General features: G+C 39.2%; 1 protein-coding gene across 1 annotated transcript; it reads left to right on the plus strand.

Moving 5' to 3' along the window:
• Positions 1-13,159: 13,159 nt before the first annotated feature.
• LOC112847669 (uncharacterized) lies at positions 13,160-19,902 on the plus strand. The gene is made up of 3 exons (XM_025909785.1): positions 13,160-14,738; positions 14,801-19,783; positions 19,860-19,902. Exons 1-2 carry the CDS (start codon positions 13,160-13,162, stop codon positions 19,621-19,623), a joined length of 6,402 nt encoding a protein of 2,133 aa, XP_025765570.1. The 3' UTR covers positions 19,624-19,783; positions 19,860-19,902.
• Positions 19,903-72,089: the final 52,187 nt, after the last annotated feature.

Below are 72,089 nucleotides of genomic sequence, written 5' to 3' on the forward strand. Positions count from 1 at the left end.
CCTAGGAAAGCAACAGGGATTTGGATAATGATGTGGTCGTCTGGTCAGGCTTTCAATGGGAATACTGTTCACAAAAATCAACAACCAGGCACGGCTTTTAAAGTTTGTGCCGTTCAACATGATCCAAAGTGCGATGAAAGTCAAACGGCACCCTTCAAAGTGGTGCCCAACTCTCTATATTAATTTGTCCTCTTTGACAGCTGGAGAAGTAATATTTGGCTACTTCATCCATACAGCTTGTCTTGATTCATGCATTTGATTTGCTTTGTGTGGGCTGATAGTGCTGCCATGAATAAGTGGTTGAATGGAGAGGAGGCAGGGGGAAGAGTGACAAGTCAAGTGGCTGCCACACTGATAAATAGCCTTGGTTTGTTTTAGTTTTTTTTCTTAGCTTCATCTGTTTAAGAGAGGCTCAGTGCGCTCCTGTTAGCTTAAGAGTCCCAGGGAGATTCTTATCCCTGGGAAGGTGGTAGTGGTACACAGCTCTCCTCTTTGGGTAAGTAACTCTCCTTTAGCCACATGCCTAATGATGCTAGCCAGCATCTGGCACAGGTGGCCCGAGTGATTCTTTATATTGAAAGAAGAACTGACAGCAGGACGCTGCTAATTCTCTTTCCTTTCCCATAGATCCAATTTGAGGTTATTTCTCCTCCTTCTTTTACTTTACTTTTTTTTTTTTTTTTTTTGCTCGGGTACTTATTATTGCTGGCTTACAAAATCATGTTGTTCAGTATTAGATCATAAATACCCAACCAGAATCAGTTTCTCTTCTGCTGCTATATTGTAAAGTTTAGTCCCTTCTTGATTTTGATTCAGCAGTTAAAGAGAAGTTACACTGGCTGAACCAGAGGTGCACCATAAGTATAAATATTATACTTGTGGATTATGAAAGGACTTTTATTGCTGGTAATGTTGTGTATAGAAGATATCCTTTTCCTCTCACTTTCGGTCCCCTGATTGCTGTCCCTGTTTCCTGTAAGCAACAGTCTAGTTTGCAAGATTTGTAGAGTTCACACATAAAATATAGTATTTACACGTTCAGCTTGCTTCACTTCATAAGTATTTTTTTCTTTTGTTTCCTCAAAGGTGCAGCTCTAGGCTGTTCTGAGACCAGGGCAGCAAGCATTAGCACGACAGTTCAAAGCCATCGCTGGGGGTGGGTTGAGAAGGAAGAATATAAAGATGTGATCCAGCCTGGGTGTCATGTGGTGTGAACCACAAATTACACCATCCCATTGTTTCAGGGAAAAGAGAGGATCATCTTAGTTATCTCTGATGGAACTGGGATGTTTATTTATGTCTAAAACAAAATTCACTGCACCCAAATGCCTGTTGATCTGCTAGAGTGTTTATTAAAAAGTTGATTAATTTGGTCCCCTATCACCTGTCAGAGGAGAAGCGACAGGAGTCCTAAGAGAATTATTCTTGCTCACAGTTTACACCGTGAGCTGAGTGAGATAATTGTAATTGCATCTGTAAAATAGGTTTATAGGATACTCCCACAGCACCCAATACCCTATATTTTTAGGCAATTAGTATAAATATAATGTGCAACAGCAGCGGTAAGTGTTTTTAAAAAAGAGATTCAGTGATGCTGCCATCTTATCTATTTATGCGATCACTAACCCAAATAATGTAGCCAGTTATTATCCCTTCCCTCACTGTTGTCACTGTGGAACAGCTCATCATTCCTCAGTCAGATCTTGTGATAACAGTGCAGGTCCCATGTGTGCTTACCTGTAGGAAAATTGCTCTTAGTGATATCTTAGTCAAGCTCCTAATTTTGCTTCATGATTTTTGAATGTTATATAAAAATGGTTAGTTAATTTTTGCTCTGTCAGCGATGTGTTGAAATGTAGGAAATATATTTTTCGCTTATTTTGCTTTTTGGCAGGACATAAACTGTAAACACTCCAGTGGTAACTTCTCTGTCTCAAATTAAACCCTTATGTGCTGTTACAGATTTTACAGGCAATGTTCAATCAGTGAGAGTAGGGAAACACAGCACTGAGACAAAGTAAAAAAGTAACAAAAAACATTTCCTAAAGAATTCAAGCAGAGTTAGGTGAAAAGTAGAAGGTAATTACTATTTAAACCTCAAATGTTTGCAAAGAAAGCAGTGTGGTAACTATTATTTATGTAATTCTTTTAGATTCCCTTGCTAAAATGACAAGCACACTTGTCAGCATGCAAGTGTAGTAGTCTATCCTTACATGCTGAGGAAGAGGAAGAATGCCTGCGACGCACAGGAAAACCTACACGGGGAAGATGGCAATTACTGCAGCTCTGCCCCTACTTGTTGATGAGAACGGCAGTGCAGTAAAAGTTTGTTATGGAAGCACTTTCCATTGTTATACAATGTTATAATATTTTAAGCCGCTTTTATTTTATGTTGTTTCCTATCTGGTACATACCTGAGATTTTATACATTTCTACATTTTTGAGGAATAAGATAAATATAATCACTAGCACTAAAAAAAATTTATTATACAGTGATAATGAGTGAAATTTTCCTTGCTGTGTGAAGTGAATCCAGGATCCATATCAGTGAATTCCTATGTAGCAGTTATAGCAACAGCACCACCAACAAACCTGGACTCCAAAAACAGAAATGCACTTTGAACTGTGGAGAACATGGACTAAGGTGACATTACCAGTAGTAGCAGCAGTGAATAATTTGGGTGCATATGTTTTATTTATTTACTTTTTTTTGTTTGCTATAAAGCATTTTTTCACCAAGTGCTCATTAACTTCATGACTTTGGCTCCCGAGTCTAAACCTGGAGGATATAGACCTGAAGATTTCCATTCAATGAACATTCGCTGCAGTTGAGTACACAGTTTCGTATTCATGTTGGCATAATAAAGGACGGGTGTAAAATAAAAATGACGTCATTACCTACACTCAGAGATCATCCCCTTACAGTGTACCTCAGATTTTTGTGTTGTACCTTAAAACCTAAAACAATTACATTTTTGTGTTTGCAGCCTTTAATGAACCGTTGAGCTCAGTTACATCGTAGAGTTCAACAGAAATGATGACTATAGTTTAACTATGTGTGCATGCAATTATAACTGTTACCAATATTATTCTTTTTTGCCTATACCTTAATTTCAGCTAGTCCATAAGCACTTTATAAATGAGTATTCTCCACCATCTTCTAAGCACTTTAGAAAACATTTTTAGTTCTTGCTGTCATTTATGACTGCACTTTCCCCCACCCTTGTCCAATTTATCCATATCTCTCAAACTGCTTAGTTTGATATGCGTAAAGAATGCAAATTAGCCACTTAGTAACCACATCAATTACCCACCTGGCCTCTTTTCAGCCCCACTGTGTTGTTTGCAAAACACTCGTTACGGTCCTGTAGTGATGAAGGCGGACAGTCGTTGGTGGAGCCCGTGTTATAGTTCGCTGTGGAACCAATTAGTACTCAATGCCCGCTGTCCTCTGAGACCTGTAAAACGGAGAAAGAGGCCGAGGCTTAAAACAATAATGTGCAACCAGGCCCCACCTATATAATATGTCTATCTAAGTATATTATTTAACAAGGATCAATGTCAGTACTACTAGACTTTGTCAGAAAGTTAACATATGTTCCACAATGTGTATACCTTGTGTATTACATTATGGAGGAGTGGGTGCATAAAGGAGAAAAAGTCAACAGAAGTAATCGAGAAACACACAGAACAAGGGAAGTTGCAGAACAGAAGCCATATTTCAAATGTATTTTTAGAGGCTGCTAATTGACTCACTGCCTCCCCCGTGTCCCCTCTTCTTGATAAGGTGACGTCAGCAAAAGTCTTTTTCCGGCCCTCCTCTATTTCTAGAGGGAAGATTGACCTGGTATCATCCGGTTGTGCTCTGAGTATAGGTCCTGTATCTCAGGATGGCAGGGCACAGAGACGGGAAGGCCTGGCTAGGGGAGGAAGAGGAGAAGTAGATGGAGGTGAAACCGATCTGTCTCTTGTTATGTCCTCTGTCTTTGTCAGATAACCCAGGAAACATCTCAGACTCATATGCAGCTTTTAGAAGCTTGATTTAGATCCACTCTTCTACACATAGCCTTCTCCATGAAACAAAAGAATTATGGTGGTATTGTTAGACAAAAGAACGTTGTGTGTAAAGTATGTGAGTATCACTGGGAGGAAGTCATGCCTCTGCACCCGGGTGTGCATGTCATGCAATCTTCTGTTGAAAGTGTTTCTATGAAAGGAGCATAACTTTGGTGAACCCAGAGGAATTTTAATGTAAGCTCTCATGTCGCTGTCTCATCCCATGACTTTTAATGACCTATACGACCACTGTCATGCAGTGCGAAAAAAGGGTGAGTATTTATAGTGTGTGTACAAATGTATGTGTATTTGTACAAAATACTGCCATACCATACATTTGATAGGAATGGATACTTTTATCTGGTGAATATAACATGGCATCAAGTGCCAGTCCAGTAAAAATGATTTGCACAGTGTTATAGTTATACTGGACAAGCATATTTACTTTGTGTGACTTAAGTTACGGGTGCTGATTGTGTTGACGGTTGACTGTGTTTCTGCCAATATTCATTCAGATGCTACGAAGATGAGAAGGTATTTGAAAGCCATTTTGGACTATAATAGTTATATCTCTCGCATTTTGCACACAGGACTATAAAACAGAAAAGCCCCCCAAAACATGGAGTTTAGCACCACTAGCTTTCTCATCACTGCTATTTGACTGCAGTGGCATTTTCATCGCAAATAACCTCTGCTGGCATCTTATGTTCTTAAAAATAATACATTGCATATCATTTTACTATAAAAGGGAGTGTATGATTTTGATAATTTGTTCAGATTTCTTAAGAGCTGTATGCCCTAATAGCACAATATTTCTCTATGAAGGAAATGATAACGTTCATACAGTCTCCTACAATGTAGTTTTGGTATGTTAGGGTGTCAAGCAGATAGTTACTGGTGCTCTATTATTTACTTTGTGATATTATGTAATCTTTCCTCATGAAAACAAATACCTAATCATCTAATCCTATGGCAGCAACTCAAGGATTTTAAGCACACAGACATGGTCAAGACGACCTGCTAAAGTTAAAACTGCGTATCAGAACGAACAAAGGAGATTTAAGTGACTTTGAACTTGGCATGGTTATTGATGCCAGATGGGCTAGTCAGAGTATTTCAGAAACTGCTGATCTACTGGGATTTTCCCACATAACCATCTTTCAGGTTTACATAGTGTTGTCTGAAAGAGAGAAAATTTCCAGTGAACAGCAGTTCTCTGGATTAAAATGCCTTGTTGATACTAGAGGTCAGAGAAGAATGGCCAGACTGCATCAAGCTGATAAGAATGTAACAGTAACTGAAAAAACAAGTTGTTACAACAAAGGTCACAAGAGTGTCTCTGAAAGCGCAACATGTAGTGGTAGCAGACCACAGTGGGTGCCATTCCTGTTTCCTAATGGCTGTTTCCAGCAGGAAAACCCACCCTGTTATGAAGCTCAAATCATCTCAATCCATTTTTTTAACATGAAAATGAGTTCACTGTACTTAAATGGCCCCCACAGTCACCAGATTTCAATCTAATAGAGTACTTTGGGATGTGGTGGAATAGAAGATTCACATCATGGATTTGCAGCTATAAATCTGCAGTAACTGGATGCTGCTATCATGACAATACAGACTAAAATGTCTGAGGAATGTTTCTAGCACCTTGTTGAATTTGTGTCACGAGGATTTAAGGCTGTTCTGAAGGGAAAGGAACCCTAGGGTGGGCATCCAAGCAAGATTTCTCTGTTAAAGTGTTTGGTAAGTGTAAATCTTCATTTTTAATTCTTTTAAATCCTCATTGTCAGTATCCCTATATCTTGATACTCGTATATCAGACATGGCTGTCATCACCTCTTCTGTACAGCTATCTAGCTAACACTGGAAACATAAAACGTGCTTTAATTCCCAACTTCAGGTCATTGTCTTCTTGAAGGCTGCACTCCCTTTCTGCTGTTGTCCTGGACACTGGCAGAACCCATGATAGACTGTAGTCTGAAGTTTGTTTTGTTGTATGAAAAAGCTTGTAATAGGGTTGTAATAGGGAGGGATTGGTATTCAGTCCTGCCAAGGATGTGCAGATTTCAGTGACCTGCTATACAGAAGTGGGTGGAAAAGCATGTAGAGCCCACCAGAAGGCCAGGCCTGTGCACAACAGAAATAGACTGGATTCTGTTAAAGACAATGATTTAAGATAGTTTATTGAAGTTAGTCAGATAAATATCATTACCACCCAAAATACCACAGCATACTAAAACAACACTGTTTGAATACAGCCAACATTTTCTGGCCAGAAAGTTGATAACTAATACACAGCATAGAAAGTATTTTCCTCTCACTCTTGGCTTATTAAAAAAGTGAATAATGTGACCTGCTAGTGTACATTTCCTCATTCCTTTTCTACAGCTTCGTTAGCTACACCTGTACATTGGAAGTCACACTCCATTCAGCCTCCTTTTTTCTTTTCCGCTTATGCTTCAAATAAAATGCAGTTTCAAAGACCACACCATATGTGTATTTTCCACACTTTGGAATATGTAATATATTTAGTTTGGTGGTAATCACTCACACACTGGGACAACAGAGGCAAAGTACTGACTAAGAGAACAGAGTGGGAGAGTCGCTGATGTTTTAAAACATGTATGGATGATTAATTACCTGGAGCTGCTGGAGGAAAATACTGGTTTTAAAGAACACAGAGAGAGCCTGCCACAAAACGAGTGTGCTTCCTTTCCTCCATTGGAATAATTGAAATTTGATTAAAAGGGAAACCAGAACCTTCTTTTGCCTGGTAAGCAGAATATCCAGAGTGAAATGCAAAAGTATCTGTTCCTCCTTCAATATGGTAAAATGTCCATGAGAGTTTGCACAGGGTCATTTGCCAAAGGACAAGAAGGGAAGTCATTATTACCCTTCCCTTTACCTGTAACCTCCAACCAATGCATATCACATTGAGTGGGGTGCAGTCAATCAATTGTGACCATACAATTACAATCTATCAACAAGGCTGTCAGGTTGAGCAGATCCTCAGGCTGGAGTTGGTAATGATGAGTTCAAACACCTGAAACAGGTCTTTCAAGTCCAGTGTAGTTTGTGATTGTGTGTGGCTGTGTGTGTGTGTGCGCGCAAGGTTTTAGGATAGTGAGAAAGCAGATGTACCAGACTTGAAAAAAAAAAAAAAGTTAGATAGGGAGAAGCAGCTAAAGTCTCTTTTGATTGCTTTTTTCCCTCAACACCCACTGCGCAGACAAAGAGGGCATTTTGGTAATGAAAGTAATGAAAGGTCTGAGCTGCTTGTGACCCGCCAGTACACCACGCCATTCTTTAGTGTAACAGCTTGTGATTCATCTTTAGACCTGCTTTCTTAAGTACAGTGTCCTCTTGTTTAAGTGCTGTGCAACACAAGCGTAAAGTACATGATCCATTGAAGAGAAGCTAAAATTAAGCCCCTGACTGCAATGATCGTTAACAAACTGGTCCTTTAACATTTATCCCGATCCCCTTTTCCTTGTAGCTGTGTCGTTATCAGCATATAACCTACTTAATATGCTATCAAGCAGACTACCTTCAGATTGTAAGCAAAGTATTATTGTGAGGTTAAGATTTTTTTTTTTACAATGTAGAAGTTTGATCGATGAATAGCTGCCCTTACAACTAAGCAATCATTCTGACCTGTGGATGTGGACTTCCAGGATGTTTTTGGGGTAGAGGAAGACTTTTCTAACTCTGGAATAACTACATTAAAAACCCATCTGACATTTGCAGGTTTCAAAGCCAGTGTTTAAGTCATTATTTCCTGTCACAAACCCACAAGAACATATCAGACAACTACAGAAGTTGCATTTAAAACATGGCTCCATAAATTGCCAAATTCGTTTTTGCAATGGCCCAAACTTCACAGGATAACGATGCTAGAAAAAATAAATGTCTGGCCTGGAAGATGGGCGGAGGTCGTCTACAGGAAATGGTTTTCTTGGGGGTCTGAATGCTTTCAGGTTTTACATCCCTGTGATGGATCAGTGTGTCTTGGAATGTTCAAATGGATATCTTGAGGTGTAGCTACAGTTTCAGATGGATTAAGAGGCAGGAGGTAGGGAGGAGTGGGTCCAGCTATAACTGTGCCCACATGGCTTTAATCACTGGGACTCTCTGCATGCTATATCAAATCACTGGACACCACCTATGGATTAAAGGGGTGTGGGTAGACCGCAGACATCCAAGTACTTCACCAAGTACTTCAAAAAAAGAAATTTCCATATCAACATTAAACATTTTAGTCCTGTTTTTTGATTTGAAATCGTGGAGATGACAGAGTCTTAAAGGTCTTTATTATATATCAAGTTTAAAGAATATTATTTTAGTGTTATCACAGGTTTAAAAGTAGGTCCTGTGAATACTTTTTCTCGTTTTCTTTTTTTGGTCACTGTTTTTGTGTTTTTTGTGCTCAAAGGGTTCGATGTACTTGGAATTTATGAAAGAAATTGTAATTGCTCAAGTGTAGCTTAGAGAAAAGTTAAAAACAAACCAAACTGTTTTTTTTGAGCATTCTCATGAAATAATAGAGATGATTATGTGGGAAAATCACAGCAGATTGCGGAACACTTAGAGTACTCCATCTGGCAACAAAACCATGCCATGTTCAAAATCACAAAGTCCTCTTTCTTTCCCACTCAGTTTAAACTTGCAGAACATTTTGACCTTGTCTATTATATGCTTGAACCCACTGAGCTGCTGCAGTGTAATCGGCTGGTTAGATGTTTGCATTGATGAACAGTTAAACAGGTGTACCTAATGTAGTAGTCGGTCAGTGTATATCACTTTTAAACAGTGCAAGACAGAATAATTTTTTTTTTTTTAATGTTTAATTGATACACTTGTTGCTTACTGATGTGATTGCTGTGTGTTGATGTCAATGAGTAACCGGTACATTGGATGCGCTGATGCTTTTGAATATGTCAGCTTTGCTTCCGATACTATCATTTGGTGGTATACTTAAAAATGTTATACGCTGCTATATTAGCATACAAATTCACTATTGAAGACAGGAGGAGTCGTTCTGCAATAGGATTCTGGAGGACAACCCCCCCGCCAAAAAAACCCACCCAGCTTACAAGTTAATCCACATTTTATTATGGCTGCTGAGCCGGCGAGGGGTAGATTAAAAACAACATGTTCTCGAGCAAGTTTGTGAATCAGCTATATTAAAGGGGAGATTAGTTTGCCTTGGCGCAAGTGTGGACTTAATACATTATCGTCTACTAGTTTAAATATGTGTAGGACAAGTGTTTTGCTTCCCAACATATTCTTTTTCTTTAAGTAGAAAAGGTGTGGCTTGATAGAAGGTTCACTAGGATCTGGGTGACTCTGTCAGGTAAATGTTGCTCTGGATGAGGATCAAACAGTGACGTGTCACACCTGGCTTTTTAAGAAGTTAAAGAACTCTTAGTCTTATGTGCTTGATTTGTTGGCGTCAAATACAGCGGACAGTTTTAAAGGTATCATATTCCTATCGTATTGTAAAGTTCAAAATCTCTTGATTGTTCAGCAGTTGCACCACAGTAAATTCACTTGAAGGTCTGTTTTGGAATTTATAGTATAAACTAGCAATTGAGCCCTCTGGCGAGTGCAGTGGATCTCTAAGTACTGTCCGCTGTTTAAGCAGCAATTGTGTAGCACCACTGCAATAACAGTTCGTACACTTTCATTGCTATTACTGCTGCTTTAGGACCTCAGCCAAGAAATAACACAGCTAAGCAGGCCAGCACATGGACAGACCCTTCTTTCTGTGTATTGTCTACAGACTTCATCCTTAGAAAGACTGAAATAATAGGCACATTAGCCTACAAGAAATATTCAGCCAAAATATTGTCCATTAGAAGAAATGGATATTAAGTCTTCCACTGTGTGCCTTGACTGCTTTTCCTCAAACGCGTTCGGGCTGAAACCCACACACAGTGAAACGTGCACGTTTCCACGCCACTCTCTCCCAAACCAACCTTAAACAAACCTGCTCTAACACCTCTCTGGGGGACTTGTCGGTTGGCAGCTTACGGACCACACACAGGCGTACACACGCACACATAAGCAATTCCACACACTCTAATTTAATATCCATAACAACATAACCTTGAAGGATAAAATGCAGGACTCATTTAAATGCTAATTTGTTTGTTAACATAACATCAAGATTCAGTGTGGGACAGGTTACAGAACTAGGCTGTCACTTGATATGTATATTTTATTCTACTTTGTTATTTTTATTGGAACTTTGATTATGATAATACAAAACACTAAATAAAACATTAATATAAACAGGAAAGACTTGAGCAAAATCTTTTATGTATTCAGGTCCTTATTATGAAGCAGGAAATAAGGATGGCATGAAAGAGGGAGAGCGATAAGGGGTGGAGGTTCCTGTGCAGATGTCAATATTGAAACTGATGGACTAAATCATATTTATTTGTGTGGGCATCCATATACACACTTCACATGCAACTTCATCAAAACCTCTGGTGTATATCGTAATAGTAAGCCAGCTATGAAGATTGTTGTATGTATTTCAGTGTAGTTTTCCTTCATGTTTTCAGGAAGCATTTAAGACTATGACAAGTCATTCTCTGGCAAGTTGTTTAACATGTTTATATAAACCCTAACCCTAACCCTGTGGTTCTGTGGTTACTAAACTCTTGACTGGTTTTGTAAATACAAATTGTGCTTTTAACGGTGCAGAGGTTTCTCACATTGCTATCTTGTATAGTTTTAGGACACTTGAATTACTTTGGGGTAGTTTTTTTTTTCTTTCTTTATTTAAATCTCAAAAATTCCCAAGGATGGAGGAGGAAGAAGACTTGGGTGGACATCCCAGGGACAATAGACAAGGAGAAATACAGACATCTAGGGTCATTTGATCCCTGGGTGAGTAGCACCTGGACAAGTGCATAAAAACAAAAACACAGTCAGATAAAACTGCACAATATCCCTGCCTTAAGGGAGGTCAGACTGGCAGGTCTACTCAGACAGGAAACTTGGAGAATGATCGTACAATTGAGGTTGCCCTGGGAAGCAGCTCAGAGACTCAACAGATAGTGAGATAACTCGAGAGGACAGCCTAGAAGTGGGGCAGGTAAGCAGACTGACAGCTAATGTGGGAACCATTCTGTAGGCTTGTGACAAAAGTGGAACCCTCCTGAAAAATGGAAAGAAGTCTAACAGCAAAGGGGGAAAAATTTTAGAGACTGGGCTGGAAGCTGGTAGTTGAATCTTGGATTATACTCTGTTGTGGCGATGGACAGCTGGAGACCCACTGACTGAGTGGTCTCTCCTGTTATACTTCTTTGAAGTCTGCTTGAAGTCCACTGCCTGGATGCATGGGTAGTTGGTGCATTTTAATGTAAATTCTCCAAGGGCAAGTCCACACAGTCACAGAGAACAGGCATGTGGACCCTCGTGCTCACTGTTCAATGACATATTTTACATCTCAGTGACTCAAGTGGACCTAAGTGGAGCCTAGCAGACTCGTGGATGCAGAAAGTACTAAACCTGCTTAAGGTGAAACCACTGTGGTAGTGAAGTGCGAAGACTGAAAAGCAATGCAGCCGGATCTCACCCAGTTTGAGGCTGTCTGGGTGCACTGTACTCTTTGGGTAGAACTTGGAAAAAATGGACTATGGCTCTAGTACAAGAGCAAGAACATTGGCTGGAGCACTCTGTCAACCAGTAGGTTTTGTTTTTTTTAATTTCTCATGGGAGAAAATAACTTGTAACACTGCTTGTCTTTTATTTTTGCATTGCTCTCCACTAGGGGTGGGAATTAACCGGTTCTCAGTAGTCCAGTTCCTTGGAATTGTTGGTCTGCTTGCCTGTCAATCCCGCTCATTGGGTCCACACAACAGGACGAGAGCACGATGGTTAAGTGCAAATTGCCTCCAGGACAGAAACAGCTGCATTATATTTTTAACACAACTTTGGCTTTTAGCAAGCATCTGCACAGACAGCAAGCTAGTTAAGAACCCAGAGTGATGTTAAAGCTGAGTTAATGCTGATCCCAGCCACAGTGTGAACAACAAGTAGCAAGCAGTTACTAGTGTAACCCATGTGAAATACAGGGCTGCAAAATCCCTTTTTGTTATTTAAGGCTATAGCCTGTTATTGTCACAAGGGGGTGCTGTGATGCAGTCTTGTGTTCTGACGACCTTGCGTCTAGTGCGCAGGAAGTATTACCTGTCTCTTCCTGTGAGATCTTCCCTCTGATGGCGGTCAAGTGCGTGTCGGAGCGCATGGAAAAAGTATCTTGGTATGCAATGCTGCAACCCGGTTAATGAGACTAGATTGTTTTATGTATAAATGCTAATAAGCTACTATTTTATTAGGCCCCGAACTCTGACCGCAAAAGGAATAACATCTGTCAAGTTAACTACCAGAAAGGATTCTGGAGAACCACTGACGGCGAGAACAGCCCAAATGAGATCCTGGATGATCGTGAAATGGTGTGGCCAGCCATGCGATCGGATTGTGGATCTTGCCTGAGAAACTGATTCAAGCAACCCTGGATTTCAGATAAGCCCTATGCACTATTTTTCCTACCCGGATAATAGGGTCTGCACACTGACAATTCCCCTACAGTACACCTGTTTGGGTTTCAATGACTTTAAAGGACAATTCAGACTGGACAATTCAAACTTCACAAGAGGAACACTTTAATCTGTTTCATTCATTCAAAAGAGCTCTGTTCAATTCAGTATAAGTCTTCCATTTAAGTGTATTTCTGTTTTACATTTATTCACCTTAAAATGCACTATTAGTGTGCAAATTGGGTTATTGTGTTGTACATGTTTATCAATGGTACTGAGGCAATAAAAGTCCCAGTTATTCACTTCCAAGCCAACTCCTTTTGTGAGTCTCCAAAACAAAACCTCCTTCTGAACCTAGAAAGATGTCTAGGGTCTCTATTTGAGGTGAAAGTGCACTGGTCCTGAGTAGAGGCGCTACACAAAACGTGGCGAGCCAGCCAGGAGGTTTAATTCCTTTTATTTTTGGAAGTTGAGCAACTGGTGCTTTCATGCCTTTTGGGTCAAATCATTACATTTGTCCATGACATTCTGGGTTGGAGTAATAAGACAACATGGATGTAATCCAAACTGAAGGTGTCAAAGTACCTAACTCTGTCCTAGTAGGAGGGTTAACAGGTGATGAGGTTGACAATGAGGTTATTGATTACTTAGGGCAGTTTGGTTCTATTGGAAGAGTAATCAAAGTAACTAGCACAGAGGCACAGTTTAAAAACACAGCCATTGTGGAGTTCCAATCAGGTGAACCAGTCCAGTTCCTCAAGGATAGCTTGCCTTGCAAAAGACAAAGCCGTAACCCAAGTGTTGTCCATCATATCCAGCTTCTGTCTGCACTGTATGCTGCAGACAGGGGTTCATGTTTAACCCATTCTTACCTAACTGAACTGAAAGATCTTGCTAAACTGAGTGGTGCAGATTTTGAGAAGGTTTTGCTAGATGAGCTGGCCAGAATGAAGAAGTCCACTGAGAGTAACCCCACAGTTGGACCAAATGTAACAGTGCCTAATCAGAATCTGCAGCTCACTAGTGACATAGACCAAGATGAACCAGCCATCATAGAGCATCAAAGTCCTGTTAAACTGGGCAGTGATTTAACCCACTTGCCTGAGCATGACTCTCACTCATCCTCTCCAAGTGTAGAGGTGACTCCCTCGCACAGAAAAACCACTATCTACTTACCACCTGAACAGCTCACTACACCTGAAGTACAGAGAGTAGTAGTTGAGCATGTCATTAAGAATAATGAAATGCCTTCTCAAGGTCATGCAAAGCTCAGGCCCTTCTCGGGGAAAACCCCCTGCTCTACTTTCGAAGCTGATTATGATACGTGGCGCAACAATGTTGAATTCCACCTCACAGATAGTACCATATCTGACAAACACATGGTAAGGAAAATAGTTGAGAGCCTTCTTCCACCAGCTGCTAACATTGTAAAGCACCTTGGTCCTAACGCTTCTCCCCATGACTATCTCAGCCTTCTTGACTCAGCGTATGGTACTGTTGATGATGGGGATGAGCTTTTTGCCAAATTCCTGAGCACAAACCAGAACTCAGGTGAAAAGCCTTCTGCCTATTTACAGCGGTTGCAGATAACCCTGAGTAAAGTCATTAAAAGAGGTGGCATCACTACAAATGATTCAGATCGCCAACTGCTTAAACAGTTTTGTAGAGGTTGCTGGAACAACAGCTTGATCACAACCTTGCAGCTTGAGCAGAAGAAGGACAAGCCACCTTCATTTCCAGAGTTGCTCCTCTTGCTACGTACTGAGGAGGATCGGCAAGCGGCAAAGTCCAGCCGAATGAAACAGCACTTAGGCATTTCTAAGCCTAAGGCGCATTTAAACTCCCTTGAAGTAGGAGAGTATGTCACTGATGATACAGACGTATCAGCTGTTAATGATAGGCCAGTGTCTTTTGATTCACATAAGTTAGAAAGGAAACTTGCAAAGCTACAAGCTCAAGTGGCTTCGCTGAAAGCATCAGCTATTGACAGTTCAAGCCAGAACTCTGACAAGCCAAATAAAAAAACCAAACCTAAGTTCAAGGTTCTTCCTAAGGAGAAATCTGATCCAAGCGAGACTAAGCTTACTAAGAAGCCACGCCCATGGTACTGCTTCAGGTGCGGCGAGGATGGTCATATTGCTCCCTCTTGCAGCAATGAACCAAACCCTGAACTGGTTGAAATGAAACGTAAGGAGTTCAACCAGAAACTACAAGTCTGGGAGGAACAGAATATGTCAGCTTTAAACTAAAATCAGTTCCTGGGGAGGGACTACCAGGAACTGAAAGTAATCATGAACGTCCCAAACCGGAACCTCAGAGTAAAGCATCTTCTCTCTCTCGTGCAGCACGACCCCAGATTAGGTTACCCAGGGGACTTGTAGGACAGAAATGTACAGCAGATGTTACCGTGTCGGGAGTCAATTGCAGTTGTCTCCTTGACACTGGGTCTCAAGTGACCACAGTATCTGCTTCATTTTACAACACCAATCTTTCAGAACATCCCATTCAGCCCATCAGTGGCCTGGATGTTGAGGCTGCTAGTGGCCAAAATGTTCCTTACTTGGGATACATACCCATCAGCCTTAAGTTTCCAAAAAGCTTTATTGAAACTGAGCCTGAGGTTTCTAGCCTTGCTTTAGTAGTGCCTGACCTACGCTCTAACTGTGACCTGCCTGTGCTGATTGGGACAAATGCACTTGATGTTCTGTACGACGAATATTGTCAGGGTAAAGATCCCAATGATTTGTCGCCGGTCTATGGCTACAGGCAGATCCTTCGTACACTCAAGGTCAGGAGAGAGATAAACCTAGCCGGAAATGATGGCTTTGTAACTCTTAAGGGCAAGGTGCAACATGTAGTACCAGCTCAAGGGAGAGTCCTCCTTGAAGGCTGTGTCAGATCCAGCAGTGCTGGTGAATGTGCCATCGTTGAGCAGCCAACGACATCCACCTTACCAGGGGGAATTTTTGTGGAGTGCTCTCTTGTCACTTTGCCCAAGCAGCATCCTCATAGGCTACCTATATGGGTGAGAAATGAAACTGAGCATGACATAACACTGCCTTCTAGGTGTGTCATTGCAGAGCTCCATAGTCCTGCAAAGATATATGACGAATCATCTATTTCAACCAAAAATGATGACACTGTGAAATGTTGTAATGTTACTGCACAGCCAGTTGATGAACCTGCTCACCCAGATTTGACATTTGACTTTGGCAATTCTCCCCTCCCGCAGGAGTGGAAAGAGAGGGTTACCCAGCGTCTAAGTGCCTATGCTGATGTTTTTGCCCAGCATGATTTGGATTTTGGGCATGTATCTAAAGTGAAACATCACATAAACTTAAAGGACGAAGCACCCTTTAAGCAAAAGTCCAGGCCAATCCACCCAAATGATTATGAAGCTGTGAGGAAGCACTTGCAAACACTCCTTGATGCAGGAGTAATCCGTGAATCAGAGTCCCCTTATGCTTCACCGATTGTGGTGGTCAAAAAGAAGAATGGAGAGGTCCGTCTTTGTATTGATTATCGCAAGCTCAATGCGTTAACAATACGAGATGCGTACGCACTTCCAAACCTTGAAGAGGCTTTTTCAGCCCTTGCTGGATCCAAATGGTTTTCAGTAATGGATCTCAAGTCTGGTTATTATCAGATTGAGATGGAGGAATGTGATAAGCCCAAGACAGCTTTTGTGTGCCCTTTGGGATTTTACGAGTTTAACCGTATGCCCCAGGGGATCACCAACGCTCCCAGCACCTTCCAGCGCTTAATGGAACGGTGTATGGGCAGCCTCAATCTGAAAGAAGTTCTGGTGTTCTTAGATGACATCATCGTGTTCTCCAGCACCTTGGAGGAACATGAAACCAGGCTTCTACGTGTCCTTCAGCAACTGAGAGAATATGGGTTGAAGCTTTCTCCCCAAAAGTGCTCCTTTTTCCAAAGTTCAGTGCGATACCTGGGACACATTGTGTCTAGCAAAGGTGTAGAGACTGATCCTGAGAAGGTCAGAGCTCTCAAAACCTGGCCAAGACCCCAGACGCTCAGTGACCTCAAGTCTTTTCTAGGCTTTGCAGGGTACTATCGACGGTTTGTGAAGGACTATTCAAAAATTGTCAAACCCCTGAATGATCTTACCAAAGGCTACCCACCATACAGGAAAGGCAAAAAGGTGACACCCGGTCCTAGCGGGTACTTGAACCCTAAAGAGCCTCTTTCCAGCCGTTGGACCCCTGCTTGTCAGGAAGCTTTTGAGGTAATCATAGAGAAACTGACATCAGCTCCAGTGCTTGGATATGCTAACCCCAAATTACCATACATCCTCCATACTGATGCAAGCACCTCTGGGCTAGGGGCAGCCTTGTATCAAGAACAGGATGGTGAAGTGAGGGTTATTGCCTACGCAAGTAGAGGACTTTCACCCAGTGAAAAGCGGTATCCAGCTCACAAACTGGAATTTCTTGCATTAAAGTGGTCCATTGTAGAGAAGTTCCAAGATTATCTCTACGGGAACACGTTCATGGTGTTAACAGACAACAACCCATTGACCTATGTTTTGAAGTCAGCCAAGCTTGATGCTGCCAGCTATCGCTGGTTGGCCGCTCTCTCCACCTTCGACTTTAATATTAAGTATCGTGCTGGTAAGAGCAATCAAGATGCAGATGGCCTCTCTAGGCGGCCACATGATACTGTGGGTGATGACTATGCTTCTCTTGAAGAAAAAGAGCGAATGAAACAATTCGCTTCCCATCATCTCTCTTCATCTCCCAACCGACAAGATGTGACAGCTGACACATTCAGTGTCTTGTGCCACCGTCATCTCTTAGGTGAATCTGACAATAGCCTACCTTCTATCACTTTGGTAGAGTCCCTTGCTCTACACGCCGATGCGGTGCCAGACGTCTATGCTGATGATGGAACATTGGGTTGTTCTGTCATACCTACTTATAGTGAGGTAGACCTCCAACAACATCAGAGGTCTGACCCAATTGTTGGGTATGTGGTCAACATGTTAGAAAATGGAGGTGAAGCAAATTCCAATCCTAACTCTGGATCCTTAGAGCTTAAACTAATGCTCAAAGAGTGGAAACGGTTGGAAATGAAAAATGGTCTCCTCTACAGAACCCGCAAATCAGGTGAAGATGTCACCTTTCAGCTCGTCGTCCCTGAGTCTTTAAGGTCCACCATTCTCACTTGCCTTCATGACGACATGGGGCATATGGGTTTGGAGAGAACCCTTGACTTGGTTAGGTCAAGATTTTATTGGCCTAAAATGGCAACTGATGTAGAGAGAAAGATTAAGTCTTGCGGACGTTGTGTTAGAAGGAAGACACTTCCTGAAAGAGCAGCACCTCTTGTGAGTATTCAAACAACCCGTCCCATGGAACTGGTATGCATGGACTATTTATCCTTGGAGCCTGACAGTCACAACACCAAAGACATTCTGGTCATAACTGATCATTTTACCAAATATGCTGTTGCTATGCCAACGAAAGACCAAAAGGCTACAACAGTTGCGAAGTGTCTTTGGGAGCAGTTTTTGGTGCATTATGGTTTTCCTGAGCGCCTGCTTAGTGATCAGGGCAGGGATTTTGAGTCTCAACTCATTAAAGAGCTCTGTGCCCTAGCTGGTATCACGAAGGTGCGCACCAGTCCTTATCATCCAAGGGGAAACCCAGTTGAACGGTTCAACCGAACTCTTCTTGGCATGTTAGGAACTCTACAAGACAAACAGAAAACTCACTGGCGCGATTATGTGAAACCACTAACTCACGCCTATAATTGCACCAAGAACGAGACCACCGGGTTTAGCCCATACGAGTTAATGTTTGGTCGCCAGCCTAGGCTTCCAGTGGATATTGCATTCTGCCTGCCAGTTAAAGATGGCTCTCCTGCATCTCACTCTCAGTATGTGAGAGCTCTGAAGGCTCGCCTTCAAGAGAGCTATCAGATCGCTGCCAAAAACTCTCAAAAGGTTGCTGAACGGAATAAACGCCGTTTTGACAAAACTGTCAGGGAGTCAACTTTGGAGAAGGGTGATCAAGTGCTAGTGCGGAACCTGCGACTTCGGAATAAACACAAGCTTGCAGATAAGTGGGAGTCAACCATGTACAGAGTGGTGGAAAAGATGGTAGATCTACCTGTGTATGTTGTACAGCCTATGAATGGAGATGGTCCTATTCGAACTCTTCACAGGGATCTCTTACTCCCTTGTGGTGACTTATCTGAAGCTGAGGAAGTTGACCAGGTCAAGCCAAAGAGTTGCAGGCCAAGAACGAGGCGCAGTCAGCCTCTGTTACTTGAGGAGCAATCAGAGTCTGAAGATGACTCACCTGTCTGTCCTAGGCAGTCATCTGTCATTCCTGAAAGGTTTGTTCAGGTGTTTGAAATCCCGAAGAGACGACAGCAAACAGGAAAAACAGTACCGGAGGGTAGTTGTATACCAGCTATGCCAGCAGACTCTGTAACCCCTCAGCCTCGGGATGAGCCTTGCAGAGGCAGCTCCCCTTTGCTGCCTGCAGAGCCTGTAGGGGTATCTCCTGAAGTAGCTGAAGGAGAGGAGCCAGATGTTGTGGCTGAGCAACTCCCTACTGAAGATGATGTAACTTTACCAACTATGACTAATCAAAAATCAGCTGTGGCTGAAGACAGCATTGATGTACCATCCATTGATGTCGAGGCTCCTATAGCTATGGAACCCATTGATCTGAACCCACAAACTCCTGAAGTAGCTCTGGAGCATAAGGAAACTGTTGAAAGTGCAGAAACAAATGATCATGTTCGTAAGTCAGAAAGGACACGTCGACCACCAGGGCGCTTCCATTATCCTGAGTTGGGAAATCCCTTAATTTCCTTTGCGCAGAGCCTCCTAGAGAGCTTTAACCAAGCACTTTATACAATAGGTGACTATGAGAGTTCATCTGTAGACCACAGCGTGACGCATGAAGGGGCTCATGCTAGGTCAAAGGGGGAGGGTGTAACCCATGTGAAATACAGGGCTGCAAAATCCCTTTTTGTTATTTAAGGCTATAGCCTGTTATTGTCACAAGGGGGTGCTGTGATGCAGTCTTGTGTTCTGACGACCTTGCGTCTAGTGCGCAGGAAGTATTACCTGTCTCTTCCTGTGAGATCTTCCCTCTGATGGCGGTCAAGTGCGTGTCGGAGCGCATGGAAAAAGTATCTTGGTATGCAATGCTGCAACCCGGTTAATGAGACTAGATTGTTTTATGTATAAATGCTAATAAGCTACTATTTTATTAGGCCCCGAACTCTGACCGCAAAAGGAATAACATCTGTCAAGTTAACTACCAGAAAGGATTCTGGAGAACCACTGACGGCGAGAACAGCCCAAATGAGATCCTGGATGATCGTGAAATGGTGTGGCCAGCCATGCGATCGGATTGTGGATCTTGCCTGAGAAACTGATTCAAGCAACCCTGGATTTCAGATAAGCCCTATGCACTATTTTTCCTACCCGGATAATAGGGTCTGCACACTGACAATTCCCCTACAGTACACCTGTTTGGGTTTCAATGACTTTAAAGGACAATTCAGACTGGACAATTCAAACTTCACAAGAGGAACACTTTAATCTGTTTCATTCATTCAAAAGAGCTCTGTTCAATTCAGTATAAGTCTTCCATTTAAGTGTATTTCTGTTTTACATTTATTCACCTTAAAATGCACTATTAGTGTGCAAATTGGGTTATTGTGTTGTACATGTTTATCAATGGTACTGAGGCAATAAAAGTCCCAGTTATTCACTTCCAAGCCAACTCCTTTTGTGAGTCTCCAAAACAAAACCTCCTTCTGAACCTAGAAAGATGTCTAGGGTCTCTATTTGAGGTGAAAGTGCACTGGTCCTGAGTAGAGGCGCTACACTAGCATAAAACATCAAGCATAAAACAAGGTGCTAGTACTGGCAGTGACGTGAAGGTTGGAAATTGATCTGTAACTTCCTAAAACCCTGGATTAAGCGTAGCTGTATTAAATAAGGATTTATTCACAGTGTCAGTGTGGATGGTTACGATGAAGTAACTGTCGAAGTTGGAGAGACATCAAAATATTCATCATGCTTTTGAAACTAGCAGTTGCCCCTTGTTGGCCATTAAAAGGAATGCTGATTTAAGGCATTTCCATGCTGGTTCTGCTGCTCAAACCCATCATCGTGTCTGCAAACTTTCCAGAACGAGCATCTGAAAACACTGAAAATCTGGGTGGTAGCAATCGCACAAAAAAGGTCAAACACAGGTCCGTTGCAGTTCAGTCGTGATAATACAGCTGTTTCACAAAACACTAACCAGTTCATGAAAATAGATATTGCTTTCACCAGGTATGGGTGGTGTCAGTTGGGACAAAATTGGTGTCAATAAAGTGGTCTGTAAGGAACAAAACTATAATGAAAAAACACATGTTGGATTTTTTTCTTTTACAGAATTGCCCTTCTACTTTATTGTCTCAAAATTAAGCCAGTGTATCACTGCCTTTCATGGTTCTACAGCAGCTTCATTGTGAGTTATGGGATGCCTGATGCTTTGGTGCCAGAACTGTTCAGTCATGGTATTGTTTGCTTGCCACTGAGAGTTTATCCAATCTATATTTTACTCCTCTCTGTTGTCTGTCTATATGTGTATGTCTAAACTGTTCCAGTGACAAAAATCCTCCAGTGCGCTCTCATAAGAAATGGATAGCCTTGCTAAAAAGCTGTATAAACTTCCCTCCTGCTTCTAGCAGCATTGATGCCACTATTCTGAAAGAGGAATGTTAATAGGAGGAACATTTTAGTGGTCAAGTGGTGGTGGTAATGGGGAAAGGTTTGATCTGACAGGGCATGACTCCTCATTACCAGTCTCTGCCCTTAGAAATGGGATCTGTTTATTTGACTCAGTCTCCCCTAAGAGCATTGGGCTGGTGGAGTAGTTTTGGCATGTGTTGTGGCAAATGTGTTGTAGTGTGATTATTATATCACTCGCCAAATCTCATCAAAGAGACATCGCTTCTTAGAGCATTTAACTGGTACACCCACTCAGTTGAAAATATTGAGACTCGTTTGTGTTCCCTGTTGCTGGAATGTGGCAGCAGTTTTAGACCTGTGTTTTTTGGCCAATGGTATTGAGATTGTTTTATTTGGGTATTCAGGTGAGCGAGTGTGGGATTTAAAAAAAATGTATATATAATGTGTCTATGTGTGCATGTATGCGTGCATATGGCAAGGTTGTACATTAATATAGGTATTATAGAATATTTTACAATTTTAATAATTAATATTATAAGTGTAATTATAAAGCTGAATATTCTGTCTGGCTGTCGGTGTAAATATAGTTGTCTGTCTCTCTGTGTTAGTCCTTCGATAGGCTTGTGACCTGTTCAGGATGTTCTGGGTCTATTGCTCTATCACAGCTAGAATAGGTTCCCCCATGACCCTGAATTGGATTAGTGGAAATGAACAGATGAATAATCAAATTTGAGTTTTGTTCTATTTTGACAGTACTCGCGCATGGTTATTTTGTGCGCACGTGTGTGGTCTGAGTTGGGTCTCTACTGACCCAACTCATGCTCTTGCTTCTGTATGAGTCTCTTACCACACACATCAATGAACTTGTACGCTGAAGACATAGTGTGGTTTCTCTGTTTTCTTTTCAGGCTGAATAGACCTGTTTTAGAAGCCTGTACATGCTGAGGGAGAGCTCTCTCTCTCTCATGATCCATAGAGTAAATGCTTTAGACGCGCCTTCTCTTGATGTGAGCACCACTCCAGCTCTGCTTGTAATATGTCAATGTCGACTGCAATACACTGAACCATATGTTGGCTCATGGGTCTTTTACACTGAAGCAAAGACTTTGCCCTGTCACAGTGGCACAGCATTTTCATCATTATACATTATAAGGATCTCCTCTGTCATCACATACAATGGGAGTTGCAGGTAGGGGGGGTTCACAAATGGTGAGAGGACAGTGATTTCCTATGCTATAAGTCCCTGGCTCTGCATCCCTTTCTTTGAAGTGTCCTATCTTTTACAGAGATGGCATTTTAAGGCTGTGTCCACAGGTACACAGGTATTTTGGAAAAAATGCCTTTTTCTATTAGTTTTGGCCTTTTGTCCACACATAAAAAGGTGTTTTGGATCACTGAAAACTGAGCTTTTGAAAAACTCCTACCAGCCTGAAGATTTTTGAAGACTCAGTTTCTTGCTTTTAAATGTGTTCAAGGAAAACTTTTTGTCAATATTTTGTCGTGCAACATCAGCGCTGTGTGCCTTTTATATCAGTAACACGTCAGACTGTGCAACATGTTTGTGGGGTTCTGTTTGGCCAATTTTTTTCGTCACAGATAATGTTGTATTGTATCACCAGTTGCTTTGGCATGCTGTTGACAACACACACAAACCCCCCCAGAAAAAATAAGGGCAGCATGGTGGTGCAGTGGTTAGCATCACCTCACAGCATCACTGAGTTCAATTCCACCAGCAAGCCAGTCCAGAGACATGCTTTTTGCGGGGATGGATTAATTCATGATTTCAAATTATGAGGCAAAAATCAAGCAACAACTGGAAACCTTTGCCTTCCATAACGGCAGCTGTTGATCTTCTAAATTCTCAAACACTTTCTGTTTTTAAAACAAGAGATGATGCAGCATTCTGGAAAATATGTCCCTTTCCCAATTTTTTCTCCACCCAAAGGACAGAATATGCAATTGGTTCCTTTTGTTTGTCTGTCTGTTTGTTAGCAGTCTAGCATCTACAGTTTTCAAGGTATCATTTTTAAATTTTGTGTAAAGGATAGATACTAGGGAAAATACTAATTGTTACTATTCTCACCTGTTGGAACCAGACTTACTAGTTGTTTAATCTAATTGTTTTACAATTTAATTTATGCCCAGTGCCAGTAAATTATTGTCTAAATTTTATCTGTGCCACCAGATGGCGCACCGTTGTTGAGAATGTCAAGAATCTGTTAATCTAGGCCTGATCTTTTTGTTAACACTATTAGACTGAGAACGTGGATACAAGCAGGGGATATTAGCTTTCTCCGAAAGGTGAATCAGTCTCGGGTGAGGAGTTTAGTCCTTCTTGAGGGGTTCAGAGTAGAGCCGCTACTCCTCCACATTGAAAGGAGACAGCTGGACATCTTCTACTGGGAGGAGGCCCCAGCATAGACCCGGGACATGCTGGAGAGATTACGTCTATAAACTGGCCTGGGAAAAGCTCGATGTTTTCCTGGATAATCTGAAGGAGGTGGCTTGAGAGAGTTCTGCGCTTCCGTCCTGCTTCAGATAAGTAGAAGAAAATGGATGGATGATTTATCGTCTTCTTTTAGAATTTAACTTAGTAGTTGTAAGTAGTTATCATGAATTTTCAAACCGCGTGCACCATTCATAATCCATGGCACAATGTGCCACACTTTTCAGTAGCAGTTTTTGTTTTTGTTAATTTTAGTCATATTTTAGTAATACGTGAACTTCTTTTGTAGGAACATGTTTTCATATCATATTTAACATCGGGTTGTTTTAAGTTTGTTTGGAGTACAATGTGTAATGTTAATAAGGCAGGATGCAAGGTGCCGCATATTTCCGCAGCATGATTCATTGTTGAAGAATGTGATAAATGGTTTAAAATGCATTTATTAGTTTTTTACTTTGAAACATTTCTCAAATTTAACTCAATATCTGAGTGCTTCTTAGTTTTAGACTAGTTGATTAGTCGAATATTGTTTTTTCCTCATTTATTCAGCTAAGAAATTAGTCAGCAGGAACATCCCTGGTATATACCACTAATGGCTCCAGCAGATTTAATTTAGGTAAAAATTTAGTTAAGGTCACACTAAATGTGAAAATCAGTAAAAACATTACCCACAAGTTTTTATGGATTTTAAAACTTCACAACAATAAACTAAGCCTTGGGGCGGACATGAGTATCAAGGCTGGCTAAGGCTTTGACCTTGACCTTCATTGTTGGGGCTCAAGGTCAAAGCTGACCTTAAAAATTTTTCAAGAAATCAGGGAGAGTAATATATCACATGAAATGGCAGGGAGAGAGCTGTACAACACACTTTTTTAGTCTTTCAATATGATGCCCTAAGATGTCACAATGACACTATAACAGGCTGACGCCAGCATGATGTAATAAAAACATCATAAAGCATCAAAGTTTCCACTCTCTGAGTGCTTTTGTTTGAAATGTGTTGTAATTAAATTATGTACAGATAATTGCATTCTGTTAATTTCATTTTACATACCTGACTATTTTTGTCACCCTTTTCACAAATGTTATACTTCCCACATTACAGAGGGGGGAAAAAACAGTTTTACAAATTGATCTGCCATGATAAAATCCTCTTTGACAACCCACAGTTGACACAATAAGAAGGTCTTTTGACTTATTAAAATGTATTTTTTGTTAAAAAATGATTTAAAAATTGTGTGTTAAATTTGATACAGACCTCCATCATAATATATAGCACCGCATACATCTGCTTGCTCTCTATGTATGTTTTAATCATGTGCTCACATAATCTGATGTCACTCAATTCAGATATAGACTAGAGTTTGGTGTATTTCTCAGCTGAATCTGTAGACATCTGATATCTGGTAAATGCCGGCTTGGAATTCGGTTGACAGAGATGCTTAGTCAGACATTATGTTAACAAGACATGTTTATTTAACACAGTCCATGTATGAATTGAGCTTTTAAGTATATCTGTATTAATATAATGTTGTCTAAATATTCACACTATAGCATGGTTAAGCTTTGGAGCGTAATTGCTTATGTAAATATACCTGTGTGATGGACAAAGATCAAGGTTGGAAGTGAGAGTGTGGAATGGCCTGAATAATGTATCCTGCCAACATTGTCGGGGTTTCAAGTCTGTATACACAGTCACACCCAAAGTGTTAGTAGGAATACCTTGGCAGACCTGCATTTACATGCATCTGTGGGTTAAGCACACAAGCACACACATGTTTCCAATTAAGTAGACAGGCAGGAATATAATGCTAAGTGGCAGGAACGGGGTCAGGTTCCCCATAGGTCCGCCTGCACTGGGGTGGGCGATGGGTTTAGAAGTGGCTCCAGGAGTGTGTATTTACATATGGGTTTGCCAAAAAAGAGTGTGTGTTTGAGATTGGGTTGTTTTCACAGAAATGTGGGTGGAAGGAGCGGAACCCACCCTGAGTCACGAACAGAGGGCTGATTGTGCAGCAGAAAGAGTGGGCAGGATGGCCCGAGTTGGCTCTGGGGAGAAGGTATGACAGAATGCGTTTCCCCTAAAGCCGCACTGTGACAGGTGGCAGAGAGACTGCTGTCACATTACATCTTTTCCCACTTTCAGACCAAAACCATTAGCGTGAGAATCATGTATAAATAAACGTATATGTGATATTTTTGTTTTTTCACTTAGTAACTGCTCACTTCAGTTGTTGATTCTAGGAACAACATTATATAAAAGGATAAAAATGGGAAGGAATGCACAGTGTATTGTGGTTCCATGGTCCGAACTGCCATCTTTCATTGACTATGCTCAAAATCACATCTCTCCCACTGTACCTTTCAGACCTGAAGTGTAATTTCCTAACTCTAAATCCAGAAGTGCTACCGGGGGACACGTTGGCTAGATTACGAGGTTAAAGCTTCATTTTGTCCCTGAGCTGTGGAAAAAACGAAAAGCAACAAACTTGAGTGTGACCTGCACTGGTTTGTGGTTCCATAGAGAGTCCAGGGGCAGCCCCTAAAGCTCTGAGGTGTCTGAACCACCTCCACTCACTTCTCTCACAGCCTCAAACTGTTATTGAGCTGGGGGCCAGGAGGGGCTGGCTGGAAATATTGTTTAATGTTTTTGAACAGAGAAAAGGCAAGATACAGTACAGCTGCACAGGGCCAAAAGCCACAACCCTGATAGTACAAACGGATACAGTTCACACACTGTATGTGTATGTGTGTGTTTGAACTATACAAGGACCACTGAGCAGAACTGAAAAACTAAACACTGATCTAAGTTTATTTCCTTCTCTCTATTCAAAGAAACTCCTCTTCTCTGTACCTGAACTGGGTGCATTTGCTTTCATGTAAGGATAGGTCAACTTACTATTATTACTTTGGTTATGGGAGAAACATGTTTGGTCAGAAGGCTGTTCTCCAGCGAGAAATTTCTCCTGAGAATAGGATATTGCGGATATGCTGACCACATCAGGGGAGAAGAACAACAGGGTGTGTGGTTTTATAGTATATCTTCTGAGGCCATCTGTAAAAAAACTTGCTCTGTTGCGATGAAATCTCTTTTAAAAAACCAAAACAACCCCCCCCCCAAAAAAAAAATTGAAAGGGAAGATTGTAAACAGGCAGAATATTGCAAGTACAAATTCATATTTTACTATTATTTTTGATGAGTTTTGGGTAAAACAACGTAAGATTTGTGTAGCACTTATTAATTTTATTTCAAATTCCAAATTGCTTTGTGAAGTAAAATGAAAACAAAAATGTGACATAAACAAATGTTTGTTCAGCAAAATGTTAAGTCATCAACAGTAACAATATTAATACAACTTATTTTAATTTAGCTTAACCCAATTTTCAAAACAAAAAGAAGGAAAAAGCATTAAAAAATATTTTCTGAAGTATCTTTAAAGAAGATATAGCAGTGGTGCAAAATGCAGTTTAACAACATTAAATAAAACAATTAAAGGGGTACAATCTAAATTTATTTTATTTTTTATTTTATTTATTTAGGACAGTGCATGTTAATGAACATAAATGTAAAAAAAAATTACATGAATGTAAACATGCCAGATTATAGCCAAAGGCTAATTTCCTGGCAATGAATCCTGGCAATATTCTTTGTTAGACAGCCAACGTGTAACGTGTTCAGTTTTAACTCTAACTTGAGCATACTAATGTTACAGTCTTACTTGCAGAAATGTACACAGCTTTAAAACAATACTATTCTACAATTTCTTTTTTCGGCGGCATTGTTTTTGATTTAAGTAAAGGCTTGTTGACTACTCTAAGCAAATTGTTACTTGTGTTATTCGTAATAAAGTGTAACCAGGTCTATCCTGCCACGGCCTAATTTCCTACCACTGCTAGAACTAGTTACTTTCATCACGGCACCAATCGTCTGTTCAACTTATCATGAAGGACAAATAAACCAAATGATTCAGAGAAATCATGGATCGTAAATGAGATTCAAAATGATTTCCACCCTTAACAATGTTCTGTATAAAGTTAAAGAGAAAACTGTTACTGACAGCAGGACATTATACACCAATTCCCCTGGTCTCCCCCTAGCCTTCCACTGCATTCATAAATATACCCTCGCCTGCTTCCCCTAATTACCTAGCATGAGCATGGCTGTTTCCACTTCCCTCTCACACATAATAGAAACTGCTTTTTAATATCCAGGCATCATAAAATGTCATGCTGACTTAACAGACATGAGGAGCAGAAGGAGCAATAACAAAAGGGAGGTAGGGCTTGGGGAGGGGGGCTAAATGGAAGCAGTTCAGAATAGGGAATACGGTTTGGGCAGAGGAGGTTCAGACTCAGGATAGATCGTGAACTCACTACTTTACTTTTTTCCTTTGTTTCTTGCCACCTTCTGTCATTCCGTCTTTTCTTCTTCTTTTTTTACTTTCTTCCATTTGTTAATTTGTTTCGCTTTTCCACTTTTTCCAAACAGTGGATTCCTGTGGAATGAAACAATTTAGCAACTGTTAACGTATTTTAGTTTGATTTGATTACATTAAGAACTTTGTTTCTCTTCATCGGTGGGTTACAAATGAACTGCTTTCATCCTAACAGTTTCTAACCTCAGCCTTTTATACTGTTATGACATTTTCTTAGTCTAAAACTTTAAGAGCTCTCATCGCTGGAAAACGGCCAGTAGATTTCAGATTAGTTGACTTTATAGTCAGCTTAGCTTTTATAGCTTGTCATTACTCAGACATCTGAAGCATTTCAACAGGAACATTAGTCAACCTGTAGCCAGCACCACCCACTGGGACAACAGAGACGAATGACCTGCCAGGTTCTGCTGCATTTTTCACCATCCCAAGGAAAGACAGAGATGGCTTTCAGTAGGGAGAAAATTCAAGTTATATCCCATGTTAGCATCTTGTTTGGACAGAAATTAAAAGAACACCTGCTTGTTCTCCTTTCTTTGCGTTTTGACATGTGTTTTCGTTTAGTCTTGCAGGTGCTCAGGTCTTGTATGGTATAAATGGCATAATTGGGACATTGTGACGATGGCTGTTGAAAAGTCACTTCTTTTTTTTTTTTCCTTTTTTTTTTTTTTAAGATAAAGTATAATAATTTCCACTCTTCCCGTCGGCTAGGTCCAGCCTCCTGCTTGCCTCTCTGGGCTTTCATTAATTTTTCACTGGGCAGTATGTGATGGATAGGTTGTATTTATTCACTGCTGGGCGTCTGCTATGTGAATATGACTCATTTTGGGGCATTACGTATTCATGGCTTGGGATAGGCTGTATACAGGAAGTTATAATTAATGTGTCACAGTAGGAGGTGTTGGTAGACGGAAGGTTTGTTGGAGGGTGTTGTGGAGCATAATGTGATTTACAGTACAAACAACTGGGAAGATGTTTGTCTGCTGTCCAAAAACTGAAAGGCAGTGCTTCCTTCTCAGTAAAGACCCTGACGTGTCTTCCAGGAAAATAATGTCCTCCAAGACATAATCCACACTGAAAAGACTAACTGCGATCTTAAATGTATGCAATAGGATTCTTTGGGCAAGTGGAATGTATTGGAGTGCGATTTAACCCTAATTTGTTATCACTGATTCTTACTACTGTACGTCTATAGAATCAACTTAGTTCTCCGCAGTTGACCAAAAGGTAAGCAGATGTTTTAAATAAGCAGCTGTTTAACACATCTTCTCTTCTTACCTGATATATGGAGGTGTTCTTTGCAAAGACATAAGCCAGACTAGAAAACTGCTGCCTGGTGGTTAGACAGAGTTAAATTTTACAAATAGCTCATCTTTGTTTTATTTTTAATTGTAAACATCAGGATTACAGCTACTATTGGTTATTTTCTATATTTAAACTGCTATAAAGTTTTTTTTAGATGTACCATTTTCCATTTTTTGATTGTTATCAGCAAAAAAACCTTTTTCTGATAACAGAAGTTGTTAAAATGTTTAAAATTCCCCCAAACTGCACTAATTTGTATGGTTTTTACTCAGTTAAACAGCTGACAAAAGCAGGTGCAGCAGATTTATATAACAAAACAAATGGCAGGTACTCAAGTCATTTTCAAATATGTTTACAAATTGCCAGATAAGAGGTCATCAGGTCAACACTTTTCTCTTTTTCCCTTCTCTATTTTCCCCATAACTACTTTGATCCCATTCTCAAAGCACTCTTCTTGTTGTGGCTGACTCAGAGTGCTGGATACAATAGCTTTAGGTTTAGCCATATTTCCTTTGTTAGCTTCTTTAAAATGTCAATATTAGGTGTGTGAAGGCCATTTCAGTGTCTGATTAGGTTTGTTTTTGTTGGTTGTCCCCCTGGGGTTAACTCTGGTGATCTTTTTGTGTTCACTGGCTGCGAGTATGCATAAAACCTTCACCACCGTGCACGTGTTGTGGATGCTCAAATCTCAAAGACTGACATACTTGAGGTTGACTGCCAAGTCACCGGCTGAAGCCAAGAATGGAAATCAGGCTATTTGGTTCATTTGCTGGTGGATCGGTGCATCACCAGTTGTTTAGTTGGGGCACCGTGGTGGTTATGTGGCTGGCACTGTTGCCTCAGCATTGGTTTGTGTATGTTAGCAGCAGACTGTCAGGTTCTCTAATGAACTTTTCTTTCTTTCTTTCTGTCTTTCAAAATTTGCTTATGTCAATAACCTTTCATTCTTAAGATATGTAAATCACAGTGGTACCTATCCCCACTTCTCTTTGGCACTAGTGTGTGCCAGGGTCCTGGGTAATAGCCAACCTTTAATCACATACAGTTTGTTAGTGTCTGTGGCTCTGACCATTTCCAGGTGCATGACCTGATTTTCCTGCTGGGTAGGTGGTCCAGAGGAGCCACCGGACCGTTTATCACAGACCAATAGTCCATTAGAGGAAAAGCTTTTGTGGATGTGTGGATGTGTGTATATGTGCATTTACTAGAGTAATTTCTTCTCTAATGCAAAGTGACAGACAAAATTATGGGTGTCCTTTCTATCTTTTTTATTCACTTGCTCCTCTGCGAAGCTCACTGCTGTAAATAGTTCTTTCCTTCTCTGTGCAAGTTTGTGTAAATATGACTGCTGCCCTGTATTCGTGGATGTCAGCAGATCTAGATCCCTCCACTGAGCCTCATAACCTTGTGGGAAGAAACAGGTATGAGGCCAAGGGAAATGTGGTAACACCAGTGTGAGGCCAGTTCTAATGGTAAATGGCATTAGTTAAAGCACAAACTGGCAGTTACCTTGATCAAAGAAAGCACACTGATTTAGTAATGTTTAATTGAAATTGAAAATTGAGAACAAAGGTTATCATCTTACTGTTTTGCTTAGGGTGAGGAATTTTCCAGAGACCCACTAAGTAAACTCACTGCAGTTTGAAGCCACAACCCAGCACACAGTCACGGGCCAGAAAGAATTCGATCTGATCCACAGTTTGGGAAAACTTCACAAATCCTCTCCACCCTCTATTCATGCCTTCTTTTGAGTTTTTGTAATTTTTAAAGGTACCCTACTTAACTTTCTTTTTTTTCCCTCTCTATGCTCTGTATTTATATTGCTCCTCATGTGGACATATTTTCACCTACCTTAATCATATTAAATGCATTTTTGTCGTTTATTGTTCGACAGTATTAGATTGGATGAGGAATAATAAGAAAGGGGTGAGATTCTGAATAGAGTCCCTGTACCTACTGTTAGCTTTAACAACATTTGTTATTGTATTATGTTATATGATCAGATCTGTTTCCATATCGTGCAGTAGTTTTGCTTAAACTGCTAACGATACATTGGCTTTACTGAGAATCAGCTGTGGTACAGATGGTGGTTATTTGACATAGATTTTTGGGCTTGGCAACTGTTTATTTAGAATTTTGACAGAGACTGCACCATATGTGAACCTCAGTATGATAACTAGTGAAATGTATTGCACTAAGGGTGTAATATTGCATTGGGGGTGGGCTAAAAGAATGTCAGAGCAGTCTGTTTTTTTTTTTTTTTGTACTGAGCGCATTGCTCAAGAATATCTTCCTTTGTGGTTCAGAGCTGTTTCCTGTTTACTACATTTAAAAATGCATGCACTTTGACACCTATGGTGATATTGCGGATAGTGTTAGCTGATCCCAAAGTACAATGAAACCGGCAGAAAGGGACATGGTATGTAAACCTGTGCTGAATAATCATGATCGACAATCGGGGGTGGGGGTGGGTGTTGGTGCATTACTCGTGGGTACTAAATCTGATTGCCATCAATACAAGGATTTTGGTGGATGTGGTGATGTTGTGGTGTGATGTATATCTGTGTGTGTGTGTGTGTGTGTTTTTAAACTGTGGATTTTAATACTCAGTCGGTATTTATAGTTATGTTATCTAATATACCACACTGATACTTTGATTGTGACTCCAGCTATTCTGAAGTAGAGTGAAATATTAAAACGTTTGAAAAAGAAAGCAAGGAAAAAATCTTTGTGTTCAAGAACGATAAATTCTAAGGATTTTACTGCCTTGGTCTCTCTTTCAAATGCAAAACAGCTTGTTATTTTGGGGAAATTTTTAAATACATACTGCCCAACAAATCTAAAAGGGTTGGCACTGTCCTTTTAGGTTATATGTTTAAAGATTTCTGTAGTGTTTATGGTGTGTGAAATGCACTCTTGGAAAATGTCCAGTTTGCCTACGGAGAGTGTATGTTTTAATTGAATTCCAACACATTTCAGAGGCTCCTCAAAACTTACCCTCAAATGTAATGTGAAAGCCAGATGCTGCATCGGGCGTGTAGTGTGTTGGTTTGAGTTATAGGCGCAAACAGATAGACTCTGGTCCAGCAGACTCAGTTATTGCTCAAGTCAAACACAATCAAAGTGACTTTAAACAAAATATATGCTAGTTTATCATGAAATGCTGAGTTGCTGAATGCTGAGGATGTTGTGATAATTATCTACAGTTCTGTGGTTTGCGTGCTTCTTTTGAGTTGCCAGACATTTTCAAGTAGCCTAGAAAAATATTTATTTTTCCTGAAGGGGAAAATAAATAAATATATATATATATATATATATAAAATATACATATATTTTTTCCCACTATACACACCCACTCTCAAACTAGTACACTTAAGCACTGCTAGACCATTTACAAAACAACATTGCCTGACTTCTAAAATTATTATTATTATTATGTAAAATTATTTGAGCTGCATCTTTAATTTAATATGTGTCTAGGATATTGTTAAACACCAGGGGTGGGAATTGCCAGAAACAACATGATACGATAATCAATATGATAAACGATATTATCACAATACTTCACTCATGATACAATATTATTGTGTCTTTTAACATTTTGAGATACGGTGAGTTTTGTGTGTATACTTCAAATTCATCCATCCATTTTCTTCCGCTAATCTAATTCAGGGTTCAGGTTACCACAGGGTGAGAGGCAGGGTACACCCTGGACAGGTTGCCAGTCGGTTGCAGGGCCAACACGGACAGACAGAAACCATTTGCATTCCCATTCACACCTATTGGGGAATTTAGAGTCACCAGTTAACCTAACCCTCACCACGTGCATGTCTTTGGACAGAGAACCCAAGCAAACTTGGGAGCTGAGTTGCGGAGACAGCTCAGACAGGTGAATTGGACACAATAGAGATAGCAAGGGGGATCTCTTGACTGGCTTCACCTTGGCCACATGGAAGGTGGGATGAATTTTTAATCTAAGTCCCACCAAACTTACTTTGGAAATAGTGAAGACTTAAAAAAAAAACCCCAGAGTATTAGTAAGCACCAAGTGGGTTGTCTTGAGTCGACTACTAGACCTTTGGGACAGTTTTGTAGGTTGGAGCAGGTTTATGTTTGTGGTTGAGTGATCTTTTCTATAGTTTACTCAGTGCATTGTCTCGCTGTGAGACTGACAATAAGTTACACCATTGTTGCTTGGGTGCGGAAGGAAGTGGGTAACATGCACTTGTTAAGATAGCACTTTCCACCCCCTATAATGCAAACTTTGTGGCCCAAACATTAAAAACACAACAACACTTTCTCAGTTCAAGCATGGTGGGAAAGATCAGCAGGCTACATTTATATGCGATGATGAAAGATTTAGCTTAAAATAATTAGTGCACAGATATGAGCTGAAGAGCTAAAACAGCGCTAATTCAAAAGATTGCTTACTGAGCAGATGAGTTGAACAGATGAATTAGTATCCTGTTAAGTTTCACACCATATTAACCTAAAAGTTAAAACATCCTGTTTTGGCCCATTTTTAATAATGACGGTTGAACGTAGCTTCCCAAGTACACATTCATTTCGTGTATATGTGTGAGAATAAAACGAGCGTGTGCATATAAGTGTCAGTTGTTTGCAGTTGTGCTGAAATGAAACTGAAGTGAGGCAGATTAAATTTGATTCAATGTAATAATGATAATATTAATTCTAAAGTAAAAAAAATCACCTTGATTGCCAGTCTGTTGAGGATTACACGAAAACTCAACTGTCCCTTAAGGTTGGGCAGTCAATTTTGCCAATAGACCACAATGCTGAACTCAGTTCCTCCCAGTAATAGTCAGATCTCTTTTTAAACTTTATGGTGCAGCCCTCCACAGCAGTCATAGTTTCTCATGTAGTCCCTTCAGAAAACTGGTCACACAACTTGGCATTATACGTCATCCATTGGCACAACCCTAGCAATGATGATCCACAGCCTTTTAAATTTCTAGAAGAAACCTCCTCAGCCCTTATGCAGGTGCAGGCACCTCAGCTCCAGGCCTTTCCATGTTTGCAAAATGGTGAAGCTGATAACTCTAAGCACATGGAAACTGGTGGCAGCACTGTGCATGGTGTTAGGACTTGGGAGCTACTGTGGGCTTCACAGGTACAATGTTAATTTTGTCTAATTTACGAGGAAAAATATTTTCTGACTAACTAAAGTTGTATTTCAACACAATGTGTTGCATTTTTTGTCATCAACAAAAAAATGCAACAACTGAAATAATCCTCAACACAAAAAACTGGCCAAACTATTTTTTTTTATTTAAATGTTTTAATATAAAGTCTTATTTAGTGACCCATGGCATAGCATCTTTGAATTCACATACTGTGATAGTGACCAAAATTTTATCTTAATATTTTTATGTTTCATAGTTATAAATAAAATGGCTTTTATCACTAATCAATTGAAAATATCGGCTCAGAATCTGTTCAGGCATTGTGGTTGAGGTTTTACAGTTTTTCCATGAAACTGAGATTTAACCAAGATTTTAATGTTTTCCGCCCACGATATAATAAAAAAATGTCGAGAGAAAAAAATGTGAACGTTTTCATAGCTTGTGAAATAAAAAGTACACAATTAACCCCACATGTGCACTAAATGATCTCAATTTTTTCTTAATGCTGAAGATTTAATAAAACATATTTTGAATACAATCATAAAATAGTTAATAACCCCCGTGTGGTAATAATTAATACAAACTACAAAATTTAGCCGTGTAGCTTTCTGCTGTTACTTTGCTCAAGTCATATCATGTGACATAAAGCAAAGAGATGCTGTCCCAGGCTCTTGGCATTTACATAAAAATGATGGAAGCTCAGAGAAAATGAGAAATTAACAATAGCTGAGACACAATACCACTTGCAAAAGCACTTTATGCAATAAGCATAATTGTTTTATTAACGAACATGTGATTTATAAAATGTTTCTTTTCCTTGAGCCCACCAATATCTGATTAGTGGCCATAGATTTTTATTGTAGCCCCAATTGATTCTTTTACATGAGAAAGTGGCTTTTGCCTTCTCACACTGCAAAGGTCAATCAGTCTATTAATCAATTGACTGTACAGGTACTTGCATCTGTACTATTATACACACTCACTTTTGTGTTCTGCCTGGAAACGATATCAACTGTTTCAGCTAACTTTCTATAGCTTTATAATCTTAACTTTCCCTTTAGGTCACATCAAACTTAAAGAGAAACATATTCAACAACTTTTATATGTAGAAAAAGCAGTTTACACATTTGCCAACACACCAGCTTGTGTGTTTTTGAAATGCTTCGTAAGCTTCATTTCCTCTAAAATACTAATGTCTAACTTTGCTCTGCCTCCTTCGGTTTCCCCAATGCGCTGGACACACGCACATAAAAAATAGAATGCAAAGAGCCTTTCGATGTCAGGGAAATATTCACTGCCACCCTACCTCCCTTTCTCAAGTCATCCTAAATCATCTGTAGTAGTTTAACTCTCCATCATTAATCACAAGTGCTTTGAGTTTTCCTGTTTCTGACTGGACAAGCTGCTGGAAGAAATACAGTACTCGTATTTCTCTTGAGCTAGAGCACTGCACACTACAGACCTGATGTGGTTGATGCAGCCGGTAGGATTAATTGGGCCCTGTTACAGAGGATCAGCAAGTTTGGTATTCTTCACATGCTGCTCCTCCATATGGTTCCACAAAAGTCACATACCATGATTAATAGTTCAGGTAAAAATGTTTGAGGTTGTGGCAGTCATAGCTAAAATCCTCAAATAAGTTTTTACTCTCTCCAAAAAATAAATATATAAAAAAATCAAATAAATGGTTAATCAAAAGTTTACTTTTTAGAATTCCACCTTTTTTTTTCAAACAAATGCAAATTTAAACATTGTATACAATTTTCATAAGTAACACTTTACTGGTGATTTCACAAGTTAAGCAGATATGCAAAACATTAATTTACAAGGGGAACATGTAAGCTACTTTGCAACACTGTCAAGGCCATCACTGTTGCTCCAAGAAAAGGTAGCCTTGACACAAAGTTAACTCCTAACACCGCCTCTATTTTTAGTTCACAAAACAAAATTTGGCCTCATTAGTTTTGGTATTTATCATATTTTTATTTTACATGACTTGGCCTAAAAGTGTGTTTCCTAGCAAAAGAAGCTGCAAATTGCCCCAGGTCTTATTTGCCTCAGTGGGGCCGTGGAGGAGTTAGTGTGGTGGTCAGCACTCCTCAGACTCTTTGAATTGCAAATCACCTCAGTAACTCAAAAGTAATGCAGCAGGGAACGTCACCTCCTGTCATTTTTCAGCATTTGGTGCATGAGGGCACCATTGCTGAGGAAGTACAGTTATTGTTTCTGTCTCTGGTGTGACTCTTCCTTATTGTAGGAATGACTGGGGCTTGCTCTCTAAACCTCTACTTCACTAATGTGCCTGAAGGCTCCCTTAGCTGTAATATTGCCCGTCTGCAAGCATTACAGAATTGTGCAGTGGGACATCTCTCTGATTAAAGGAAAGAACCACAGAACTGGGCCTGATGTGTACTAACAAAACTTCTGTTTTCACTTTTTGTTTGACTTTTCCTTTTTTTTAATCGTGTAATATTACTAACAAAATTGCTTTATAAAGACATTTATAAACATTTATATACACACAGAAAAGTACATGAATTTAACGCACTTTCTATATACAAATACAGTATGTATAATATTACCTGTACACAAGTTTTTTTGTCTTTGAAAATAGTTTGAATTCTTTTTACTTGTCATATCTTACTTTACTTACCTATCATCAAAACTATAGTTTTCTATACTTTGAATTCTGTGTGGATTTTTATTTTAAACCAAAACATAACACACATAATTATGTTATATGCATGTTTTTATTCAATAAAAAAGATTATTTTAGCCACAATATATTCCACGCACATAACTTTAACCTATGTTAAATGAAACAGACAAAATAAAATTTTAATGAATAGTCACAGTGTGAAAAAAATGCCATTTCTAATCTTAAATGGTTTTTTTTGCTTGAACGTAAGACAGAATTTGAACATTTAGCATGGCATATCTTAATTAGTGGCACTGCTGATGGGTGTGCCTGGCAAAGAGACAGTGGGGACCACTGAAAACCACTGAGGGTCAATACAAGAATCCTGTCTCTTTGCCAGGCTAATTAATTCACTTCTTTCCTCTAGCCTATTATGACTTTAACATGGTGAAGCTTTATGGATTTGAAACAGAAAGTATTGTGTCACCATTTCATTTTTTTTTTCTTTCTTCACCTCACCTTTTAATTTTTTTTCCCAAATGAAATAATAAGAGATAAGACTAGCACATACATACATATGGGCAATATTATGTAGAAGAGGATATAGTGTAAAATAAGAAGTGCCTTTGCATTTTGAATGCAGTCTAATCCGTTTATAATTACACAGTGAGGAAGTGAAATAGAGGTCCGACTGTTCGAACGTGTAATCCCCTTCATGTGCATAAACATGAGCACATTTCATCAATGGGGCTGGACTAAGACTTCTGGATAATTACCTGGGGCAGTAGTATTTTGATAGACCCACCCTGCCCCCTTTTCTCTGTAAATAATGCATACCAAGTTGAAATCAGAGAGGCCTATGTAAAATTACCTTCAAAGGCTGGCGTAAAATTGGGCAGCTCATCCATGTAGACAAGAAATGAACCAATGTTTCTGTTGTGAAAGAACAAGAGCATAGACTCCATATCGCTAAGCAACAATCTCAGTGAACGATGTCAGATGGAATTTGTTTTTATCTCCAATGGCATCACTGCACAACTTTGTACAACCTGCAAATACTCTTGCACAAACTTGTAAATACCAACTTGTCTTAAATGTAAATACCAACTAAATTCTCTAATATTTAATACTTTTTTCTCTCCTTTTATTATTATTGTTATTATTATTATTATTATTATTTTCTGTTATTTTTTTCTGAATATAACTGCACACTCTCTATATGCTAATGTAAAGCTGAGGAGCACGAGCCAAAGAGTTTCATTATGGATAAATGTGGCTACACTGTTTATCTGTACATGACAATGAAACTTGAAACTTGAAACTTGAAACTTGCCTGCTTAACAGTTTCTATTAAATGCAGATGAGTATGAGCCGTTGGTGTTTCTCATCAATGTACATCTGTAGTCTACACACCACTAGGGATCCCACCATGGTTGCTTTCTGTGGGCCTTTGGCCACACATAAATCCATAAATTTTTAAACCTTATCCCATAGTACAGCTCATAACAGTATAAGTTGCACCAGTGGAGTCAAAAGTACAAATGCTGCCATGCACAGTAACCTACTGCTTTGGTGCCAAAAGACATATTCGCGTGCCGCCGCGTTCTCTCAAGTTTCAAATCGACAGACATCTATGCCAATTTTCAGTGAAACCTTGATGATAGTGCAACTCGCGCTGTTAACAGCACCTTTCTGCTGAATTTCAAAATTACACAGTTGTCATTAAAACCTTTCTCCGGTTTCACTTTGTGCTAAACAGGGGAAAAAATAACATTTGTTTATACCCCTTTAACTGTGCTGAACAGTTGAAGATTTATTTTTTTTTTATCTTTACAAAGTTCGAGCATTACAGTTAAAGGTCTTTGCTGAATTGCATAATGAGGCCTACATAATTATTTGAAATTTTAAAGCTTACTTTGCAGCGCAGATACATTTTAAGATAACATTATTAGTGCCACCATTAGACTATCCTGGGAGAAAGCAGGTTGTCTATGAAATTGCAAAAATATGCATTATTTGCAGATCTAAAGGAAGCGGAGAGAGCTTTCTAATTTCCACCTTTTGCAGAGCAACAAAACCTAAAACCACTTTTTCTGAAAATATTTTTCATCAGTTTTGTTAGAGTCATGCAACGGAAAACGGGGAGGAAATTGTTAGGTGGATGGACTTCATTAAGACTAATGGAGTGCAAGTTATTGTTGATTGATGACAGTCAGGATGAGATTTGATACTATTCCAATGCTTCCAATTCTTCATCTAATCAACACGCAAATGACCCTCTGTACAGTGCAGAAAATTCCCAGTCTAAGACCATGCGTAATAAGCTCAATAAGTTCTCTCATAAATCACTCTAATTGAAAGGATTCCTCCCTGGCTGCTACTTACAAGACACCTCACAGACACAGACAGGGTGAACAATCCCTGATGCTCCATTTGAACTCCACGTGAACTGGAGAGTAAAACCTCCTCTGGCTGGAATGAAACAGAAATGACATAATAGAAAGATGAGTTTAAGATGTCACAGGCAGAGAAATTCAAATTATTAATAATCTAATTTAGGGTTGCTTTTCTGGGATAATTTGTGCTTTCTTCAACATGAAACAGGAGGAAATGGCTCAAAAGAGTATGATATCGTTGTTGAAATGAGAAAGAGCTTCTGATTCTTTTGTTAGTGGCTGATTTTTCTTTGTTTATTTTGTTTTTCATTTCATTTTTTTTCTCAAGTTCACCATACTATTAGTACAATATCTAGAGTACAGCCTGATTTTGCTTTTGTTCGTTTTAAAAGCTGGATGTCTAATTTACTCTAATACCACCTCAGTCATCTCTAAGCTGACCTGTGGTCTGTAGACTCACAATATCTTCGTGACCTGTGTGTGCTGCTGAAGCTGCTGTGTTTACAGTAAGACACACCTGTGAGGCTGTCCTCATCCTGGGAATGTGTGGAGATTTATTACCTATTGATACACACCCTCCCTGAACACACCCCCAAAGACACCCACGGTACATTGTTGACTCATGAATTGCACAGCCAGAAGCTCATGAATCATTTTCTTAAAAAGAATATTTCTTCCTTTTCTCCACTTTCCTTTTCTGTGATTTCACATCCTCTGTCAGATAGATAAAGTATGCTGTGTACAGCCAAATAAAGTGTTTCCCCTGCAATCACGTGTTTTTTTTTCTTCTTTCAACTAGAGCGAAAGGCAGTGATATAATGGTTGATGTTTTGCCATTTCTTAAAAGTTTGCCCCATTGTTTTGATTATTTAGTTCTTTTCTGATTTGCTTTGATTCACTTTGTTCTTATTTATATTATACCAAATCACAATTTAAGCCATCTCCATGGATATTCAACAATTCCATTAGAGTAAGCACTTGGTGACGACTTCATGGTTCATCCAGTAACTCAAACAGCCACTCGTTAAAACCAGAATTTCACAACACCCAAACCTTGAAGGAGATGGGCTACAGCAACAGAAGACACTGGGTTCCACTCATACCAGTTAAGAACAGGAAACTTAAGGCTACAGTTTACACAAGTTCAACAAAATTAGACAATAGGAGATTGGAAAATTGTTGTTTGGTGTGATGAGTCTTGATTTCTGCTGTGAGATTTGGAAGATAAGGTCAGAATTTGGCGTAAACAATAAGAAAGCATGTATCCGCCTAGCCTTGAGTCTTCGAATAAGGCTGGTAGTGGTATAATAGTGTGCAGATATTTTCTTGGCGCACTTTGGGCCCCTTTGTACCAGCTTACCATCATTTAGGATTAATGTGCCATGTAACAAATCTAAGCTCATTTCCAACTGGTTTCTTGAACGTGGCAATGAGTTCACTGTACTCAAATGGCATCCACAGTCACCAGATCTCAATCCAATGGAGGACTTTTGGAATATGGTGAAAAAGGAGATTCCCATCAAGGATCTGTCGCTGACAAATCTGCAGTAACCGTGTGAAGCTATTATGAGAATATATGCCAAAATTTCTGAGGAATGTTTCCAGCTCTTTGTTGAGTCTATGCCACAAAGAATTAAGGCAGTTCTGGATGCAACAGGGGTTCAATCCAGTGCTCACAGGATGTAACTAATGAAGTGGTGAGTGTAAATACATTGCAACATTTTGATACAAGGCATACTGTTAAATCTTTTCAATGCATACTGTTATTTTCAAAAGCATAATGTTTGCCAATTGTGTACAAAACAAAAACAGTAAAACATCCTTCATTTGTAATTCAGGATTGCTCCCTCCTCTTGGTGGAGTATATACTGTGCATTTGGGTTTGGTGCGGAGACATTGCAAAGGTGCGGTGACAGATGTAATAGAAATAAACCTGCCTGTTGGGCCTCACTTCTACATTCATCAACCCATCTGAGTGAGCCTTCTGGGCTGGTTCAGCCTGGGAAACTCCATTTGTCACTTGCTAAATGCTGCCAATGTGCATGGAGTCCCCACTGCCTGTGTCCTTTGGAGAGAGTAGATGTAGGTTTTATTTATGTCTCTGGGACAAGCAAAAGTAAAAGTGTGAAGAAGTAACAGTTTCATTTTGCATTTTGACAATTAGTTGATTAATTGATTAATTTCCTGCGTGCTACGTTATTGTGGATGGAATCTTTACATCAGGGAGTTTCTCAACCAAAGCGCTTTTAACAAATTATCAGTTTGTCCAACGCAGTTTTCTCCCATATAGGAAAATAGTTTTTATAGGTACAATTTGTCATAATTTTAACAAGGAGAGAGTTAGAAATGTTAGCTATTTGATACCTTTCTAAGTGTGTAAGTTAATAAATGAACTATATATGAGCTACATCATAGGTCTTCCTATCTCCCTTGTTATATTTCTTTGAAGATTACACACGTTACTTGATGGTAAAGTTCTTAGGTATAGTAAAGCTAAAGCAAGGCCATATAGAATCGCATTGTCTGGCTCTATGTATAATAAAAGAGAAATAGTGTCCACAGTTGGAAAAACAAAAAAAGGAGAGGCCTTACAAAGCATTATAATTGTCAGAACAAGAAATAAAAGGCACTCTGACATTTTATCAACAGTGGAGTCATACATTATTTATCTGGAGAGTTTATATCAGATTGCAGATACTAAGGCCGAGCACAGCAGCCATTTTACATCCCGGTCCCTTCCCTGTGTTTTATGATAAATGTTCTCAAAGTGCTCTGCATTTTACCCAGAGTGCACATAAACTACAGGCTAGCTAAAGCCATAATTCTCCAAGACCCACTTTCACGATTGCAAGCACCATTCCACAGAATCTTATATTCAATACGTCTCCATACTCAAACTTAGTCGTGCTTCTTTTTAAAGTAATCTCTACTCTAACTGGATTATGAACGTCATCAGTGGTAATTATAATACAGATACTTAATATGTAGTATTCATTTTAATACAGAATAATGAGTATTATGAGAATCACTCAAGATTTTCTGACTTTAGAAACATGGCATGTCCTTTCAGATTATACGTGTAAAATTATATTGCATTGTAAACTTCTTAAAGAGGGGACATCATTAAAAATATACCATAGATTCTTTAGCATGTTCGGTGCTATTTTTTTAAAGAAAAAGCCTGTCTTCCTGTCCCTCTTTTTCAATTTACAAGGAAGCTTAAAATATTTCAGCAATTATGGCTACAGTGAATAGTATACATGGCCATTGTGACCAATTTGAGAACTTTAATATGGAGTGAGGCCAAAGGTCTGGTTTCACTATTATCATGCACAGATCCAGGGTCAGAGTTCATCTGACCCACAGCTGCAAAATAAATGTAATAAACTAGTGTCTAGAGGATCATTGGCTATTCCATAAACCTGCACTTAAACCAATTAAGAGCAAACCTTGATTAAGATTTGTTGTCTCTCACTTATAATGAGAGAGAGAAAGAGCGAGCGAAAACTCCTTTATTAATTTCCCCAGTTTCCAAATCCATGCAAAGACTGGTGCATAAATCACAATAAGCTGCAATTAAGCTAGAAAACAAAAGATGGAGGAAAAAGACCAACAGCAAAAAACACAAACAGTAGATAAGCAATGTAAATGTTAAGACTGTGATAAAGTACCATCTGAAATGGCATGGATACATTAAAAGAGTTGGTTACACTGCAATCACTTAGTCTTGTTGCAAATGTGTCCCAGTGGCCACTCATGGAGTTGCAATGAAAAAAATCCCCTGCTGCTCAAAAACTATTTCTCTTATACATCCAGAATAATAAAAGAAACATACAACTTTCTCAGAGCTCTAACAAGCTGATTCTCTTTTTTTGTGATGGCATATAATATAAAACTTTTGGCCTGAACTTTGCATGTGGCTACAGTAGGGTAACCTCTAATGAACATGTCCGGTGGAAACTAGAAATTTGGGCTTTATGCATATTAAAGTAAGTAGATGCCATGTTTGACTGCACTATATAATTCTTGGAATGCATCCACTAAAAACATGACATGATAACTTTAAGCATACATTTAATCTTAAACATACAATTAGGTTTTAAACCACGGTTTAAAATGTTCTAACCCTACTCAATTCAAAATATGGCGTTTATTAGAATACGAAGCAGTGTCTAAAAATGTTGTTGCCTTTAAAAAAAAAAACAAAAAAAACCTCACCATTGGTATAAAATTGTTCATATTTAGTAGTCTATAGTTGATTTTATAGGTTAATTTCCAGAGCTGATATTAACAAAGTCATTTGGTACAGAGGACTTAAGAAAAGACTGGAATTTTTTTTTTACAATTTTTCTTATGATTGTTGAAAAAGTATGGATAGAATAAGGCTGAAGGCTCCAAAATGAAAAGGGCACAGTATATGAATTAGTGCTATATAGTGTTTGTCTAGTATGTAGAAAGAAAACCAGAGGCTTCTTTAATGTATAGCATGTTCTGTCTGGGCCTGTTTGCTCAGCTGGAAGCAATGTTTGCCCACAGGATGACTGGATAAGAGTGTTTCTCATCTGCATATGTGTTTGACAGGAACTTTGAAGTGACTGTTTTGACAGAAATGTGGAGGAAATTTTAATGGAGTATGAAATGGCAATTTCTATCCAAACATTGGAGCTTAAGAAGAAATCACCTCCTTTTCCTTGTCAGGGTTTTGCTGCGCACCTAGAAACACAAATGAAACTGATGTACTTTGAGTAGAGAAGCAAACATGTTTTTAAAGGTTGTTTTAAAAGTCCTGTAATTCAAAAAGTGTTGGGGTGTTTGAAAGGGTCACCAATGACTGTGGAACACTGTACTTTAAAATGAATCAGAAAAAGTGTCCCTTTTGAAGAAGATGCTTTATTTGAACATAATTATTGGCAGCAGAGAGATGAACCCTGGTGTGGAAATATAATACATTCTTCCATTGGTTCATTAAAAATAGATGTATTTCAAGGCTTTTTCATATAAGTGAACAGGATGACCCGAGTGGCCAAAATGATTTTCCATGGATGCAGTTACACTGTAATTTTCAGGGATTAGTGGCAGAGTCGAATTCAGACAGGGAAAACCTGGCAACGAGTGTTGCGGAGTGACTGCTGAACAGCTGTTAAAAAGCCGTTTCGATGAACTTCAACTTAGCTGTTGTGCCACAGTGAAAAGATGGACTGTGGTCACTTTGACAGCCTCAGCTGGCTTCATTGGCTTCATCACAGGGAATTCTCCCGCGTTGCTTGAATGAACATAAGGCTGTGTGGACAGAGCTTGTGGATGTGCTAATGATAGATGTTGGTTGCGCTGACGTCACATGGTCACACGCATGGAATTCTGTCTAGGTCAGTTCTTACCACTGTTTCCTGGTGGTTTGTGGATGGCTAGTCAACATCATCCAAAGACTGGTGGACCTCCTGAAAGGAATTTCAGAGTACTTTCTTGGCCCTTCTTTTCCAGATTTCTAAGAGTACCTCACCTGTGTCAACTAATCCAAGATAGCAGTATATATATAGAGGTGTATTCCAGTGTTGGAAATTAGAGGTTTGCTTTCAGATATTGTGAACACCTCGATTTACTGTGCTTTCATTTCTCTTTTTAGAAGTCGGACTTTCATATTGAGTCCTTATTTCAGAGTTTCTAATTCTCCTCTACAATTAAAAACACTCTGTCTTGCTGCTAAAGTCACCCCATGTTCCAAGGGTGGCAGTGCAATGGAAATCTAATGTGCTCCTTTTTGTTTCAGGGAGACTGATTGAGGGAAGGATGTGGTAGAAGAAAAGTGATGAGCAAATGAGGGATTTAGAAAGGGTAAGGGCTGAGGTTGAAGAACTGGAATACTTTTTTAAACCTCTTGCTTAGACTTTGTGGTCTATGGACAGCTGGGCTGGCTTGTGTGGGAAAATATACCATTATGCTTTACCATCTGTCCCTTTAGACATGTACACATTACTCTGAATTTAAAGAGAGTATTTTAATTGGATGATAGTTTATTAGGGACCCAAATATATTTGGCATAATGACCAGTACTTTAATCCCAAAGGCAGGTCTTTTTTTTTTTTTAAATGAGGCAAACGTGACCTTTTTCTGCGACACACATGACCCAAAGAGGTCAAGACCCTTTCACATACTGGCTTGCTAGAAGGTCAAAACATGTAACCTGCAGGTCATTGCCTTAGTATTTCTAAATCTCGTCAGTATTTAAAAAAAAATAAAACTAAAATCATTGATTATTGGGTTTTTAATGGGGTTAGAGTTTTCCAACATATGTTCAATCTTTAATGCAGTAAATAGCTCAGCATAATGTTAAATATCTGCATGTTATCCTGCATCTGAGTAAAAAAAAAAAAAAAAAGAGGGATAAATAAGTATATAAGCTCAAGAGTAATTTATCTTCTATTCTCACTCCAAATATCCTTGCTCTATGTCTCCTCCGTCTGTCCATGCCCTCTCTATATGCCCTCTCTTGGGGCCTGAGGGAGCTTTTTGATATGCCCCCTCTCTCTTGGCAAGGTTGTATTTCTTCATTAGGCCCTCTGGGGGCTGCCAAAGTCCCAAAGGATGTCAGAGTACATTAATTCTCATCAGGACATGGGTCCTCTCAGGTGTGAATGGCAGCCAGCAGCTGTCGACAGAGCTCTCTCAATCCTATCGCAACTCATATATCACCCACTGCATGCACACTCACATACACATATATGCGCGCACATAAATGCACACAGACAGATAACACTGTGTGTAAAATGAAAAGCCGGGCGCACGTGCAAGTTGGTTGTTGAAAGAATCACCGCACAGAGAGGAAGATTTACGCTAAAATCACTGGCATATGAACATATCTCAATTTAGGACCTGACCCGTGATAATTACAAAAGCAGCTATATATCTTAAAGTCTTTAGGGGGACAGAATGCCGTCTCTGCTTAATTTTCCATGCGAGTAAATTTGCTGGGTGCATATGAAGAGCCTATGTGATTGCTTCATAGCCTCACAGCAGAGTACTCTAACTGCCGTAAGGATAGATCACATAATCTCTGACTCTCTTTTTCTCTATAGTTCTGTCCGTTTTAAGGCTAGCATGACATAGACTTGCATGTGTTTTACCAAGATATTTGCCCTAGTAATTACATAAAGTAATTCCATTGCGGTTGTTATGGCTCCCAGCAGACGTGTATACAAATTACTCATATTTGCTCTGTGGTCAAAGCTGTGAGCTGTCCCACAAGACTATGGTTTTACATTATGAAGGTCTGCCTATTAAAGTCATTTGTTAAGGTCTTCACTCCTGGGAAGAAGCAGCTCCATATGACACTAAATGAAAGAGGCTTGCCTTAAAAGTGAGCTGTTAATTACTTTGGTTATAGAAGGCCTCACATTGGATTCTGATGCGACAGCCAAGCCTTAATCCTCATGTAAACCCAGACAGTGCTCCAGAGCAGTGGAAATTGCCCCTTGTGCTTATAGCACTGTGTACATGTTAAAAGATATGATGGGGTAAATGTAGGGGGTTTTAGGGCCTGTCCTGGGTGATTTCTCATTCCTATTATTATTTTGTCATCCTGTGATTATTTTGTCATTATGGGACCATATTTTCCAGTGTTTCTGGTTGTTCCATGAATAAGTTATCTGTACTCGTCATTACTGACTTATGGCGGAAGGCTGCTGTTCTTCCTTACTTATGCACTGTTTCCCTTGTGCCTTGGAGGCCTGCATTTTGTAATTGTCTATAATTAAGGAAATGCTGGCTCAGAACAAGGATTTATCCAGTTGAGGCTAAAAGACTCAAAAGTAACATTTTCAGTCTGAATAGTCAGAAAGATTGAGAATTTCTAAGAACTCAAATCTTGCAGAAAATTAAATGGAAAATGTATATAGCCTTTACTTCTATCCCTTTTTGGGTTTTGAACTTCTGAAACTCTCCTAATCTTCACCACCACACATGATGTAGACTTTGAAGCTCTGTGCCTTCCCAAGTTTTAAGATGGACTTTGTTTTCCTAAGAGGAATCTAGGACCTTAGGCAACCGCCCTGAGTCCATCTTGAGTATCTGAAAAAAGCATGTGCTATTGATTGTTATAACCTGCTCTGTGATGTTAAACACAGTGCTGGATCAGGATAACCTGGGATGGAGGCATAAAGATGGAATAGGAGCAAGGACACAAGTCTCTTTCATTAAAACAGCTCTGGTTTGGGCAGCTTGTAATTCCTCTGAATCTCTTGTGTTGACCGTGGTTTGGCAAGACTATGATTCCCTAGACAGTGGGAGGGAAAGATGGTTTAACAAGGACTCTAGGAACGAAAGAGAGCGCTGTCTCCTCCTCAAGGTCACTATTCAAATCAGCAAGCCATACTGCAAGCCAACTGAGGGTGTACTGGCTCAGAGCACCCAATCACACTGGGGTTCAGCTTGCACACCCCATCACTCTCTCCATTGCACCCACCAGGGGAGCCAGGCTTTGGGTTACAAATGAGCAATTACCATGGTCTGAGTTACGCTCTTTTCATCCCTTTCCATTTAACTTTGTTTATCTAGTATCTCACAGTTTGCTTTAAGAGTGAACTGCCTTTCCCAGCCAAAACAATCTGTTACTCAACATAGTCATAATACAAAGTAGCAGTGGTGAAACTTTGAACAATGGCTCTTTTATGAATTAGTACTAGTTATGCTAAAATGTGTTACGTATTTGCCTTTAATTTCTTTTTAACTTGTACAGAACAGAAACATTTTTTTAAACCATGGTGTCTCAGGGTTCACAGTTATGGGGCAACACCCTAGCCTTCATCATTCCCAGCTGTCAGTGAACCTGCGCTGGTTTGCTCACTCACCTCATGCATTTTATCTAAGCAATGGACCTCAGCATTCTGCTTTTAGTTTCAGGAAAAGGAAAATCAGAATGACCAAATTAGCCGTCTTAATGCACACACTTTAAATAGTTGTGTAATTGTTTGAGCGTGTGGCACCCTGATTTTATTTTACATCGCTGAAATTCCATTTTGCATGTTGTACTCTTCTTGTTGGTTTGTTCTAGTTCATACTAAGTCATCTTCTGTGACATGAATAAAAAAATATTTTAAGAAGAATCTTTTGTGTATTCATCAAAATCCACTGTGTCGTGCTGGCCTTTGTGGGTAGAACGAGCACACCGGCTATAACAAAAATGTTCCTTTTAGCCTCTCTTGTTACGCTGCCGATTTTACTCATAGCAGTTTTTACAGTAAAGCACCGTCTCACCTGCAGTTTATCCTACAGAATAATAGTGTTATTCATATACAGTCTAAGTAAGGAATAGTGTTGTAGGAACTCTTTTATTGGAGCAACTGCATGATCCTCACCTTTTCTTGCTACTTTAGTGTAGTGTCAGTAATGCTTTGGAACACAGCCCAAACACCCATGCAATGTGACAGGATAGTCTTATTAAGGTTTCCTAATCAAGTCTCCTCTCCTCCTCCCTTCCTATCCCCCCTTTTTTTCTGGCTTCACAAAGAACGAGTGTTTTGGCAGAGACCTCTGTGCTAAGGCCCTGTTTATGTTGGATATGGGCCAATAGCCTCTTATGTCTGCCCTCCTTTCCACTATGGGATGGTTGCTGCAAAGCAGCTAAATACAGGGGCAGTTATTATCTTGTTTCAAAAAAAGAGTTTCAGTCTCTAGTCAGTTTTATCAATTTTAGCAGATGGAAAAGAATGCTCAAAATCGACATTTTGCACACTATCTTAATTCACTCTAGACATTTTGATTGGCTTTTGGTTTAGTGATAGGAAATAACATTTCCTACTGTAGTTCCATAGTATGGTGGTTAGCACATGGGTGAAACATTAAGGAAAATATCTGTTTTAGCAAGGGTGTCCAGCATAAAAATCTGTGCCAAATCAAATATGTGGATCCATACACTGTGATGACCCCTTTTAATGTCACAAAAAGCTTTAAACAATGTTTGGCAATAAAGTTTATATAAGTAAGATGGCTGTGTACACAGTTTCAGGAATGATAATTTTAAAAAATAATGATAACTTTAGCTGTGAACGCTGGCAACATTTTCAGCTGCAGCTCACCTGTAACTTTTTAAATTGTTTCAGATTATAGATGGTTGTGCAATTGCTCTCACTTGGAAGATTTATTTCTTATATATGCTTGTTGCATCAACAATTAAATTGACACTCTAGTCTCTCCTGTCCCCTACTCAGCAATTCCTGATGGGTCTGATCCAATACTCAGGTGCTGAACTACTTCAGCTGTGCTTTCACCTGTTGGTGTCTCTGCTGACCCATCTGACTGAAGGACTCATGCCAATGTGTCCATCCATTCGTGCATCCACAATTCAAACTACAGTATTGGTCAGATTTTAGTGAAACTTGCAGATAGTGATGCCTCAGGGGTCTTCACCCAAATTGTGCTTAAGGTCAAATTTGTCAGTTTTCTGGGAAATAATCTGTGAATTGTGTACCATTGATGTGCCCGTTGAGTCTTACAGTAAGAAATGTGGCTTATGACACTAATTTCTCCACTCTACTGAAAATCTTCCCGGAATTTCTGTCGTAGAACATTAAAAAGTTGTTGCTAGCTATTGTAATGTATCAGCTTTTTAGTTTATCTCTGTGCCTTTTAAATCGTGGTATTACAATTGTTAAATACCTCATGTAAATACAAATAAAAGATTCAAGGAGATGATGGAAATTTGGATAAATATTTAACAGTGGTCAGATTTATTTTTTATAAGTATTAATATTTTACTGTTATTAATTGTCTTCATCCAGTTTTTGCCAAGGATTCCGGCTTCAAGCTAAAGAGTAATATGAACTGAGATTATGTGAAAAAGCATAAATTCACAAGTAGAATTGGTCTTGAATGTTTGAACCTTCGACTATTTGTTCCTTGGGAAGTTAATGTTTTCAAATTAGCAATTTGAATAAATCCCTTTTTTAAAATGTGGAAATGTGTTGCTACCTTAAAAAATTGATTGTCTTGCTCGAGTTCACATCTTTGTTGTTAACATTTTTGCAGATTGTTATTCTGTTTAGCAGCTTGTTGGACAAATCATTATGTACTGCACCTTTTCCCATGTTTACGCTGTTCAGTGAGTAGCAGTAACAGTGAATTAGCTGTTTGCACTTGAATTCTTGTGTGCTCAGACTCGTTCTTGCATTTTAAAAAAAAAATTCCAGATGACTGATATGAGATCAATACAATGTTTTCTCTCTAAGTGATCATTTTCTATGGAGGAAAAAAAAAGAAGTAAAAATAACAGCACAACAAATGACAGTGCTAATCATTCGATTAGTGTTTTTTAGTTGTACATTACTAAGGTTATATTTTACCTACCAGTGCAGCTGGTTAGAAACACTATTCAGCCTCTTCTCTGTAGATGCAGATCTGGTCTAGTGTCTGCAGTCTGGGGTTTAGGGTCTGCTGCTGTTGCATGTTTATCTCACAGCCCGGGGAGTCGAAGCACGAACACACTCTTAAAGAATTCATTAGGTAGGCCTCATGTTTTTTCAGCTGTGTGGTGCCTGTAGGTGGCAGTGGATTGGGGGAAGTTGGAACTACAAGATTACTAAAAGAAGCACTTGAGGAAATAAGCTGGCTAGAACTAAATCTGCAAACTCCAGAAAGTGCAGAGACTGTGTATTAATCTTTATAACAATTAAGGATGAAATGCCTTAAATATAACTAAGTTGGTTTAAATGGAATTCATGTTAATACAGAATGCAACTAAACTGTGTACTGAATGAAAGTATCATGTTAAGGTCTACTCTTTCAAAGTTGGGGACAGTCAACTGGTCAAATGGTCAAATTTTCCCAAAAGCGGAGAAACTAGCAAATAGACATGAAAGGTTTAGGGTCTACTCTAACCCAAAATATGTGAGAAAACACATCTACATGACATTTAGTTAGGTTCTGGTAAGCCAAAAATTAAAACAGTTACTTATGCTGATAATATATCCTCTATTGGGTTGCAAGAGGTAAATTCAAAAAAGCTGTTTCTTATACACTTCTATAGGACTAGATGTCTTTTGGCAACCACAGCTATTGCCATTATGGGGCTTTCAGATACAAGGCGCATTTTTAGGCACTTTTGAATTGGCTTCATTTTTCGCCCAAGAAGTTTTATCAATGTTTTACACCGTCTATTTTTATTTTTTTTAGTTTTAAACTAATTTGCTAGAACTACTCCAAAGCTAATCTAACATTAAGGTAGTACTAGAAGTTCATATTTGACTCTAAGTAAAGGCTAAATGCAGCTGTTTTCTGCCAGCCTTAACTACGACACCAATATTATAAAAGTGGGGACGCCGTTTAAAATGTAAATGAAATCTGAATGCAGTGGTTCGCAAATCTCATAGCACCACATTTTAGTCACAACAGAACACATAAAATATATCACGTTTAAACTGAGACCTTTTACTATTTCATGTAAAGTATTAGCTTGTTTTGAATCTGATTTAATTCATATCAGACCATACAGTAATACAGAGAAAACTCACAACAATCAGGTGACCTTCTATGAGCAAGCACTTGGCAATAGTGGCAAGGAAAAACTCCCTTTTAACAGGAAGGAATTTGACAGAACCAGAATCAGGGAGGGGCAATCATCTGCCACGAGCCATTGGGGGTGAGGGCAGGGAGGCTGGACAAAAGACACCCACCCAATAAGGAGACAGCGTTTCTCTCCCAAAAGTCCAGCAACTGGTCTCCTCAGTGCCCTTTTCCACTAGTAGCTCAACTCAACTCAACTCGGTTTTTAGGGTTTTCCATTAGGTAGTAGTATTTGGTACCTGGTACTGGTACCAGATACCTTTTGGTCGCTTTGCTAGCAACCCCATGCACATTGGTTGGTACTGTAACAGAAAATGACCACAACGGAGTAGGGTACTAGCAGAAAAGAGGCTGCTAAAAGAGAAGAGGATGTCACAGAATAGTAACAACAGCTCTATTATGAGGCGTGTTGCTGCAATCAAATTCAGAATTATCTTATTTTTTCTTAACTGTACATTTTCTCGTTTTAAACATCTGATATGTTTTTATGCTCTGTTGTGAATAAAATATGGGTGTATGGGATTTGCAATTGGTTGCATACCATTTTCTTTTAAATTTTAAACTGTCCCAAATTTTTTGGAATTGGGTTTGTAAGCTTTTTGTTCCGTGTTGACTCAAAATTAAAAACAGAAACACTGAGTTTAAAAGTACTAATTTGGATTTATAACACACTGGAAATCATTACTACAAGTTCTGTTTAACTATGTTCATAATATTTTAGATTAACATTTATGTATTTTTATTTTACTGTTAGTAATGGCCTTATTTGTGTTTATGCTGTACAAAATTATCAGTGAAACTGTCTGATCAGACGACTGACAGGTCCTAGTTATACACTTCATGCTGACAGAGGGGACCCTCTCGGTATTTAGATATAGAATAGAGTACCCCGCTTGACTTCGTGCCTCCCCACATTTTAACCAGGCATCCCAGGCAGAGTGCAATTGATTTTGGCAGTGGGTGGAATAAAGATTGATTGAATCAGAATGGAAAGGACCTTGCTTGAGGATCGACGATGCAGTAACCCTTGAGCTGTGGACGTCTTTGCCAAGAAAATACTCACAGTTATTCTAGCGTAAGGGGCAATGCGATTAAAGGCGGTAGCTTCCTCACACAGAACACTAGGGGTGGTGAATCGGTTCTAAGGAGATTTTACATGTGGCCGCTAGACTGTGGTTTTACTGTTAATTAGAAGATTGGTTAATATCTACTTCACTGTGGTCTGGGATGAGGAATGGAAAGGGGCACAGAGAAATGAGATGTATTGAACTGAGCTAACTATAATAACAGACACTAAAAATACGCATGCATGTAGTCTGGATTTTTTCTTTCTTTGTGACATCTGTTAAATGTAAACTTATTCTGCTCAAATCGATATTAAATAGTTTTTGGCTCTTACATTTGTTCCCTTGGCCAAAAGAGGAAAGTGTTTTTTTCCCTAAATGATAAGAAGTAGTTGGGTTTGCATTTAGTTTGATGCAAGCTGTAACTCAAGGGAATTTGACAGTTAACAAGTGTGGCCGTTAAAAGTTTGACAGTTTTGTATTTCTGCAATTATCGGATTACAGTATAACTGGCATATCAATTGTGTTGCTTTCACAAACTTTGCTTCAACACAAGCACCATCAGGGAGGTCTCTGTCATCTCTTTATTTGCCAAGTGCGTGATGTGTCATTATGAGTGTGTATTTACACCATGCTCGCCTTTCTACCCAGGGACCTCGTCTAACACCTGTCAGAAAGCAGTGTTACCAGACACAATCAAAGAGCAGCACGTGACATGTTTGATGTCTACTCAAACATAATGTGCTGTGAAAACATCCCTATGCTCTGCCAACGCTAAGTCCCTCTGGCTCTGGTTCTTCTCTACTCATGTGCCTGCAAAGCTTGTATTATCCATGTTTTATACTTGTTCATGATTGCAGTCTAGCGACACCGTAGATCCGACGGAGCTCAAGGCAGAGTGGGCCAAGAGCTCCCTATACACACATCAGTTGCTTTTACTCTATTTCACTTTATTTGTGAGTTAAAACAAGTCTGTCGCTGTGCAACTGTAACTTTGTTATTTGGTTACATGTTTTTGTCAGTATATGAATACAGACCTGAAACTGGTGTAAGCCAAGTGTTACACTGTGCCCTGGCTGTTGGACTTTTATTTCCTAAATTCTGGTATCTTGTCCTGATGTCCTGAGATGAGCATGGAAGAACCTTCAGGCATTATTCTGGCGTATGGATATCTAGTAAAAGAAAAATCAGAATATTATTAATAGACGACTGTAGTTATAAGTTCTAATGTTCATAAATCTCCCTTACATAATTCAGATGTAATTTGAGACAGATATGTTCTGTTTGTGCTTTTACCTATAAGTAAACAAATAAATAAGAGTAAATAAATACTGAAGGTCAAATCTATTTTTTGTAAAATTTAAAGAAAACAGTTAACAGCTGTGACACTGAGGATGGTATTTGTGTGTATGTGCGAGTTTGTTTCATCATGGCAAGTTTTACTCAAGGAGGCTCCTACTGTAGCAGGACCTACCGCAAAGGTGGTTTTGGATATTTTAACACTGGTTTGTGTCTCGAGGTTTGTGAACAAAATTTTTATTGTGGTACCAAAGAAATCATTGGCTTCTACCCACAAAGGCTAGTTTTCACCTTGTGTGTCTTACGGTGTTCCTAGAGGCTTCTAATATAGCAAAACATTCCACTAATATTGTTTGGAGCACTTTCAATTTTTATGTCTGTCTGCAGCAAGATTGTCACTGAAGTAGCTTCATTACTGAATTTAGCATAAAAATATTTTCCCTGGCGAGATGAACTGCATGAGAATGGGCACTTGTCTAGTGCAACCATTCTCTGAGCAAAAGCTGGGTATACATATAAGTCACATAGGGTATATCCCATACTATGTGGTAGGCTTTTTTAGCCTGACAACCTTTCTGCACCACTAAAATCATGTCTTTGTATTTATATACTGAAGGCATCCTCATTTTTTCCTCCTAGATTTTTTCCCTCTAGTTTCACAAACGGTAGTTAGACCATAAATTTCTCCCTCTCTTGCCCTGGGATTAGCAGCATAGTGGAAAAGTAAAAATATATACACCAAGATGGTTTTGTCAGCTCAGAACATTTTGCAGCTACAAGGCAAGATCCAAGAGACATCTTGGACTGTGAATGATTTTATCAGTTTATTCTTTTAAAGTTATACGTAGAAACCAAAAACTTTTGGTATAACAGACTTAGGTTGCTATATGTGTTGATCTTCTTAACCCACTTGTGTATAACAAACATGTGTCCTATTCATTCTGTTCACAGTTAGAAATAAAAAACTGAATTGTAGATATTGTTTCCACTCACCTACTTACAATTCATGAGTTACATCCTTTGTATTAGTGCAGCAGGTTTGGCTTTTGATAACAGTTGTAAACCATCTGAAACTCTGTAGTTTAAAGTTTTAATTGGAATTTGTTTCAAGACTCGTGATTCTTTTCCAATTTTTACAATGAGGAATTTTTTCACACCCATTAATAACCAGTCTGGTACCTATTTGACTTTATGAACTCTTGCTGGAGTGGAGTTAGCTGAAAAAAACTCGTTCTCACCTTTCGTGAAAGGAAGGATCACAGAACTTTGTCAGAACGAAATCTCAATGTGCCTTGTACAGTTACGTGCGCACTTGGGAATCATGTCCTACCTCACCTTCACTGCACACGTGTTGCCTGTGCTTTTAAGTGTAATGTACAAAAAAACAGTTCTGTTAACAGCCTTTTTGAATAGCGTTTAGGAAGTTATGCAAACCGAGCCTGTGATATTCTTCGAGCACTAGTAACTTTTCTCACTGAGGAACTTAATTTGGGTATTTTTGGCTTAAGGTTTAGTCTTCCAATGGTTCATTTAAGTAAGTGCACACATAACTACTACTCATTTAAAACAATAAAAGTGATTAAAGGGGTACATCACTGCAAAGAGAACAAATGCCGTTCCAGATGGAATCTTTTGTTTTAGTTTAGCCTTTAACATTTATTCCTCTGTCTGCCTTCACTGAAATTCTGTCACATTCTGTTAATTTCCTGAGGGTCCCTTTGAGCTCAGTTTGGCCAGCTATTCCCTCCACTTAAGCTGAACATTGCATAACCTGGCCTTGGAGGCTGTAGCACTTGTCGCTCTGCCCAGAACAGAACCTGAAATTGTGTGTGTGTGTGTGTGTGTCCTGCCAGAATAGTACAAATGGACCCAACTATTCCAAAATTCACTATTTTCCTTTATATAACTACCTCCTCCTTAAATCTGCCTTTCTTCTCTTACCTGATTTTATACTGACCCTGGTGCTAGGTTGGAGCTCTATTTGCCCAGCTGCATGGCTTATTTACTTGAGGTAAGGAAAGTCCCAGCAGACCTTTTGTAAAAAAAACACTAAATAAAATGTAATCTGAAAAGGAAAGAGTGAGGGTAAATCTAGGGTCTGCCAGAGTAAGAGGAAACTGAAGGTACTGTACTGCTCCCAGGATAGCAGTGTTAAACCTTTGGGGCAAGGCCAATGAAAACAGCATATTAGGAATTTGAAACGTGGTCGCACACACTTTGTGTCTCTCTCTCCCCACACCAACACTAGTTTTCTCTCCATTTTTCTCTGTTCCTCTGTTTCTTCCATAATATACACCCCGTGCCTATGTCCCCCAATGCTTTTCTCTTTTTATTTTCAGGATTAAGAAGGAAAAATGTACTGACTCATGGAATGGACTTCCTTGCCCTTGGGCTTGTGGTGCACTTGAGCAAAGGGAAGTTCTCAGATTCAAGCCCACACGGCACCTGTAGCTGTGTGAGATCCCATTGCTCTTAACTTTCTATTCCAGAGGTTAGGTCTGGAGATTCCCTTGCCAATGCCCAGTCAGCACCACAAAAGTTAAACAACCGTTTCTGGTCAGATTTCATACTTAAGTGATGGCAAAGCTAAGCCCTCGGATGTTGTGTATATACTCTTACCATTGTATGTTATATGACTTTCAGCCCCCTTTTTTGGAATGTGAAGTCTTCAGACCTAGACTGCATGGCATTATTCTGGGAAAGGGAAAGAAAAAAAAAACTCCAGAAGTTTGGATAATTACGAGGTAAACATAACTACAATTAAGATTCCTTGAAAAACAACACATTTTTAAGATCTGTCCCAAGATACCAACATTGCAGAATGAGTGTTCATAGATATATTTCAATTTAAATGGGATGCACTGTGAATTTATACCCCAACTTCAGTATGTTGTCTCGGTTATGTATTTGATATTATTTCCTCTGAGTCTCTTTAATAAAGTGCATGCATTTCTTTAAACCTGCTTTATGGTGGGGTATTAAAAGTACAGAGCTCTGTTCTAATCCAGCTGGAGTATTGCCCCAGACGCTAAGTGTCTTTACAGAGCAGTGACATTAGCTTGTTTATTGGTTGCAGGGGCGTAAAGATGCTATTGTTTTAATTGCTTGTACATGCTCTTGGGATCCATGGAGATTACAGAGACTGCAGATGCCAGCATATTGGAAATGGGATAACAAAAGGCAACTCAAGAAAGCCAAAATATACATTAGCTATATTTGATTTGTTTTGCAATCACTTGACAAAATTGCTTACAGCTATTATACTGTATATGCTTAATGCATTTAAGAAAACCGTGGTAGTCAGGCAAGTTAAAAATGATATTTAAGTATATAACACACTTTATATAAACATAGCACAATCATATCGTGTGACACTTATTTACTCCTCATCTTTCTCATCCATCACCATCGTGACAGCGTGGGGCTCCAATTTTTCAGGTCACTGAAAAAAGTTGATAGATTTGGTGAATTAAAATAAAAGGAAGCGGAAAAGCACCACTGACAATTCTAACATAGGAAAGGCTGGTAAAAAATGGTATCGGGCCTTATTGTGTTCACGGACTGAAACACACACCCAGCCACCTAGACATATGTCATTTTGCACATGTTCTTGAAAATACATGCATAAATTTAGTACATGCATATCATTCCTTGTTTGTTACATTTTGCAATCACCTGACTTTTTACATATGCACATGCTGAACTTTTGACCAAGTCCCTCTGGTGTGACATTAGCAAAGAGAGCGCTGGGGAGGGGGAGGGGGAGTCAGCAGCTTTAACAAGTTCCTGTGAGCTTTGGGCCTTGTCGTTCGTGCCAGTGGGAGAATTTCACATTGTTGCTAAGGGGCTCTTTAGTGCTATGAATGTGACTCAAGCAGTGCCTGCTCTTTCTTTCTCCCATCAAACTCTTTCCTCAGCTCTGCACCATTCCTCTACCTGTGGCTGTCCTGCGTTTCCCCCCCTGCTTCACACAAGCATTCTCAGGCAGCAGGCGCTGTAAGACATTTCTCTCAGCTCTGAAGGATGTTTCCCTACTTATTTAATAAGGGTCCCACTTCACCTGTTCACCATAGGGATGGACATTTAATGAAGTACCTAACAAGTGGCTCCACAGACTTATGTTCACTGTCCTCTAGTTGCCCCTCTTACTTGTCTTGCGTTTGGATTTCCTGCTTCCCTCGATTCTCAGAGGGACGCACTCTGCTCTCAGCTTGCCAGTGTGGCAGAGAATTTTCCTGCCAAATCATTGTTAGGCAGGAAGTGGTGAGGGAGGAGGAAAGGGACTTTCACTTGTGGAGCAGGGAGGCATAGTGGCAGTATTGCTGTGACAGCCGTGCAATGCCGTGGTCGCTGGGGCAGAACACAGTGGGCAGAGGCCCCATAGTACAGGCCCCTTCAGCCGCCTCCAGAGCAAATGAGCTGCCAGGCCAGACTAATGGAGTCCTAATTGGTGATTAGGAGAGAGGGAAAGGTGAGGGAGTGTCTACTGGCAGTGTGCTGCTAGCAGGATGAAGCAGCAGGCTCTACATTCACTGTTTCAATGAAACAAAACAGCAATTAGGGGTTTTATGCAGATGTGTCACTGTTGGTTTGGTACTAAGTGCATCCTATAAACAGATGATGACAAAGACAACTAATAACTGCAGTAATATGAGCACATTTGAATAAATAAGTGCTTTTTTTCTTGCAATGCAATAAATAAGTATGCTGATACTTTTAAACATATGGTTCATCGTAAACATTTGTTTTTTTTATGTCATGTGACTTGATTGTTGTCATTTAGTATTTCATATTTCTAGAGCAAATCAAGTTGGAACCAAAGTGGTAAATGTTCATGGATTTATCTGTCAATCAGTCCTCACTGAAAGAGACACAGCTTTGGTTGACATTATGTGATTGAATATGGAACTAAATGGGCACTTAAGCCCTGATCTTTTACCATCAGCTTCTATATAAATATGAAGAAAGGGTCCTTAGGTGTGGATAGTGTTACACACTTAGTTTATATGGTGCAATGGAGAGGAAACGGGGAGTAACATCCTGACAGAATATCAGCTGCTGAAACAGGAACCTGTACCTACTTTGCGAATGGCGCGGTGAGGCACAGAGTTGAATGGAGCTGCCTAACCCTGTGAATGGACGAGGTCCCTGGCTGATACTGATTTAGGAGATAGGGTGACGTTTGCTGGGATCCAGTGCCTGGTGTGCTAAGGAGAACAAGCATTGTGATGACTGCCTGTCTGCTTCCTGCTAGTAATCCACCACATTAGCTGTGTGTATGGGAGACCCTATTTATAGCCAGGCCAGGATGTGAATAGACTATCTAATTTCACTTTATATACAGATATTAATTTTAGTCTTCTTTTGCTCCATATCTTGGTCCTCTCCTTCAGAGAAGAGTGCTGATGGGGTGACGGATAGAGCACTCAATGTTGTCCCTTTGTAGTATCCTATCTAGATGTAGTTATTTAATTGCTTCTTATAGAAGAGATGAAGATGTTTCTGATGCTTAAATTGCATAACATGTTGTGACAGATCTGTTAGAATATCTTGAAGAGAAGAAAAAAAAAACCCTAACCTTGTATAATGCAGTGCAATCAAGTGCAAATTTTCTTGTTTTTTAGGGGTTGTTGTGTTGGAGTTCATAATGTTATAACACCAGTCAATAAAATGTAATCCTTTAAGACAAAGTTATTGTCCAGTCAGCATGGCATGTTTTCATTTTAAATATTGGGGGAGGTTGTACTGCATTACACTACATATGACTGTATTAGTCTTCTACTTACTTTGTCATTTAATGCTACATCCAAGAAAACACGAGTAACAGAAATATTTCAAGAGATATTACTCTATACTAGGGTGCACCCATTAGGATAGTGCTATCCACCCCCCATTATGCAAAAACCCCCCCAAACTAAACAGCCTGCACCCCCTTAAAAAACCCAAAAACACACACACAAATTAGAGAGAAACAGCTATCAAACAAGACCCATCAAGGCCCAACAAGGACATAGAATACATACAGGAACAAGATGAATTGGAAAAAAAACCCCATTGGGATGAGGGGAATATTAGGAATATTTAAATGTTTAGGGTTAAGTATGGTGTAAGTGCATTTAGCTATATTTAGTTACTGATCATATGAGATGGGATAAGAAAAAGTAAGCTAACAGTAACAGTTCTAACATTAATCCCCATGCTCCTATATACTTTGTATGTGTATTTCTATATATAGCCACCTATACACACAGCTACACATAATTATGTAGGTGCTTAAAGGAGGGTGGATTGGGAGTGTAACTGAGAAGAAACTCTTGAAATGATTCTGTGTTCACCCTAATTCACTGGTACTGGATAGAATAAACAAAATAACAATGGTCAACTAAAAGTCAGCTGGATGGGTCTTAGCCAACCAGGTCATTACATAAGAAATGTAGGGACCTCCCCAGGTTTAAAGGTCGCCATGGTTGGCTTTGTTTTGGTGATTAGACTGGAATTTGACAACACCGAATAACTCCCCATTGGGATCCAATCCAGAACGTGACCGCCACCAGAATAACACAACAAAACAGAAAATTACCCCCAGACCGTGAGTCTTTATTGGGTGGCGATTGGACATTTAATTTTGGAGGTTATCATAACACCGGAGAAGTCAGCGACCTGGTGACCTACCCATGCTGTATACCTCCTGGGGATTCCATAATCAGCCCTGATCAAGGTAACCTAGTGACCTTTAATGAGGTGGAGACAGAGACGCATACAAATTAATAAATAAATAGTTTCCGATGCTTCTGAGGATGTTATTGCAGATTTGAATCCTAAAGTTGGTACTGATTGAGAAATCTTGTTGCCATTTTTAATACAGGGGTTGAGGTTTCTGCATTGTTCAAAATTCTATAAATACTCCTAAGTATTCACTGATTATGATTGCGCACATACGTTTAAATAATTTTCTACTGGAATTGAGTAATTACATTTAATGGGAGTTCTTTTACGTTGGCTAAAAAACAATGATGTTTTTTAATGTGAATTTCCAGTGCCAAACCTTTAGATTAAATGCTGAAAGTTGATGAGTGTGTTATGTTGACGTAATTAACATAATTAAATGAATATCAGCTGAATACCTAAAATGGTATAAAGCATGGTGGTTTTTTCATTTGTTCCTCATGCTTATAGATTTATCACCTCATTCAGTTTGTTTTATCTTTGGTCTGCATTGTGCCCTACCTACGCACATAGCATAGTTTCTCACAGACAAAAACCCCTTGAACGGGGAGAAAAGTTGAGTCACAAGATAAACGGCTGTCTCTGCAAATGTTACATCTACACTCTCCTTTTAAAATCTAATCATCAGAAATAGCCTCCTTCTGTTTTCCCTCATTTGGTTGTGTGTGCACTGACACATTCCCAGACATGTTGCAAGTGTTGATTATGTGACATGAAGCTATAATGAAGCAAATTCAATTCATTATAACTGTCATAATAATGCCAATAACAATTTAATGCATCATTTGGGAAATGGCTAAAAATGGCCTTGACTGGCAAGCAATCGCTGAGCACTTTGACCATCGTCGATCCCTGACAGCATCGTCCATCAGTACAGCGCTGCTCCACACTGCAGTGTCGCCAGTCTGAACTATGAACAGTGGTGTGCAGAACTAACACTGGTCTAAAGAAATGTCCGGTAGCAGTGTAGCTAATGTTTGTGCCCCTCTTAATTAACTGGCCAGATATTTATAGCTGGTGTTTTAATGCACCTCTTTTCTGTTGACACAGCATCCCTTTTTACATGTATCTTGGAACATCCCTCTTGGCGCATCTATGGAAGATTAATCAAAAACTTCTGAGGAAATTCAGGGGGGTTTAAATCTACTAATCATGTAGGTGTGGGAAAATGTTATGGGTCCCCACCCACAGCCTAGAGGTCCAGCCAGAACACTCTTATTTTTGTGTTCCACTTAAAACATGGGTGGAGAAGCAATGAGAAAGCACTTTTACACCGATGGGCGCACAGGTATGAGAGCATTCAGATGGTCTGTGCCCCTGTGTTTTGTGTATGTGTGTGTGCGCACAAACGTGAAAAGCTAGCAATCCCATTTGCTAATATTGACATGGGTGTCCCTGTTCAATCTTGTTACAAGGATTATTGTCTATTGAGATCCCATTTCATTAGGCTAATACACACACCTTAGGGTGCACACTGGGGCTACCGCTTGGTCTCCAGCCTTTTAGCTTCTTTGCTTGGCTGATTGTGAGGAGCACTCTTATAAGTGGTTTTGCTGAGGACCGCTGTATTTCAAAATATGTTTCAGTTAAACTTCATATGTGGATATAGCATGACATCTAATACTTTCCAAGAAGAAAAAAAAGGAGGTTAAAAAAAAGAAGACACTGCGTGAGGATACTCCAGTTGATGTTCAGTGGGTGGAGTAATAAAGTCAGATATCCTGCTAACTGCTCTATTGAAATGCCCGGTTCTTGAATTATATCCAATATGCATATGAGAAAGCAACCCAGCACCCTCCCCATGGCTTGACTCCAGATTACGTATTGATTCTTGATATGAAAAGCTCATTACATAAACAGAAACAGCAACACAAAAAAGCCAGTGAACCTTTGCATAAATCCTTTAATTGAATTTCCAGTGCTGGTGGTTGGAGGTTCTTTTTTTTAATTGAATCCATTGCTGGTGTTGTGATTTGCATGCACAGGAGTGCGTCCTGTCCTAGATAAAGTGCCATTGATCCTTATTAAAGCTCACCTCTGGCCGCGCTGTGGACTAACAGGGAAAATTAAATGTGTTCATGGTGCATATACTTACTGCCCGCAAGGCTCTTCTACGAGAACCAGTATGGACAAGAGCAGAATGAAGGAGATATTGGGGGGGGTGGGGAATAGAATTATCGTGAAATTAATTTGCTAAATTATCTAGGCTTTGGTCATTTTTATCATACTGTTTCACATAAAGCATTCTTTGAAGCTATGCCTGGTGACTTACTGTTATAAATAACAGTGGACTTGTTGTTTGGATTTGGGAACTATGAAATATAAAGTACCTCACAAAAACTGCAGAATGTATTAATCATAAATGCAATCTTCATTGAAATTATTATTTTTTTCTTTAGTTCTGAGCAAAAAACCCCCCAAAACAGTATCTTTATCTTATTATTAGCTATGTGAAAAAAATAACTTGTTAGCTTTGTTGCACTTGGAGGGGAAAAAAGGAAGTATCCCATCTGTTTTGATTTGGCCACGGGTGATATGTGTTATTTCTCCGCTGAATCTGCTTTATTTGCTAGGGAGGAAGATAGAACAGCAGGCCAGAGGAATGCACGTCGTCGGGACTACGGGTGAATTATATCTGTGTTCTCTGTTGTCTTTTTCTTAAGTTGTTTTTCCTTATTAAGATAAGAGATAAGTGGTCTAACATTTAATGTGTGTGATTAGTGCATCTCTCCTTGCCTGCGACTGCATTGTCTCTCCACTTCAGACTCACTATGAAGGGAACAGATTGGATTAGACCAGTGGGAATATGTATCCAGTGGAATTTTTATGATATACAAATAGAGTTCCATTAATATCTATATTATGACAGATATTTAAGATAGAAGTGTGACACAGAAACAAAAAAGTCGCTTAGTATGTGAACGCTGATGAGAAGGGGCGGATGAAACACAAGGCGTTTTTACCATGTTCTTGTCTCTGTGTGGGAATGTGACTAGCCTGAATACCTGCAATCTGCTGTGCTTACTGTCTGCCTCTAAGTGTCTTGTGTCAAGATTCTCCTCCTCCCTCTGATGCTATACGTTACGTTCAGTCGACTTCTGATCTGTTTCATTAAAATAACAGTATTATGGAAGTGTATGGGTCTCGGGCTCTAAACATGAAGGTTGAGGCGTGAGTAAGGTTTTGGCACGCACACCTTTGAGTTGTCTACCTGTGCTAGTTATGTGACAACTTAATCAGATATTTTTTCAGCTCTAAATTTGGGACAATTTGCTGCAAATACAGTAGTAAATCACATTTCTTTGATTTATTAATCTAACAAAATTTTGCACCCTAAAGGGAAACTCCTAGAAAGACCTACTCTGGGCCTAAATTCAAACAGTAGCACTTTGGATTTAGGTATCATGTGGGTATCTTTTATAGCCTTGTTTGTGGATGGTTGGGTGCTATGTAAAATAGCTGTGTAAAAGAGTTTTACATCACATTCTCTTGCTATTTTACTTAAATGTGTGGCTGCCTGGAGCCATATGGGGCCATATGGTTCCAAGCAGCTATGTTCAAGAGTAAAATTAAATGAAACACCAAAGAGACATACATTAGATGTTTTTCATGTCTTTGTCCTGCCCTTTGTGTATTTTTGGTTTTCTTTTGTATTTTTTCATGTATTTCTTTTACCAATGTCTGCTTCTCCCCCCGTCTTCCTCAGATCAGTAACACATTCTTTGTTTGTCTTTTAGTTTCTTCCTGTTTTATTTTGAAATTACTCACCGTTTTCTTTTTATTTCCTTTGTTTGTGATTTCCCATTGTTAATTAATTAAATTGGGCTTCACCATTAGTTGTTTCACCTGTGTGTTGTTTGCCAAATAGTTGCCTGCGTAGTTGTAGTTCCCGTCTTTGCCCAGTCAGTTGTTACTTAATGTGTTTGGAGTCAAACTTGTCCTGTCTTATTTCTATTTATACCGTGTTTCATAGGAATAATAGGGAAATGGTCCACACCTGGATATGAAACTGCACATCGGCCAGTTGTCCAGTTACTTTTGAGGCTGTGTAAATGAAGTGACAATGCAAAAGGAACCTGTAAACACTTGAATGGTTATTGTAATATTTTTGATAAAGCAGTCTAATTAAAGCTGCATCAATAAATTAATTTAAATATTCTGTGACAGCGCAAACAGGCAATTTTGCCGAAGGTGTTTCGTTGTGTGAATTCATAAGAAATCAAGTGACAGAAAAAATACACATGTAAATGGTACAATCATACAATGATACAATGTTAAGTGTAGTTATTGCTTTTTATTGCCGTGATGTGTAAAGATTTTTCTGGGCAAATGGATAATGGCATTACAACTGAATTATATGGTTAGAATATTTTAGACACCACATAAAGAAAGAATATTAACTTTATTTTTTTAATTGAACTATAGAAACATTTCAAAAATTTTTGAAATGACTTCTAAATTTATGTCAGTATATTCTTGTCGGAGACATGCATTGATATTTTCTTTTTAGATGCTTTCTGTGTGAATATATTCCCGTATTCGTTCTGTAGGTCTACTCTGTCTTCCATTACGTTGGTGGCACATAGTATCTAATGGCCCAGTCCCAACGATGGAGGATGTTTAAGGCTCTTTGCCAACCACAAAGCATTGAAGATGCATCAAATGGTGGCATGACTGGGAAGTGGGGAAGCCACAAGATTCATTGCAAGCGAAATGCAAGTGAAATAGCTGACACACATCAATGGCACTTTGGTGTATACATACTGATGACTGAAACAGCTGGGGTAATGGACACCCATGTTGGATGCATTCCTGGGAATAAAACATAAATACAAAATATGCTAAATAAAATTAGCCAGTGCATACAGGCAAGTGTATGGAGAAAAAAAAGGTCTGGCATGAAGCCAGATGTGAACTTTTTACATTTTTACAGAATTTGCTGGTGAAAGTACACAATTTATTAAAGTATTAGGTGTGATTTCCAAACATTTAATATATGATTTGGACTGTAAATTAATATAGTGTGTCACCATTTAGATGTTATTTGAAAGGGCACTGTTTCACAAAAGCAATCATTTATCCCAGTCACTGTCACTATTGACCCTGCCCTCTCAGCTACTTTCTTTTTGAAGAAGAAATTTACAACTACCTGCTAGCATTGATTCAGCTGTATCGGGTTAGATGGGAAGATAAAGTGCTGTAAATCAAACTCATGAGCCTTAAAATGACAGTTTTCAATCGCCTTGGGTGTTAGGTAATTTGTTTAATATCATCGATTTGTCCTTATTTCTTCACTAGTTCTACAGTGTACTTTGGATTGTGTTGTGACTGTGTTCTAACAATTTTTACAAGGCAAAATTGTCATTGATAGTGAGGCTCACACTCACATTGATAATTTTACACTTGGTGCAGCTGGTGTTATTTATATCTGCTGTCATTTTCACCCTGGAAATCTGAGGGCAGCTTAAACTTACATTGCCAAGAATGCATTTAGTGACAGAAATCTGCTTCTGGGACACATTTATTATACCACTAACCTCACCTGGCAAAGAGTGGCAGCAGTTGGCTGATAGAATAAGAGAAATAAAGCATCCCTAATGGAGGCAAATAGTGGAAACATGTTCTATCAGAAGTGATTACTGCTAATTAAGCTGTTTTCACAGCTGGCTGCCTCGCCGTAATATGCACACTTGCATCATCCAAAGAAAAGGAGAGAAACTGTTTAGAGATCCACTTGAGTCGCAGAACACTGATTAAATGGATTAATATTAGTCACAAGTGGAAAACAACAGAATTGTCAAAAAATATGCATTAATTACACAGGAAATAAGGACGATATGTGGGAGGAGAGATTTGAGTGAACAGTGAGTAACAGAGAGGAAAGTAGACATGACACATCTCTCCTGCATAGAGGAATTTTTGGCACTCCCAAATAGGTTTTAGCCAGAGTCCAAAGAAAATCCCCTGCATTTTAAATGAATTCAGAATTTATTTATTTATCTTTATTTTTTGTGAATAGGGTTTCATTTATTCCAGCTCAGAAATAACAGGAATAAGTTGTCTCATTACCTTTATTTTATGTGGACCGATTGTGCTTACATGCACAGTCACCCCCTCCAAAGTCCCAGTCTGAGCCAGGAACCACCCTGAATTAGAGTGAATGCGACTGTTTGGTCTTAGTGCTGTCTCCCCCTCCTGCCTGTGTCTGTGTCTCTGGCCAGTGTTGAGTAACCCTCCTCTGGCGCTCAAGCCTACCGATCGCTCTCCAACAGTTGACTGATTGTGTTCGTCTACTTTGTGTGGCCCTCACACCGCTCAGCAGCACATCAAAGAACACCCGGGCTTCCTGGGTGTGCTTGTTGTTCGCTCAGGACAACGCGGTGCCTTTAGATGTTTTTCTTTCTTCCAAAGGCAGTTAGCAGCCTGTAATCCAGTGCTCTGAGGGGTGAAAGTACCACAATCCCTCACACTGGGACTGTCATGTAGCTGGCCCAGCAAGTCCGGTTGAGTAATAGAGTCAGATCAAAGTGAGTGTGAAGGCAGGCGGCAGGTTGAGAAATGAGATTTGATTATAACTTTACAAATAAGCTTTGTGAGATGTCAACTGTCAAAGGACATTATGAAAAAAAGGCTTTAGAAGAATCCAGAGACGGATAAACTTTTTTTTTTCGGAGATGATATTTGATGGTATTGCACTTTTATTTTAACCACACTAGGGGTAAACCTGGCTTTTCATTGTAAAATCTTTGTTTAAACAGAAAACATGAGGGAGAATTGTTTTTTCCTTTCACCTGGTGACCTTTGTCAGTGTTCAGAGCATCTAATGACTTCACATTTGGTAAAGTGAGATTCAGACTGAAAGACAGCCTGACAGCCCCTTGCAGACACTTTTTTTCCTTCTTCATGGTGGATTGAGGTCTTTTAAGTACTCCTGTGCCAGTGAAGACCACAGCAGGTTATGTAGTTTCTTTTTCACCTCCTTTTAAGAGACTTTTATTTTCCTGTCTTTCCTGTGGTTAGGAGATCAAAGACACTTTAGATTTGAATGCCTTTGAATCAAAGAGAAAGGTTTAATTGAAATAAAAAGGGGGATGGGACTGAGCCTAATAGCTTTGTTCAGGTATGTATCATAACGTCTTTTGGCGCATTGCATGACTTCCATCTCAAGGCTTTCAGAATGCCGTTGAAGGTTACCTCCTGTAATTTCCTTGCAGTATTTGAAAATGAAGTGTAACAAAATTATTCATGAACATTTTCAACAGTGTGGGTTTCCTCACACTTATTGGGTAAATTATACTCCAGAAGATTTGTTAAACTTTGCCAAAACCATTTGTAAAAGCAGCAGCTGCAAATCATATTCCCATTTAACATTGTGCAGCTCTTACCATTTCTCTCGATCTATTCTTGCTCTGCCTTGTTGCCCCCACCCTCGCACCCTGTCTGCAAGTGTTTTATGGTCTTCTGGGAGGTTGGAGAGAGGTTGTTTGGCAGGATGGTGTAAGCATACCAAAAGATAACAATTTTTCATTTGCGCAAGCAAGCGACAGCGTGCAGAAGTAAAAACAGTAGGGAACGAAGTTTAATGGTTAAAGTGAAGTGGAGAAAGGCTGTGTAATTTATAATAGATTTTTACAAGTATGTACTAATAATTAGATCTGCTTTTTAGATCTAGATTTATACATTGTAGCACAAGATGTGAAACTTGTATTCCCCTCTGGTTGAAGACAGTAATTTAACTAAAGCTAAAATAAAACATCTTGCATGTTTATGTAGGATGGAGCAGTTGGAAATCAGATTATTGATGAAGCAAAATTAGGTCAACAGACAGATGCTAATGTATTAATTTCCAGAATTAGCACTGCATTTTTAGGCAGAATAAACATTTTCATACACAAGTTCTTCCATGAAATAAATGACTCACTAATCATAGTATTTCATATATATGTGACTCTTTATAAATTACATTTTTAAACTGCTGTCAGAAAAAAAGGATCTTGCTTTTACCTTAGATGGCAGTGTGTAGACCAGTGATTTCACAAAAGGGGCTCTCTGTCTGTACCCCATACTATGACTACTGTAGGCAAAGCCATGCTCATAATTCAGAACTCATTCACCTGTCTAGTTCAGTTTTTCTAAGTAGCATGGTTTGGCTTGCCAAGGTGGTGCACACACAGATGTACAATGTAGGACATCTTCTTCACCCTGAACCAGCAGCTGAGAAGTGTAGCTGTCATATTAAACCTCTGTGCTCACTCACTTAGCTCGCCACACTCTCCGGGGCGCCCCTGTTTGTCTACACCATTGTTCCGGTTCAGTAGAGAGAGCAACAGGGAGACGAGAGACTCGATGTGCATTCCTGTCAAGAACTCTTTCACTGATCCTGTAAACCATCCTCATTCACATACATACGCACGCGTACTCACACACGCACACGTACACAGGATCTTACCTCTGAGAAGTTGTCTGAGTGTCTGTAACCTCCCACTGCTGGAGGCATCCTGGCTACACTAGCACTTACCTACTGTGGTTTCATTCATTATTGTCCTAATTAATACATTTTAAACTGCTAATAAGGCCCCTGATTATAGAAGCAATGACTGTAATAGTTAAATAACATTTATAAATGAATAATAACGTCCGTGGTCATTAGTAGGCTAATAAGGACGGTCTTTGAGGTTCGAGGTGATTGCACTTCAATGCAATGTTTCTGCTGAGAGTGCTGGAAAATACATCAGTCTGCTTTACAGTCTGCTGTTAGTGTGATGGCCTTTGTTGGGGGGAAACGGATGCAGTGTCACACCAATAGAGGGCATTGTTGTTTAACTGCAGGCATAAAGCATCTATTCTTTGTTTATGTCCGTATCCCTGGGTGCTGTTTTTTTTTTCTTTTCCCTTTCCTCCATTTAGGCTGGCTGAATTTGATGGTTTTGTTTGAATACTAATTTGAGCATCAATCTATCAATGCTCTGTTTTTCATATTCTGTCAGCAAATGCAGTGGCTACACACTCAATCTTCTTTTCTTCACCAATTGAAATTACTCCATATTATGTTTTTTATGAGATGCAAATTAAAAGGATCCATTTCATCAAACTGCAGCCGACTCTCCTCTAAAGGGAGTAAGTTAAATTTGTTTTATTTTCAGAGAGCTTTTTTTTGTTGTAAGAATACGTAAATAAAATTAAATTACCGTTTTTGGGGTAGAGATGCAATTTCAAGTTTTTAAGCTTCTTTACTGTAATGTGACTGAAATAGTGGAATTTAAAATATAACTGGCTTGCTAGACCTTGGGTAAGTTCTAAACTTAAATGTGGTTTTTTAATGTCAGCTGGAAATCTGATATCTGTGATATGAGTGTCTCTTTATCTGCACACCTGACCTGTGTGCAGAGTTGGAAAAAAATGACTTTACATTAACTCCAATTACAAAACTGATAATCTTGCATTATTGCAGGTGTTACCACATTTCTTTGTAGATCTGGATTCACATCTACACGCGTAAACAGACACACACCAGATAAAGCCAACCAGACGGACAATTTGAAAAAAACAAGAAACAAAGCAGCAAATTAAATAAATAATAAATTGAAACAGATAATTTCCATTGTTGTTATCACTCTCTTTGTTTTCTCGCCCTCCTTTGACATGTTTTTCATGATTATTTTACATTTATTTTCTGTTTGCCCTTTTAAGAGTACAGTCTGTTTTCGGAGTATTGCAGCACTTTGGATACATAATCATTCATGTTTCCAGTATACACTATATTGATCATTTAAGATTGTACGGCCGTTGGGAAAGTTGGGAAAAGGGCATACCAATTATGATCAAATTGGAATGTCTAGGTGTAAAAGCTTAACATTTGTTCTCAAATTAAATATTTGAAAAAATGAATATCTGATGAATCAGAATCAAGTTTTTTTTGTAAGTGGGTGATTAACATTTCCTCTCTTTGAAAACATCTATAAAGCTTTGTTGAAAACAAACTCATTATTCAAAAGGACAAAACTCATTCAGCCTCAATTTAACACAGTGAATGAGCATTCAATCAAACAGTTGCCAATGTATTGATTAAGGAAAATGCACAAAAGAAAGGATTTAAACCTTGGTGATAGCATTAACAGCATTCTGAAAATAGACAGCCGATTGGTCATAGATCACAAATGGCAGGAAATCCATCTTTCTTTGCTCAAGTCTCCTTTTTATCTGGCAGTGTTCCCCCAGTGTGAGAGTTTTCACACCAGGTCATACTTAAATTCTTACCCCATGTGCCATTCTCTAAACTTCATACGTAAATCAGTGCTATAGCATCTTCATAACGAAGCTTAACCTGTGGATGAGACATGTCAGTTAAACTTTACTTTGCAATTCCAGCTTGTAGTGCACAGAAAAGTCCGGCTTTTGTTGGAATTAGTTGGATTTAAGGCAAAATATTTTGTACAGATATGTAACATTATTCAAAAGTGCATGCTCAAGTTTTAAACACATTCGGATTTAAAGTAAAAATTAAACTGTTCATTACACTGTGCATGAGATACATATAAAACAGATTAGAGAATGAAGTTCTGCAGGTTACAGGTCATGTAGGTGTAATGTATTTTGTATATGTATACAACAGCTCAATGGTTGTTCATTCTTTAGGTATACATTTTTTACTCTACCCCTGAGTTCAGCAAGCAATTGATATATGATCTGGTAGAGGGCAGTTTATTGATTGCTGTGGGGATTTAAGCGTTACTATGGTGGTGTATGGACAGAT

This window comes from Oreochromis niloticus, linkage group LG1, assembly GCF_001858045.2.
Source record: "Oreochromis niloticus isolate F11D_XX linkage group LG1, O_niloticus_UMD_NMBU, whole genome shotgun sequence".
NCBI classification, from domain to species: Eukaryota; Metazoa; Chordata; class Actinopteri; order Cichliformes; family Cichlidae; genus Oreochromis; species Oreochromis niloticus.

Bases quoted from the DNA above. Each gene is read 5' to 3' on its own strand.
- LOC112847669 (XM_025909785.1), top strand. From the start codon at position 13,160: ATGGATGTAATCCAAACTGAAGGTGTCAAAGTACCTAACTCTGTCCTA. The intron at 14,739-14,800 runs GTCATATTGCTC...ATGAAACGTAAG, and splicing joins CTTCAGGTGCGGCGAGGATG to GAGTTCAACCAGAAACTACA.